We start from the raw sequence: 67,980 nt of genomic DNA, 5'->3' as shown, positions 1-67,980 counted from the left end.
TTGAGGCTCGTCCCAGGGATGCCTCTGGTTGGGGTCGTCGCCAGGAGGCGGTGGAGATGCAGGTGGTACAGCCATCTCGGGCCTAACGACGTGATGGAGGGTGCGGCTTGTCAGATGCCGTTTCCTCATTCGACGCTGTCAACCCCATCGTCGTCCATATCAGTGAAACAAGGGCCAGACCAAACGAGGTCGCCTATCCGTCCGGTCTTCAACTCTCGCGACATGACCTGCACGCCAGGTACGGGGAAAAATCATTTGACATATCAGACATTTTCTGCATCCTATTCGGGCCCATCTGCGGCCAGACCTCGAGGAATGCGGACAGCTGCTGCCCGGTCGAGTATGCTGTGTACAGAAATGTTGGAGAGAGAAAAGACAAGAGACAGGCCAGTGCACTGGCGGCCAACCACCGCCTCCAAAAGGTCTTGGACTTGGTTCCGATGCCAAGCACACACCAGGGAGCAGCGGCGCATGTGGCCATCCATGGCTTAATCCGTGTAACGGGGTGCTGGCCAATCAGATGCCGGCCATGCGAGGCTGGAGGTCTGGGGACCGGGGACCGCTGACTCGCCGGCCAAGAGAGATCGGCCAACTGTGCGATTCACGTTTGACCGTGAGTCGTCTCTTCATGCTCACCGTTAAGCGGTGACTGCCGAGCATCCGTCGATCTCGCCGGATCAGGACTGCAGGGTCCATACCTGACCGAATATCGCACCCAGGAATTCGACTTGTCGACCGCAAGAGACGGGAATTCCGTTCGTGGCGGCTAGCGAGGGCTCATCGTCAGCCATCAGAAAAGCCCACCGACGTACGCACGCCAAACGACACGCCATGGCCGGGACTGGGAACTCCACGGAAGCATGGCGGGCGTTCTACAACCATGACGCTGACGTAAAGTTCAAGCCATTCGCTGAGCTACTGCATCTTCGCCATGCCATCCCATGCTTTTTCAGCTGCTTGGTATAGCCGCAGCGGGAGCCATTGCATCCGTTGGAGCTGACGTTGGATATCAAACTCAAAGCCTAGGACCGACGTTGTCGTTCGTCGGTCAGTCGGATTCGGCGCAAAGAATATCCAGTATCCGGATAACCTCGACGCGTCCCACCGCTGGTCACGCCCCGTTCCGACAAGACGAGACGTATCCGAATCCTGCCCTGCTTCTCGCGGCGCTACTCGCGCCAGGTCCATATCTCACGAGACACAACCAAACAAGGCTGCTTGAACCCTGGAGATCCTCTGGAATGCCAAGCTGCAGTACCGAACAAGCCGAGAAACTGGGATTTGACCACATGATTTGAAGATGCAACCGCTTAATGAAAGGCAAGGAATGCGGAACATTCGCAGCGTTCGTCTCGCAGATTGTGTGGCTCGTTGGGGCAAGGCGATACGCCGATTGCTCGCTCACCGCTCCGTCGCAAAAATTCTTTTTCCTGCACATTCGCACACCTCTCATGCAAGCAAGACCGCGAGTGGATATCGCAGGCCACAATGGACATGGGTTTACGGGCCTCGTTCCACTCGTACTGGATGACGCTATTCCCAAGCCGTCCTAGTGAGGGAGACAGGGATTCGGCGATGGTGGTCTGTGCTGCTATCGGCTCATGACAAGGAGGGGCCATCTGGACCCTTGGGATGCCCCTCGATCTCGTGGGGAATTGGCGACGGCCGTTGGCTGCGGCCAACCAAACGCCATTCCCGCCTTCACCACGCCTTGTCGACTTGAGCCACGGCAATACGTACGCCGGAAATAGACGCCTTTCGACGTCGTTTTGGCTGGTTCTATCCACCTTTGCGAAGCGGCCGACGACGACGACCACAACCTTAACCTTTGCGGAGACCTCATGCAACTACTACTTTACTCCATCCTGGGTTTCTACTGCCGCCTACCGCCTGACGTGGGTTTCTCGGTGCAAGTACCGAAACACGCTCCGCCAGTCTCTCTTCTGTCTCCTCCTTCTCCTTCTTCTCCTCTCCAAAGCTATGGACAGCCTGCGTCCGTCTGTTCATTAGAGCGGCATCTAGACACTCAGATGCGCATTTCAAGTTTCTTATTCGGCTCGGCAGCGGTCTCGCGCCTCTACCCGGGTGGCCCCCCACACTACTCATCTCGGAACTCTGCACCACACAGCAAAACTGCCACACCCCGGACCTTGTCTTGCGCTACCACCTCTCCGCTTTCGCACGTCAACAGGCCGGTTCTGCTGTGTTTTGTTTCTTTTGCGGGTATCGTATGAATTGGTTCGACTATCAGGAGCTGATGATCTGACCTCAACACCACGGAGCATGACGGGCGTCATGCTGTGATGAGGGATCGCGGGGAACCCATCCATCGCCTCATGCTCGACACACGCTGACTCTATTGATCTAATGCACCGCACCCAACACGGTTATTACACACGCGCAAAGGCAAGGACCCCGTCGTCCTCGTCTCGCAATTTCCCACACCGCAAATGCAAACCGCATGTTTGTGAGAGGCGTTTTTCGGTCGTGCAACGCACATAATCCCCTCGCTGCGGTGTCCCGTGCCTCGTGCCCTCTTCCTTCGACCGGAAAAGGGATCATGCAGTCACTCAAATCAGGCACTTAACGGCTTTCCTCGTCCCATGCTGCTGCCCGGAGCCGCGATCTCGGAGGTGGAGAATGCGATCGAGTCCTGTCTGCACGTCCCCTACCCTCCCTGCCTTACGTACTCCGTATTCAATGGCTCCGTCCGCCAGCAGACGCCCGCCCTGCGATAGCAGTCGATAATGACATGGCGCCGGCCATGTTCCACCCAATTCGGTGGGTCCATCGGCGGCAGACATTATCGCTCACTCGTCGCTGATGGCCAACCCGGTCGAGGACCGCCTCGATGACGGCATTGTTGGAATACTCCATGGCGGGGTGGTAGGCGACCCCGAGATGGCGGCAGTCCAACCAACACTTTCTGTCACTTGATCTGACTGCGGAGGCTGAGTTTTGGCATCCAATCCTGCTTCACGAGAAGTCGCTCATCACACCGCTCAGCAAGCGCGCCGGTCAATTCGCCATATTCGTACACCGTAACGGATACCTGGGAATGGCTTCACCTGAAAGTTATAGCCCGCATCCGTCCCCCTCCAGGATGAGGCGATCGACATCCTCTGGGCAGAGATAAATGTTCTACATGTGTCGGTGGGTTCGTCCGAGTCCTGCATTTCTTCAGTTGCCCCTGGAGGGAATGTTTGTTGATCCGAGTTCGACGTGGCTTTGGCAGACAGGGATAGCCTCGTTTTGCGAGTTGCGCCATGAGGCTGACTGACCGCCATAGATCGCCAGCAACCGTTCTATCCCACCTACCAAGTGGGACTGACAGCTAGCAGCCAACTTTTTCCAACCACCACGGCAACCAACACGACCACTAACTAGCCACTTCATCCCGGATCACGATCGATCTCGTAGTGTTGCTGCCGATTTGCGCCAGTAACGAGTCCCCTCTTTGTGATCGCCCGCCGCTATTTCGTCCACGTACGGCATGCTTCCAGTTTTTTTTTTCTCTTGCATTTCCCATGTTCAGCCCCATGGATATTGCAAGAACCCTGTCGCCATTGGGTCGTCGGAATTGTCTCCGGGTGTCAACGGTACCTCTGGTGCTCGGTGCGCTCCGCAGATGAGGCGAGGCGTGATGCCAAAAATGGCACGTTGGTCGAACGGCGATGATCAGGGACGGGCGAGAGGCGATCAGGGGCATGTTGGCGATCTGCGTCTGGTGGCTTCTCTGCCCCTCCGGCTGTCGTCCAGACCCGTCGACCGTCCACGACCATCCCGTGAGTGAAGCGCGCGCTGGCGATGGAGGGGCACTCGTGAGCGGTCTGAAGTGGCCACTGCCTTGGTACGGTGCTTCGACGTTGCTCCGGCCAAGGCAGTTGTGAATTCTATGTTGTGAAGGCGCCATTTCCGTCGGTGAGATCGAGATCTATAACGGCGGTGTTTCTGCGCTATAGAGGGGTCGTTTTGTGTGAAGGCTGCATGGCACTTGCGGGCTTTTTTAAACGATAGGATGTCGTGCCTTTGAGGATCGACGATGCGTCGATGGCTTTGCTTATTGGAATGTCTGCTGCATGAGACTCTGACGGAAACCACATGCTGATACAGGTGAAGTTGAAGTGTTTTTGGGGGAAACAGTTTTCAGCCCAGAGAGGGTTGAGACATGTCGTGAGGCCCAGAGTGACTGTCGAGTTGGTTTCTCGTGATTCTTTTGTGGTGTCTCTGGCCACGGTCATGTAGTATAGGCAGTCTTCCGCCAACATTGCGTTGAAGACTACGCTGCCATCCAAGTCTATGCTTTCGTCTGATACAGTGTTGTACATATGCTCACAATCCTAATCTGCCACCATGTCAAGTCCTCGACTTCTTCTCAATGGTGAACAAGCTGTCTATCGCCCGTCCCTGGTCCAGCGCCCACCCCGAAGCGACATCCAGCTTCATCTTCATGCCCCCAGCCTCTAACCTCATGAACCCCGTCTTCGTCAACGCCCGCTGGATCCCGAACCACGCAGACTTCATGCCGCGTCCCGCGTGCCGGATCGGCACTGTCATGAGGTGCTCCCGGTCGTAATCGCGCGCCGCCTTCCTCTCCTTCCGCTCCTTCTCCTTCTCGGCCTTCATATTCTGCAACGGCTTGAACGGGCTCAGCGGCTGGAACACGTTGTACGGAATCACGACCCTGTGCGGCGGCACGACGACCCTCTTGGGCATGCCCGGCAGGATGCGCTTGACGTTGATCTCGATGAGGACGGGGGTCGTCTTGGGGTCGATGCCGCGCGGCAGCTCGCCCGGGGGGATCTTGGCCGTGGGCAGGGCGCGGATGTTCTTGACGATGTTGTGCGAGGCGCGGAAGAAGTAGGAGCCGAAACCCGTCGTGGCGATGCAGCCGCCGATGAAGGCCCAGGTGACCCAGGGCCCGAGCTGGTCGGCGCGCTCGGCGACGAAGTCGCGGAAGAAGCCGTAGTTGATGATGGCGTAGCCGTAGAACATGGTCGCGGCGCCCCAGGTGGACAGCTTCATCCAGAAGTGGGAGCCGGCTTCGTAGAGGAGGGTGGGCGTGCCCTTGGCCGCGATGGCCTGGAGGAGGCGGCTGGCGGCGGGGTTCGTGGCCTGGAGAAGCTGCTGCTGCAGCTGCTGCTGCTGCTGGGCGGTCGCGGGGGCGTGAGGTTTTGCTGCCGGGATGGCTGCGGTTGTGGTGGGGGAGGCGGAGGATGATGTCTTTGGTATCGGCGACTTTTTGGGCGCGGGTTTGGCGTAGCGGAGGGTCGTGCTCGTCGTGAAGCGGGAGACGGAGTGGAGGGGTCGTTTGGCGAGGGTTCGTGGGAGGAGGGGCAGACGGAGGGCGAAGCCCCTTGATAAGGCGGCCATTGTGTGTGTGTGTGTGTGTGTGTAGCCTGTAGGAAGTCAATTGGTGAAATAGCAGTAGATCGTGAGGTGCGCACCTGTGAGCTGGGGGCTCAATTGACTTCTCGACGTCGTCAGACCACACGGAGCCGCAGCGACTTTTGGATGAAGCTATCCCGAAAAATTCAGTGGAGACCAGGATCCGGGCCCGAGCTTTCTCGAAAAGGGCCCGCAACGGCCAATGCGACGGTCCAATCTGCAAACAGGGATTCGTTCTCTCGGAGCCCGGCGCAACGATACGGCGCCAAACTGTTTGTTGGCTCGCGCTATCGCCTTATTCCCGAAAGTCGGGACATCAAAACCGCGCACCCACGGGTAGTCGGGGGTACGTACCTCGTTCATCTGGTCTTGCCTGGTTCAACGGCGGCCAATGAGCCAACAAGAATCGCCCCGACAGGCGCCCGGTCCGTGCGCAACGTGGGCTTTTTTTTGAGGAAATCCCAACAGGTGGATGCCGTAGCTCACGCCAAAGCTCCAGTGTGTCTCGACAATTTTGCAGTCGAAAAAAAGATATCCGCAGACCGGGGGGGTAGTCTTTTCCAGCCAGCGCGACGAGAAGGAACAATCTCTCAACCCACTTTCACATCCCTTCTTTCTCCGACCACGCCCGACTTCAATTGCGTCCACGACGAAACCACCACGCAGCCGTGCCTCCCCCGCCCTCTTCTTCCAAACGTCCGGGTCAGTTTGAAGGAGGATAATAGCTCATAGAGAGAGAGATGGCTTCCCTTGCGACGGCGTGTCGTCTCTCGGCGAGGGTGGTTGGCCGGAGAGTCCCCGCCGAGACTAGAGGTCCGTAAAGCTGCCACACCTAAAGTCCGATGCGGCTCTTTTGCCTACATCTTGGACGAAAGGGACCTTTTCAGAATACCTCAGAACCATCCGAACCCGCGGAGCTGACACCCCCTTCCCTCGTCACATTACAGGCTTCCGATCCTCAGCGCGATGCCTCGCCGCGCAGAACTTCTCCATGCCCGCCCTGTCCCCGACCATGACGGAGGGTAACATCGCCAGCTGGAAGGTCAAGGAGGGCGAGTCCTTCTCCGCCGGCGACGTCCTCCTCGAGATCGAGACCGACAAGGCCACCATGGACGTCGAGGCCCAGGACGACGGCGTCATGTTCAAGATCACCACCGAAGACGGCGCCAAGGCCGTCCAGGTCGGCACCCGCATCGCCGTCATCGCCGAGCCCGGCGACGACCTCTCCTCCCTCGAGGTCCCCGCCGAAGAGAACAAGAAGTCCGCCTTCTCCAAGCCCGCCGAGTCCGAAGCCGCCCCCAAGAGCGCCACCTCCGAACGCCGCGAGGCCCCCCAAGCTCAGAAGAAGAACACCGGCGAGCCCCGCGAGCAGCGGTACCCCCTCTACCCCTCCGTCCAGCACCTCGTCAACGAGCACGGCCTCGACAAGGACACCGTCAGCCGCATCGAGCCCACGGGCCCCGCCGGGCGCCTGCTCAAGGGCGACGTCCTCGCCTACCTGGGCTCCATCAACGCCGAGACCCCGGGCAAGCTCATGAGCCACGCCACCAAGCTGTCGCACCTCGACCTCAGCAACATCAAGGTCGCGCCCAAGAAGGAGGAGCAGCCCAAGAAGGCGGCCGCCGCGCCTGCCCCCGCCGCCCCCGCGCCCCCGGCCGAGACGCAGATCGCCCTCCCCGTCTCCCTGTACAAGGTCCTCGAGGCGCAGAAGCGCATCCAGAAGTCGCTCGGCGTCTTCATGCCCGTGTCCACCTTCGTCGCGCGCGCCGCCGAGGTCGCCAACGACGACCTCCCGCCCTCCGCCCGCAAGCCCACCGCCGACGAGCTCTTCAACCAGGTCCTCGGCCTGCACAAGCTCGCGCCCCGCGGCACGAGGGGATACTACCTGCCCCAGATCTCCGCGCTGCCCGAGGCGTCCTTCACCGCGCCCCGCGCTGTGGCTACGCCTAGACGCAGCAGCAGTGACATTTACGACATCCTCGCCGCGCCCAAGAAGGCTGCTGCTGCTCCTAAGAAGGCGGTCGCGGCTGCGGCTGCTACCGCTGCGGCGGAGAGCATCTCGTCTGGAAGCAACCTGTTCAGCCTGACGGTTCCCAAGGGCGACGAGAAGCGCGCCAAGGTGTTTTTGGAGAGGGTCAAGATCATTCTCGAGGAGGAGCCTGCCAGGCTTGTCCTGTGAGGTGGGGATTCTTGGTGTCGCGAGGGAAGGGAGAAGGATATTGAAACGTGTTACAACGAAATTAGAAGAGGAAGCGAAGCAATGTACTTGTAGGATGTCGTGGACGGATCCGATAGATGACATATACACCCATATTTCAATGTTTTCTGTTCCATGGAGGAGATATCAGAGTACGGGGAGCGCAATGTGATACGGTCGGAGGGCTAGAAGGGGCTGTTGGACGTCTGTCAAGCCTGATGGTTGATCACTTTGATCGTGCAAAGTCGTCTGGCGGCAGACCTTCTCTAGACCAGCGGGCAACTTGCGTCAACTTCAGACATAGACCGACACCTTCGAAAAGCTTGTTTCCTACCGGAACAAGGAAATTTACTCTGAGTCTGGCTGGTCTTCCCAAATCTGCCTGTGGTGTGACCGGAAGATGCATAGGCATCGTGTTGGCGAGAAATTTTAGAGGATGACAGTCGCGACTATTTAAGGACATGTAGATCACAAGAGAAAAGTTGAAAGCACAATCGTTGTAGTTGAAGGTATATTAATCAACAATGGAACATGCCCCCTCGTGTTGCAACGCCGTTCTGCTTCGCTGCTTGGAGCCCGTCACTAGAGACGGGTGCTGAATAGATCATTTGTCCTTGGTCGTCGTCCGTCACTGGAGGTCTTTAATAGCTGCGTATTCGTTTTGGTTCCCTTACTCCGAAGCCGGAAAACGCTTGCTATGGGCGAGGTCCACCCTCGAGGCTGCAGTATGAATGCTTTATACAAACGCCCTCTCACAAGAACACTTGACTGTGCAATTTTACAATCTGCAGAAGAAAACCAGATTTCTTTGAATATTGGCTACTTGTACAGAGCCTTGTGAGATAACCAAATACTACAATCGAAGCATCTCGGGTCTGTGCAGTGAGGGGAAGACGACCTCGATCAGAGGCTGTTCCTCTTCCTTCGGATAGGTATTTAAGCCCGTGAGAACCTCCGTACTTTGATGTGATGGTCAATGGCTAGCTGGGGTTGTTGGCCGAGTTGCTCACTGCTTGCATCATAGCCAACGAATAATGTCATTTTACGCCTATCACCAAGCGAAGCATACCACGAGAGACTTCATCCACATTGACCTCACATCGCTAGGAGCTGAAGTGCGCTTCATCCCTATCCGTCTTTGTGTTCTATAGATGAATACTTGGTTGAAATGCGCATCAGGATGTGGACGAACAGCAGCATATTCTTCTTGGGAGTGTCAAGTGTGTTTGTATGTTTGTGGAGGCCTCGTGCCTGGGAACGTTTCCAGATACTGGTTGGAAATAGGATATCACCATTGAAGCAATTTTGGTTCTTCAAAGCTTTTCAATCCGTTTTTCTTCTGATTTTATAGCTCATATTTGGGTCATTGCGTTTGTAAGATAGCCTGGATTCCCGATTGGTCACCGCCTTGCCTGAGTATTTGCAATCTTGCCAAGCCCAAGCGAACAATTTGAGTGGCTTTCAAGCATAGCACTGCTTACTGTATGCCATATACAGAAGTCATTTAGTCGAAGTCGTTGTGTGGATAACGATCGAAGTCGTCCCATCCGCATTTTGAAAGACGGTAGGTAGTTCGAGATATCCGTGATTGAGCTGGCATTCGCGCTTGCCGACGCGTTTATAAGGGCTACCTAATGAGTCAGAGATTCATCGTCACTTGAGCAGCATTACGGAATACTTCACGGGTGATGGCAGCAGTGGCGATGAGCTTCAGTCTCAGCATCTTGAACCCGACCTCAGGCTTACCGTCGTGGCGTTATGAAACGCTGAATAATTTTGATACAATGCCACGCAACCACCTTTCGTATTTGTCCTGTTTTCCTAGAGGTGCTATGTTCCCCTTCCATTCCGCAGATTTATACCGAATCTTGTGTGACGCAGACGATTCAATCTGCTCCCTACGCGGAGTATTGAGGCTACGATGACTAGATAAGGTAAGCATTTTGTGGGCATGTGTTGGTCCAATCGAGGAACTCTCAAATCATTCTCGTTCATAGCTGTGAAAACTGAAGATCGTGAGTGGTGATTGGCTTCGGAGTCAGGGCATGAAAGTGTGTAGCCATGTTGTTCAACCAGGAGCGTCAAATCACGTTCTGGAACTCATCGTCTCCTACATATTTGGTCTAGAATAAGCTAAACCTCTTACACCGCTATTCTGAGACGTAACAAACCCTGCGGATAGGGCTCATTAGAATATGGGATGCTTCATCGACCTTCTCAACACCGCGGGATTTCCTCCATGATAACCCGTTGCTGATCCGAAACGATGTAGAAGACTGGAGCTTTGTAGTTACGTTGCCTCCATAAGTCCACTAGACTACTCTAAGAAATAAGTGACGTTAGCTACCGGATGCTTGGAATTTGTTATGAATTCAGTGGATGGTCCGTATTGTAAAGTGAAAATCGCCTCCGGCTTAGACTTAAGTTGAGCCAAGGCAGGAGATTTAGCTGGAGTTCATGACAAGGTGCCGAATGAACGACACTAGTGCTTTTATTACCTTATGAGAGGCCCCGACCTTTCCATCAATGGATTATTTATGATCAATTTCGCTTGAAAGTAACAGCAAACTCCGATGGCTTGCTTTAGATTGTCGCATCCGCTACTTTATAAGGAGTCAGATCGAAATTCGCCCATGTGCAAGGCCAATTTGCCAGCACATAGCTTCCGGCACTGGAGAGTTTCGTGCGATGACTGTGCGGTTCCGCAACTGGTTTCTGAAGTCGGGTTCGGGAGCGGAGAGGTCACGGCTCTACTCGTATCTCTTGAACAACGAAAACGTGTCTGCGTGACTTACGACTGGATACCCATCATCTTATTGCTGATAGAGACGGACGAAGATTGCGCTATCAATTCCCGTGCAACACAATCAGACTAGACAGTCGTGGCTTGTGAAAAGGGAGCCCTAGGGCAACATGATACGGCACATTTCAGCAAATACGTCCTACAAGGTAGCCGATTTGTAACGAATCCAAGCTCTTGAATGCTGTACTCATTTAAGCACCTTGAACAGACAGTCTTAGGTGCGTTTCTAGAAAATATAGATAGGGTAGCTGGGGAGAGTCTCGTTCTAAACTTAAGTCTCACTGTCAAACGATACATCCGGCAATTATTCGCTATCGCCTATGGGAGTTGAAGTTTTCAGGCTCTAGGTACATACAGTACTGACGCGAGGTTTGAAAATGGGGAAAGACTGGCTGTTTGTCAGGGCTCATGGACATTAGACAGAGGCTTGACCTCCCTGTTGTCATTATCCAACCTGTTGTGAGTATTTCATGGCTATTCATTCTAGATCTGATTTATTTTCATACTAATACTAGCATTTCTCACTCACAACGATGGATGATAATCACAGCGGAAATACAAAACAGACTATACCCATGGCGCATCTGTCGTTGTGTGTGGTGAAATCACCATCCCCAAAGCTATCTTGCGTGAGAATATATAGCAAGAGACATCACGCCGGAATCGCTAGATAGTGCGGTATGGAATAATATTGAACACGTATAACAAGCTACAATGCAGTCCGGGTTGGCGAGTGCTCAAGCTTCGCCGAATAATTTGACCGACCCTGCAGAGTACGTACAAGAGTTATCGATGACTTCAAATAAAATGAATGAGGAGAAGCCAGACCCCGACTGCGTCAGTCTATGGAACACGCAGCAATTTTGCGCTGCACGGGATAGCATGTGTCGATTCATCCTGGTCCGAGAACGGAAAAGTCAGATCTCCGGGTTATACCAGGAGACATCGTCGCGCTGAGTTCAGATTGTCCCATGCCACTAATGACAGCTAACCCAATCGATAGTGTCATTTACATTTCAGAAAGCTAGAAGAGACTTCGAAATATGATGCTATAAAATCGTCACATATTTCCGCTTGTAGAAAGGAGCAACTGAGGTCCATCTTGATAATTCAGCGAAGGAAGGACAGAGCCAATGAAACCGTTGCGATGATGCTGGCCCAGAACAAGCTCACCGAGTGCGATCAGCTCTATCAGTCGTCATACATCAATAGAATCACCTCCCGAATACACCACCGACCACAGATGAAATAGACCATAACATGATAGACAGTCTACATTCGATTAACAATCAGTCTAAACGTCGACAGCACCAAGGCCAGTTATCTCACGACGGGTTGTTCTTAGCAGGATAATCTGTACTTCTACTGGACAGATCGGCTGGACGATCATTTGCTGAATTGAAATCACAGCCGCCTGGCACGATCGAAATATATACTCTCAAGTACGATACCTTACGTGCAGAAAAATTGGTCTTAATCATGAGTCACAGCTGCGAGGCTTGCGTTTGCCCTACGATTTGGATAGGAGGATCGGACGATTGAACGTTTTCGCATGGGAATCTGGTTACTTGCCATGCAATCCGATAGACTTCAACTGCAGAAAAATCACCGCAGCTCATTGGATCAGAGGACATGAAGACCTACCCGACTTTCTCCTGCTGCAAGCGGACCCCGGATGACAGAGCCTGCCGAGCCTGAATAAGACAAGCATTTCCAGCAGTTAAGCCCGCCGTCCCGTAAGAAGAAACTTGCCATTGCGTTTCCATGGGTGCGGTCGTCTCGCCACTAAAAAGGAAACACCAGCCCATGTCCGAGACCAAATTAGCTGAGTGCGACTTAGCTTTTCGCTTGTGTATGATGTTAGCAAGCGAGAAATATGAACGTTAATGAACATGCGGACGTCTGGACTGTGCTGGGGATTTCGGGATCGGTATAACCCCGAAAGTCCACGGCCGCCAAGAGGGCGGCAATCGCCTGCCGCTCTGAGAATACGATCACTTCGGATTCGTGAAATGTTGCTAGAATACTGCAATCGCTCCCAAATATTTCGTTCGTGGCGCATGAGTTTCCCATTGAAGACGACTGCAGAATCGACAACGCATCCTGCCTTTAGCATTGTTTGACGTGGTTGCGAAAGACAGAACCCCCCCTTCGGCTTCCCGGCTGGAAAGACCGCATTCTTTCGATCAAGCTGCATCATGCGAATAGAACATTCTTCTGCCCAGGTTATGGGGCTAAAGTATTCCTTACTCTTTTGCCCAGGCATCGGACCAGCTCGTCTGAAACCACAGCCCGATCGCATGGCGTTTGACGTGACAAACTCATAGAATTCATGACGAATGGCACTTCTCCAGTGATGGCAGCGGGGAGATTCACTCCCGAGTCTGACCAGCGAATGGTTGGGAGAGCGAGGGTGAGATGAACCGACAGCAGCGATTCGATGATGTATTGGGGTTCCACAGGTGCAAAACTGACGGAGAATTCCCCACCACCGACCCGGCCAGACCGACTCGCCGACCTTGACGGTGGATTTTGAGTCGCTCTGAAGATCACTTGAAATAAAGAGTTTGGATATTATCGAAATAATTTGCATGAGAAATAGAACTGCGCTAGGTCAAGCTGCTGAAGCGGTGAAGGAGCGTAGGATCGTGGCGATGAATCGTTTGAACTGATTTAATCAGAATGAGTGTGAAATTAAGGCAAGAGATTATTGCATTCAGAACGATCAGCTGTTTCGCGGGTGAATGGGGTTGTGAAATTTCGAATGAAATGTGCCTCTCGGTTAGGGTGTTGAATTTGCTCGACCGTAGAATACCATGCTCAAGTTGGTGACAGTCGCATTCGCTCGTGATTAAACGACAAGAGTGAGACGAGCGAAGCGGGACATGCGAAGAATTGAGAAGGCATAGTTGGACACCCACTCGAACAAGCAACTTCGCTGGATTGGTCGGCGGTTGTCAGCGCTGGTGGTTTGCGGTGCTTTTCGGTGTTGGGTGGAATCGTCGGTCGGATTGGGGGCGACGATGAGGGCGGAACTCCAGCCCACAAACAGTCGCAAATAATGAATGGACGAAGACAGGAGGAGCATGTCGCTTGGTCAAACCCAAGTAGCGGTGTGCGGAAACACCGTGTTGACGGAATCCGGTCGAGGGCCGAGTTTAAGGTTGAAATCCGGCTGATCACGAATAAAATGTCCGAGGGGCGGCGGACTGGGGGAGTGAGTGTCGCCTGCGAGATCTGCCAAAGCCAATTCAATCAGAGCTTTGTGACAAGACAACACCGAGCTGACGTCGGACCCTGAATAACGGCGTGTGTCAAACAGGGAGGCCATGTGGTGGTGGGTTAGTGGTGGCCGATCGAGGAGGGGCGGCAAGGCACATTGGCCGCCGCTTGGCCGCCTCGGGAAGGGACCCGGAATTGTGGGGAGGGATCCCGGGGTAGCTAAAGATGCGGTGACATCAACGTCGGTCGCAACTTTGAAGAATGAGGGCGCTCGTGAGGGAGGAGTATGCGCTGGCATGCGCCGCACATTTGATTGGGTCGCAGAGCTGCAGAGTATTGAATTGGATCTCGACAGGTTATGCGACGGTCTAGTCTGGACTTGGATGTTGATGAACAAGACGGAGATGGGACTCTTTTTCATGTATACGTTCCACAATGACTGGTGTCTTGTTAACCGTGAGCGTGAGCGTGCAGAACAGAGTGCTGTTTTCGGAAATGTGTTGTGGTGAGATGCGCTCGAATACACTTGTATAGGTAGGCAAGTAACCACTACCAAGCAGCTGCGGCAATGGTTGCGACGGCCGATCGCAGCGATACATGGGTTAGGTGAATGACGAGCCGGTCGAGGCGAGATGAACGACGAATTGTCGCACTGACTCTGGCGGAGCCAGCGCCGAGGAATTGGAGGCGATGGGATGGTCCTTGGTGTAAAGCGTCGAAAAGACTGTGAAGGCAGAGTGGCTGCGCCGGGTTTGGAGCGACGGGACCAGGAACAGTGGCCCGCCCAGGATCAAGTCAATCTGATAAAGTGTCGGGCAGCAGGCCAATCACGATGGCCAGAAGCAAGTGCTAGTGCGGAGGTGGATGCGGGTGCGGCTGCCCCCCAAAGGGTGAAGCGAACCCCAACCACTAACAGCGGCCCTTGTCTGATACCCGCGGATGACTAATGGCGCGTGCCCCCTGCGGCTAACAATGGCTGTCGGGTCCGTGCGTTTCAACTTCACGCGTTCTCTGTTTTTCGCAGGAGTAACTCTGAGCCGCCAGTTCGACGTCACCTCCTCTCCTGATGATTTTTCAAACTCGATCTCACCTCAGCATCACCTTATTGACCGCACTGTAACCCTGTTGCGTGCCGGAGAATCGTGCGCGGAACCGTTTCGCCAATGCCCCGCCCCTTCCTTCAGCCGCAAAACCACTCCGCGCGCCACCTCCTGACGCGGTGATTCTCGACACACTTCCCCTCCGCGAGCCATCGAAATCGATCTAAAAGAAGGGATAAGAATCGCAAGAGATGGCGCCGAAACCTTCTACTCCGCGCCGTCCACCTACTGGTAGAAAAAGAGGAAGACCCCCCGGAACCACCAACGCTGCTCGCATTGCGCGCGAGCTCGGCGCTTCCCCCGCAGCTCCCTCCAGCCGACCTTCGCGCGAGCTCACCACTCCATCCGCAGTCCCCATGACCGAACCACCACCCAAAAGGAGGCGATACATTCCTGGCGGCGCCGGCGGCGGTGGTCGTTTCATCGATGATGATGGAACCGAAACACCCATCACAGTGCGAAGACAGCCAAGGGAGCCGCGCAGCGTATCCGCACTGGTCCCTAGAAGAGAGCGAAGTGCCAGAATACGAACCGCCGCCGATCGAGACGAGATGGAATTCAGCTCTGCGGCTGCCGTTGCCGCCGCCGTTGCCGAGAACGAGGGATACAAGCCCCGAGAGGAGCGCGGCTGGGAGGAGTTCCACCCCAAGCTCGATATTGATGCCACCTTTATGGTCTTTCGCTCCGAGGAGGTTGATGGCCTGCCTCTACCAGTTGTAAAGTCGCCTCCCGGCACCCCGAGTATTGCCCGGCCCTCTACCCCGATGAACGGATCCAGCACGCCCTTGAAGGAGATGAACCCAGCTTCGACAGGCAATACCCCAGCTCCGCAAACGAACTCATACTTTGCGCTCGCCAATGGGGCCGAAACTCCGCAGAAACGACGAACCAGACCGCCTCGCGAATCCGTGTCTTTTCTCAGCCGAGATTTAGCGCCAGTGTCGACCCCGAAGGTACCGCAAGTCCTCCCGATCCGGAACCAAACACCAAAGGAGCGCCTAGACTTGAAGGCGCCCTCATACCGAAGATCAGACCAGGTCGAACAATTTGAAAGCAAGAGCTTTGGCCAGGCGCGCTATGTCGACAAGTCGATGATGAATGTTGGCTACCAAGAAACCGATCGATACATTCGCCCCGATGGCAGGCTCATCAAGGCCGCAGAACCAAATCTGGAAGAAGACGAGCAGTCGGCAATCAAGCCCGATGGCGAAGTCATCCCGACTGGTGGCACCAATGTTGGCCGTGTTGAATACGACATGGACGAACAAGATGACCAGTGGCTCGAGGTGTACAACCGAGACCATCGCAAGGCTCAAGACCTCGAGATCATTACCCGCGAAGTATTTGAGATTGCCATCACCAAGATTGAGAAGGAGTGGCATGCCTTGGAAAAGCGAATACCGAAACCTAACCCAAAACCTCCGCAGACGCATCGTCCGCGCTCTAGTTCAGCTGCGGCCGTTAATGGCGAGCCTCAAGTCGGAGAAGAGCAGGATAGCAAGTGTGCGATATGCGACGATGGTGACTGTGAAAACACCAATGCCATTGTGTTCTGCGATGGATGCGACCTTGCGGTTCACCAAGAATGCTACGGCGTACCCTTCATTCCCGAGGGACAATGGTTATGTCGGAAGTGCCAGCTTATTGGGCGCGGTGTTCCGGTCAGTCATATTTTCCGCTCTCGAGACTTGCAAAGACGCTAATCCGTGTATAGACTTGCATATTTTGTCCCAACACCGACGGTGCTTTCAAGCAGACTAACTCTAGTAAATGGGCTCACCTGCTTTGCGCCATGTGGATTCCAGAGGTGTCCTTAGGCAACGCCACCTTCATGGAACCTGTCATGGATGTGGAAAAGGTGCCAAAGACGCGCTGGAAGTTGAATTGCTACATATGCAATCAGAAGATGGGTGCTTGCATACAATGCAGTAACAAATCTTGCTACCAAGCGTTCCACGTCACATGCGCCAGGCGGTCACGACTTTTCCTTAAGATGAAAAACAGTCACGGAGCTCTTGCGGTTCTTGATAACAGCATGGTCCTCAAGGCATTCTGCGACAAGCACTGCCCCCCTGATTACACCAAAGACAACGGAGTCGCACAGGCAGCGCGGGAAGCTAAGAAGTTCTACAAGCGAGCCATGAAGGGACGGATATGGGCGGACAGTCAGGCAGCAGCTCATACTCTGGCTGCCAACCATCGTCACGCATTGACGGAGCATCCCCCAGACGAGAGCCAAATGACTGGCGCCAAATTCGCGTCCTACGTTGCTGGAGGGGACAAGAAGAAGGGGCAACCTGCGAAGCAGATTTGGAAGCTGCCATCGGGTGCACCCATCATCCCTCAAGCGGTCTTTGATATTGTCGAGCAAGCGCTGTCGAGATTCCCCTTCCGCAAGCGCAAAGATTTCGTAAGCGAAGCTTGCCGCTACTGGACACTGAAGCGCGAAGCTCGTCGTGGCGCTGCCTTGCTCAAGCGTCTGCAATTGCAGATGGAGACATTCTCGTCAATGGAGCTGACGAGACGGAACTTTGCACAGATGGGACCTTCGGGCAAGACCAGGCTTGCCAGGCGAATCGAATTCGCCGAGACATTGCTAAAGGACCTTTGGGAACTCAAGACTCTTTCGGAGAACGTCGTTCAGAGGGAGCAAGAGAAGCTCGAGGCTGCAGAGCTCGAGCAAGAATTTGTGGATACTTGCTACTTTCCGATTGCGAAGCAGCTTGTTCCTGTGGTCGAGAGAGCCATGTTGTAAGTGCAATCCGAGGCCACCGTGGAATCTCTTACTAACCAAGAATGCAGTCTCGACAAGAATATTTTCAAGGAAGGTTTGTTGGAACTCCAGGACAAACTGGAGCAGCGCTTCTACACCAACACATTGGTGTTCACACACGACCTGTGTGAAGTGATCAACGTGGGCATCAATACCGAACCTCCTGCCCTCGAGGAGGAACCACTTTCGCCCGTGAAACAGAACTTCCATGATCCAAGGCAAAGGAAGGCGCTTGGAAAACGAATACTGAAGGATGTGCAGCCACGGCTGGAGGCGGCCCTCAGGACGGAAGCTGATATCACACACAAACCACTGGACACCTTGACGAAAGAACTTGAGGGCATGTTGGAAGCCAGTATCGAGTTCCGTCAGCCATCAATTACTGTCTCGCGCGCAGAAGAGAGCACAGAACCTAGCCCGGACACCATTATGGTGGACGCTACCGACGAATCGGTACCAGCAGCGGTACCTAAGCCTGAGCCTGGACCTGAACAAAAGCAGCAGGGGCCAGAAGATCTGCAGATCACAGTGGCTAGTGAAGAGAGCGTTGCGAAGGCCAAGGAGGAAGAAGACATCATGAGACCTCCAGACGATGATGAGATGGATGTAGATGCTGAAGGCGAAGACGACGATGAGGGCAATATCGAAGTCAACACGTCGACTCTGGAAAAGCCAAACGACGTGCACTCATCCAACTCATCAGTAGCAGGTCATGAGGGTAACGGAAAGGCGGCAGACAAACCGGAGACCATCGTGCCAACGATTGTTCCGCCACCATCCGACACACCCCCAGAAACCAACGGCTACGTCTCCATCGCTAGGCCATCACAACCCGCGCCCCCGACACCACCGCAGTCCAACGGCAGTCTCGGCAACGAGTCGACAGACCCGCTCTCCGAGGGCGGCGTGCCATGGTACTTCAAGGAGTTCAAGCCGAAGGGTACTACCATTGTTGAAGAGCAGTGGGCTGGCCGCGAAGCTCTCCGCAGTCTTAGTGAGGACTTGACGGACATGGACGAGCAAGAGCTTGAGGGTCTCGCGTTCGACGTCGAGGACAGCACTATTACTGCTTCGCCGACCGTCCCTGGCGAGATCACTGCCGATACGATCGTCAGTAAAGCCAAGTCCAACAGCAAGGTGCGCAAGCGCACGAGCGCCCGGTCGTCGAGAAGGCGTTGAACCACATTTTTACTTCTTACTCTCCGTTGCGGACGAGAGAGCGGGATTGTACGCGAGTGACGAAGCTGTGTTTTTACGAAATTGTATTTGTATACCTACCTTGTTTATTTTCCCCCCTTTTCTCCCCCGACCGTCACGATTACCCGCCCATTCTATCTGGCGCCCCGGCGTCTCTTCCAGCAGCTTTTCCTTTTACTATTCACCCTTATCCTTTAACTACCCACGCGTCTCTATAGCGTCCCCTAGTCTTCTTTTCTCAACATGACAACTTGTCATCTTTTTTTGCTGGGCTTGAGGCGTTTAGAAATGGTGGGGGGGGGGGGGGAGAGAACACACAAGATCTTTTGACGTTGGGACTGGGTCTTGTTTTTTGGCCAAAGAGATCAAAAGATTAGCCGTATTACATCCACTACGCAACGAGACACACAAACACACACACCACTACCCATGGGTTTCTTTTCCGACTGGCGTTCTGAGGGTTCGGCTGGATGTGGGCAACCAGTGTTTATATTTCTAATCACGAAACCCAACATCGGAAACGACGATGCGACTTTTTTCCTGCTTGCTTGCTTCTTTTGACTGATTTTGACGTGTCTTGAGTTGAGTTCCTGTGGTATGAGACAAATGCAAGTGGCCTCCGTTTTTCTTTTGCGCGCGATATATACTAAGGTAGTTGAACGTGGGAGAGAGAAAGAAAGTCAAGGAACATTTTTCTCGATTTGTTCGACAATGCCTATTGATTCTCTAGTGCCTGCGTGCCTTGCATTGCGACACGCACCTAATTCCGGTGCAAGCGATTCTGACCTCCGTATATGCACATGACCCGAGTCTTGGGATGCTGAGGCTTTTATTGGATTTTGCTCGCGGGCGGACGACTTCGTAGAAGCTATTCTAATTATTATTCCTTTGCCCCCCTTGCCATTACATAGTATATGCTCATCATCGTCGTGTTTGTTACTTTGCCATTGTCCTGTCATCATAGCCAGAGGTATCCGCCTGAACAGCAAAACCCTTTTCTTCATCTGGAGAGGTCTGTTCGCCCATGGTGCCTGGGTTACTGAGCCCCAAAGTTCCTGAACTTTGCAAATGGTACACTTTCCCGCGAATCACACAAGCACTACGACATGTCACGAGCGGCCTCCAACGTGCACTTCTGCAAGCTTAATCCGCCGAAGAAATGCAGAAAGTATCGTCCACTTGCAGAGCCGCTGACGAGCTGGTCACCCTGCCTACCACAGTAAGCACAGCGGTGAGTTTACTCTTTGCGACATTATGGGGGAGTCAACAGGCGACGAATCAGAAAAGGGGGGACCTCAAAAAGTCTACCGGCAACTCGATCAGCTGAGCACGCATCGCCCGCAATACCTCAACGGAAGGGCTTAATGGGAGGGTGGGCATCGCTGCCTGGGCACACGTCGATATGGAGGAGAACTGGGGAGGAGGGGGGGAGCACTAAGGGTTCGCTGCCACGTCGCTCAGGATGTGTCGTGGGGGGAGCGGGATGGGAGGGATGAAGGTGCACACAGCCGGCGAGTTGAGGTGGGCATGTGGTGGTGGTGGTGGTGGTGGTGGCTTTGGACTTTGGAGTCTTGAACCAATGTCCACCGCAGGACTGGATGTTGAATGTGGGATCGGACGTCGCGGGGCAGTCATGTGACGTCTTGCCTGGAAGATGGGGGATTGGAATTCGTTTTCTGCTGGAGAATGGGAGCATCGAAAAAGCGGCATTGCCTGGGTTGTGTCCGTCGAATGGTCGTCATTGAATGGGCCGGGATGAAGCGGAGCGGTGGGGTGAGATTGCTGGGGCAGAAAATCAGACTCCGCCCGATCTCCAAGGCCCGGCGCCAATTGGACAGCGGATTGCCTGAGGACTGCCTGGACCACCACCATCCACGTCCAGTGTCCCCTCAGCTCGCCCTCCTTTGTCGGCTGGTAGCGGCCGGCTCTCCACTGCCATGACAGCATTCAGATGGAGGGGAAGGCCCAGACCCGAGAGCCACTTCGGTGCCGGCCGCGGGGCAGAGTCAGGCACTCAGTCAGTCGGTACGGTGGTACGGTGAGAGGATAGCAAGGAAACCGCGCTGCACGACATGGACCTGACGCACTCTCCGTCCATGTTGTACGTCGGTCGTCCTTGGTGCAGGCCGACTGGCAGGCAGACATACACATGCTTTTGGTAGACTGACGTAGCCGGCCTCCATCTACTGTGGCATACACGCCTCCCCGCCGCCTTCACGACCGTTCCTATCCACACCTGGCGGAGTCTGTCATCTTCTCTGCCGTTCTGCGTCGATCGTGCGGGTGAGATCCATCTGGTCGCTTCGATTGTGTACGGCGTATTGCTTGAGAGGGGGGGCATGGGATGGGACGTCCCGAGCGACGTGAAGGATCAGGTGAAGTATTTGTAAGGCAGCGTGGTTCTGCGCCCCTTCTGACTGGGAAATTTCAAGTCTTGGAATTTCGGGTGATGACTCTCCAGAGCGCCCGTGCAAATCATCGCCCCGACCGCTTCACGTCTTGGTCGCCCAAACCTTAGGTGCCGTGGCTGTCGCCCGTAGCCTATGGTTAGAGACCGGGTGCTTACTGGACGAGAGAACAAGTAGGCGTCGAGCCGGTGAAGCGGAAGTGGTGGGTTGACCTATCTTAGCCGGGTGACGGGCCCGTCCGATCAAGAATCCTGCTTGGTGTGCTTGATAGTTGGTTGGAAAACCGACAGGCTTATCCAGCCTGGATACCGAAGGATTTGCCTCGAGTTGTCGTTTCATCAAAAGGCTCGCCTTGCCTGAACACGGTGGCTTGGTTTTTTTTTCTCCCATGTGTAGTTGTACGTCTGACGCGTCTTGTCCACCAGTGGCCCCAAGCTGCCAAAGTTTCTTCGCAGAGTCATGAGTTGGGCCATGGCAGTCTTGCTCGGCGACATCTTCTCTGCTCTTGGGAAGTGCTATACGGAGCAAAAAGGCGGAAGGCGGTGACGGGTGCGTGAGTGGGTGAAGCAAAAGGAAAAGAGTGTCTTGCATCGACACGGCTTGTTTTTGACTCAGCTGATCTGCCCCAGATACTGAGTCTCACTCCAAGATGGCCGTGCCACGCGGGGAGCCTAGGAGAATTTTCTTGGCGTCGTTTAGGCAGTGGGATGGAAGAGCAGACGGAGAGTTCGGGCGTTGTGTAGTTATCCACAGTGGGCATGCTGTCAGTTGCTTTCCTAAACACAGCGCGATGGACGGCAGCTGCGTACTGGAGTGTGACACGGGGGAAACTCTGCATGTCCTTGACACATCTACGGGACTGCGTCTTCTGCATGTTCCGTGCCGGAAGGCCGTGGGATTTGTAGAAGGCGATGCAAAAGCGTACACAGCTGCTGTAGCGTGCGACGACGGGCTGATTGACTTTCCAGTGAGGCCAGAAAACGTTGACTTTGGGTCAGCATGCTGGGGAAGGCTTCAGATGAATGCGGTGTGGTCTCAGGGAGGGCTGTCTCTGGTGCGGGTAACAAAGCAGACCATCCGAGAAAGGGTTCTTGAGAGGCCAATTCGGGGTGGGACCCTGATGATCATGGTGTTATAGTTGAGATGTGACACTCGGGATCTGGTTGCGAACAGAGACGGGGACGTGGAAGGGAGATGCCGAGGAGTGGCGGAACGCTGCAAGGATGGGATCGTTTGTGAGGGCCGTCGGACGGTGTCATGGAAACAAATTGCTGGAGCTGCAAAAGGTTGATCGCTGCTAGTTCTCGGTCTCGTCTGGCAGGCCGGCTCATTGTCGCAGAGGTTGCAGGTTCGCAACGCGTACATGCCGAAGCTATGATACCGAAGTCCACGGTGGAAAATACATGTTCGGGTTGGTTGCTATCCTTTCTTTGCCTTTTCGTCGAGCCAGGTAGCAGTCACATCTATGAAATAAAAGAAAGGTGCACTGCACCCGGGGAAAGAAGCACCAATGACCAAAGGCGGGAATCAGGTTTGGCAAGGAAAGATCCAACACAGTCAGTGCCAAGATGTGTGAAAGGCAAAGCTTAACAATCCCCCAACCGAGCGCCTGTGCCAGAGACAGAATTTGGCTGCGCAGGGAATGCGTGCGTGAGGGAAGGGGTGATGGACTTGAGAAGCAGTTGTTGAATCAGAATCCCATGATTCGACTTTACTTGTTGTTATTAACAGGATGTATAAATTCTCCTTAACAACCGGGCTACTTTTGTACCAGGCAGGTACGAATAAGGTGAGTAAGCAAGCAAGGCAAGGGCGGCCGCATTGCGCCGGGGCTTCACGGAATACGGATACACAAACGCGGACTCGACTCGGACGGACGGGAAGCTCATCTAAGATTCTCAGCCCGAGAGCCCAAGTCCATGTTGCAAGGACCATGAATTTGGGTGTTTCTGCCCGAATGGGCAGGGAGAGGGAGCGACGGGAAATGGGAGAAACATGGCAGCCCGGGGGCCATGGTCATCGTGGACATGAACAAGAGCCCGACGGGAGAGTGGGACTCGGACCCGTGCTGCTCATGCTGCCAAGGGGGGAGGGGACCTGGAAAGCAGCCAGAGATTCGGAGTGTCTGGGTAATGGGTAATGGAAGGGGGAGGCTGAGTTCATGGGGTCGAGGACTAAGGCGACTGCTTGGTGCACTAGGCCCGTATCTTGGGTAAGGCAAGGTATGGGTTGTGGAATGCGGTACGCGGGAGACTTTTTTAGCAACAGCTCCAATTCCAGCTCTACCTTAGCTCCAGCGGGCCCGGCCTTGACCTCCAGTGGGCTTTTTCATCTGGGCATCTGCCAGGGACACAGTACACTAGGTAGGTGCTCTCAGGGCTGCGAGGGACTGTCCACCCGGCTGCCCTCCAGCAAGCAATAAGTTCTGGAAGAAGACACCCTTGTTTGGGGTATCAACGCGTGCAAAGTACCGTCCATCCATCTCCAGTCGCCTCACCTTAAGCTTTCAGGCTCGCTGAAAGCCCCTGTGGCTCCCTATGGTTGACCCTTGCTGCCGGGACCGCGAAGCACTGCACACGACAACAAAATGCCATGCTGGATGTACTACATCATGTAAGTTATGGATGGAAGTCTTCGTCGTCGAGTGAATGGACGTCGGGTGCCTGCCCAGCATGACTCTTGCTACCTACTTAGCTTGCCGTGCGTACCTACCTACCTATTTGTAGATTGCTGCCGCTTGCCAGGTAGAATGGCGTCGGCGTGCTGAGAAACGGGCGCCTGCCTCTCTGGCAAGTAGGCAGGTAGCTGCACGCCATCAACATCACAGTTGCTGCCGCCTGCGTAGGAGGTAGGTACATCTGTGTCCACTACCGCGCCATGCCTGCCTCCACTGCCTTACACAACACCACAACACGCTGGAGACTACCAATTACACCCGCCAGCGAGAACACACACTCGACGCGCATTCACCTCAGGGCGAGGAAACTCGACACGCACCAGAACCGCCGAAGCGGCAGCGTCGTACCTTAGTAGCAGCCGTAGCTGGTCGCAACTATCCGTTGCAGGACCCGGGAAACCACGAGCACCTAAGAGAGGCAGGCAGACTCAACACAGAGAGAGAGAGACGGGGAAAAAAGAAAAAAAAGTCTCGACCGCTCACTGACCCCAATTTTTTTTCCCTTCAGATCTCCCTTCATTTTTTTCGGTCCTCTCTCTCTCTTCATCATCCCTGACATTTTCTCGGCCTCTTTTCCACCCCTGTCACCAGAGAAACCCTCGTCCGTCTGGCTTGCTCATCCTGCATCCGTTTCTGCCATACGCGCAGCATACTCGAGTGAATTGAGCACATCGTCTCTGCCTCACCCGAATCTCCATCTTTGGGTTGTTATGTTTTTTTTTTTCCTTCGGTTCTGCCCAGCACCAGAGTCCATAATATACGTGCACAATCAGCAGCCGGCGATCGCATAGTGCCCATAGCACTATCCCTCTTTAACAAACCACCCCCTGTAGTACGAAGCGGCGGCCCCCCCTCACGCAGCCAGCCAGAGCCAGCCCAGCGCAGAGAAAAGAGCGATCCCTCCATCTCCTCTCTTCCTGCCCGCCCGCCCACTCACTGCCACTGCCACCCGTGCTGCTGCCGCTGCCGCTGCTCTGCTGAGTCTGCTCTCCCGCTGCTTTTTTTTGCCTGCCTTTCCGACCGAGCAGCCCGCGCCCAACACAAAACACGAAAATCCTCCCCTCAAACCCACCCTCACCTCTCCTCCCCCCAAAAGCCTCTTTTTTCCCCCACGAGGCCACCTTTTGACCCAACGGCGACGATACGTCTAAACAAGACGACAACGCGATTCAGAGATTTCCATCTCTTGAACATCATCAAAAACATCGACGATTATTCTTTCACGCGACTCCTACCTACGCTGACGTCCGTTTTTTCTCGGCTCCTGCTGAAAGAAGCGAAGCTATCAACAGCGACGGCCCTCTCTGCGGCGACTCCCTCCCATACCCAGGCGAACTAGATCCCCCCCCAAAGGGACGACGAAAATTTTCTCATCGACGACGAGACACCCTACCACGCGATAGAGGCCTGCGCAGATTGACCACAATCCGCCCTCTCGCCGCCGCTTTCTTTCCGACAGGAAGAGAGGCTACCCAAGAGCTGAGATCACTTCGCCGTAAGTCTTTTCGCCCCATACCTTCCCTACTTCCCCTCTCGAGCCTGCTCACCACATCACCCGCTACTTCTGGGCGCTTCGCATCACATCCCCAACAAACGCCTGTCCCATCGCGTCAAATACTAATTTCGCGTCATCAAATCAGCCCCGAGAAGTGCATCATTCCCGTAACCAGGGCACCATTATCTACGGCCGCCGCAAAAAAAAAGAAGAAAAAAAAGGGTACACTCTTGGTACACTTGCCGCACAACGCGAAATCTTCTCTCGGTAACAGCGGGCCATCTTTCTGGCTGGTGAGGATAAAAGATGGCGGACCAACATGAGGTCGACCTTGACTCGATAATCGACCGTCTCCTCGAGGTTCGGGGAAGCCGCCCTGGCAAGCAGGTCCAGCTTCTTGAGGCTGAGATCCGCTACCTGTGCACCAAGGCTCGTGAGATTTTCATCTCTCAGCCCATCCTTCTCGAGCTTGAGGCTCCTATCAAGGTAAGCAACCAGCGCTTGACTCGTATTGGCTGCGTCACTCCCCTCGCTTTGTTTTCCCCGAGTAGCACAGACCTGCTGACGCCGACCCCTCATTCAGATCTGCGGCGATATCCACGGACAATATTACGACTTGCTGCGTCTCTTTGAATATGGCGGTTTCCCTCCTGAGGCCAACTACCTGTTCCTTGGCGACTACGTGGACCGAGGCAAGCAGTCTCTCGAGACCATCTGCTTGCTGCTTGCCTACAAGATCAAGTATCCCGAGAACTTCTTCATCCTCCGTGGCAACCACGAGTGTGCCTCCATCAACCGTATCTATGGCTTCTACGACGAGTGCAAGCGCAGATACAACATTAAGCTGTGGAAGACCTTCACCGACTGCTTCAACTGCCTTCCCATCGCCGCTATCATCGACGAGAAGATCTTCACTATGCACGGTGGTCTCAGCCCTGACCTGAACTCCATGGAGCAGATTCGCCGCGTCATGCGACCCACTGACGTATGTATTAACTTTCATTCCAGGCCAAGTCTTGGATTCTCGTTCGATTTTTACAGATTATTGACTTGTCATTTTCGCAGATCCCCGACTGCGGTCTTCTTTGCGATCTTCTGTGGTCTGACCCAGACAAAGATATCACTGGCTGGAGCGAAAACGACAGAGGTGTTTCCTTCACCTTTGGTCCGGACGTTGTTTCCCGCTTCTTGCAGAAGCACGACATGGACCTGATCTGCCGTGCCCATCAGGTCGTCGAGGACGGCTATGAATTCTTCTCCAAGCGCCAACTTGTCACCTTGTTCAGCGCACCCAACTACTGCGGAGAGTTCGACAATGCTGGAGCCATGATGAGCGTAGACGAGAGCCTGCTTTGCTCGTTCCAGGTGAGTGTGGCCATGTCTGTATTGCGTGGCCGAGGTTGCTGACATATCATGACACCAGATCCTGAAACCCGCTGAGAAGAAACAAAAGTACGTCCCCGGTGGTCTCGGAGGCAACAGCCGACCAGTCACATCTCCCTGGAAGTCCGCTTCCAAGTGATATCAAGAGTTTATTCCAACACAAATGCTTCTAGGTTCGGCCGTCGTTAATTGCCTCCACGCCCATCTCGACCGAACGATCTCTTCGCCCATCGATGCGGGTCTCGCCCCCGCACACCGTCCTCCCACTTTCTTGGACCCTCTCAGGGTCTACCTCCGTCAACTCTTCAACATGTCCGAGTCTTCCCGAGTCCACCCACCCGACTACAACCCGCGCAACTGTTCACGATTACGGCTGTCTGGTAGCTGAAGATAAAACACAAAAACAACTGGAATTTGCAATGGTTTCCATACCGGTTCGCGTGTCTCCGTGCGGCCCCCCTATGGACATGAACCATACAGGGTCTCGTGAACAAGTGATTTGCACGCGACGCTGCATGGGAGAGCTCGAAATCGACGCCTCGTCACCGCCTCGATTTATTTTGGCTTCGTCATCCACTTTCACCTAATGTTGGACGGCCAATTTGCCAAACAAATGCATGCCAGTTGGCAAGGGCTGCCATCACGGGACCGATGTGACATTGAAACTCCACCTGTGTTCTCGCGGCTCCAGACAGTCGTACCCGGTCTCAGACTGGAGATCGTTGCAGCGCACGCACTCTTGAAGCCATGTCTCAATCCAGAACGCTGTGGCACGTTGTAGGACTTTTCACCTCGTGAACCAGGGGCCAAGCTTGTGGAGTCGGCATTCTCGGTCGTGGACGTGGCAAGACGTGGAAGCGTCGCCCCGGTTGGGCAACAGAGTTGGGGGCTGGGTTTTCTCTCTTTTGCTTGTATTTTTCTTCTTCTCTTCCTTGTTTTCTTTTCGATTTTCACTGTTCTTCGGAGAGGTCTCTAGTCTGCTAGCGGGGTTGGTACCGAGACCTCATTCAGGGGATCGCCGCTTGGCACGATCTTGGGAATGAGGGGTCTGGCGTCCTGGCCCGGGTTAGCGGTCTGCTCTGTACACACACAAACACGCGAGGCATACGCTTGGACTGGTCGACCCGGCGCGGTCACGTCCTCGTGGACAATGGATAAGGATGCTGCGGCGGCTTTATGACTGCAATGAGAAGAAAAAAAAAAAGCCTTATTCTATTCGAACTTTCTGATTCTTGGTGAAGTTACTTGTTCCTCGTAATGATGTTTGGGTATAGAATATCAAGTTGCTCATCGGCAAGCTAGCTAGGTGTATCCGGCATGGATCCTCATGGTCCAATTAAACAACGAGAGCCGCCAAAGACGTTCCCGTCGACGATCATAGCCTGGTCCATCCCTCCTAGCGCGGGAGTCCACATTCCTGAGGCTCTCTCTCCATGCAACGACGGATCAACAACCACCAGCCAACAGGGGAAGAGGAATGCGCAAACGTCGTCCACTCGCTGGTGACCTCACAGGCGGACGGTCCCGTCAGGTACGCGGCGGGAAGCTGACGTGTCTAGCACTCCTCCCCGTGGACACCGCACGCTACCCAGGCCTTTCGGTCTAGGTTGGGCCTCAGGCACAGTCCTCGCAGGCTTCCTTCACTTCGTCCTGTTTCTTCTGAAGCTGTAGCTTGCCCGGGGGCGAGACCTCTGCCTTGGCCTGCTGCCCCTTGTTCGCGCCCGCGGCGGCGATGGCGGCCTTCGCCGCGTCGTCAAAGGGGCTCTTATCGCTCGTGTCTGCGGTCTTGTTCGCGTTGGCGGGGTGCTTCTTGAGGTGGGGAATCACGTCCGCGGCGGAGGGCAGGCTGCTGCTGCTGCTGCTCTCCTGGTCTTTGGCCATCGTTGTTGAAGAAGGCTCCGCGGCGGCGGCGGCAGGAGCTTTGCTATGCTTCCGGTCGACGTGTCCGAGGTCTCTGTCCGGCTCGATGACGTCGCGTAGGCGGCGCTTCAGCTCCTTGGTCTCGGGGAAGCCGCCTTCCGTCTTGCGGTCCCAGAGGATCGTGGAGGAGGTCGTCGCGGCGCCCGGGGGTTGGTGGGTTAGGGTTACGGTGAAGGTGCCGCCTGTTGAGGGTTGGAGGGCCACTTCGCCGAGCGAGGTTGAGAATGTTGAGAGGAGCTCTTGGGCGAACTGGCGGGGGAGGGGTGGTGAGGTTAGTATGATTGTTCCGACATACGGGATGACGTTTGACGTTGAGGATGTGAGACGGGGGGCGGCCAAGAGGGGATGAGGTCATTGGGTTAGGAAATGTCAGGTAGGTAAGGTAGGACGGGCGGTTGCTTGTATTGGAGGCCCAGGGTCAGGGCAAGCGAGGTAGGTGTAGCGTGAGAAAGGCAGGTTAGGAGGACGTACATATGCCGCGCGAAGCATCCACTTACACTGGGTGCAGAACTGGATGGCTACGCGGGGCAGGGGGTATGGTGTTGCCGTTGTTGATGAGTTGACTTCAGCCATGTTGGTAGAGGCTGATGCAGAGGGGATATGAGTAGAAGTGGCGCAGATTCGGAAGTCTTGCTTGTCGTTTGCTGGTCCTCAGTTTTGGATACCTCAGTGACGGCAGTTTGCGACTAAAGTGATGCGGGCGAATCAATTTGAAGCAGAAGGGCTCCAGAATGCAACTTGGTTCAATAGAGAAACACACGTCCTAGGCAGGGAGTGAACGTCCAGCAGGGGCTTGAGTTATCGGAAACCCATAGATCGTCACCGTTCGGATGCTCGGTTCGCGCCTAGGCCAAATCAAGATGTGCAAGCAAGATGAGAAGAAAAAAGACTAAGGAACAGTCGGTTCGTCCTGCGTCATCGGGCGGCGTAGTCAACACGACGCGGGAAGCGGGGTGGGGGGAAACCCAGTCGTGCCAGTGCTCCCAGCTCTAGACCAGGACGCCACAATTTGGATGGGAGCTGTGGCCAGCAGCTCATCTGGAGGGATTGGATTGTGGCTTGCGTCCGGGCCTCAGCTGGCTGACATAGAGGGAAAAGTGGCCGACGCCGGCGGATGCGGAGACCCGGCGGAGGGTAAAATTGGGAAACACCTCAGGGAGCCAACCCCGTCAAGTGCATAATGTGCTCGGCGCTGCGACTGGCAAACACCTGGCCACCATCTGCAGGCCTGGCAGGAAACGGGCCAAATAAAAACGGCGCTTTTGGGGGGCAGTGGAGGGGGGTAAAAGCGGTGGTGGGTAAAAGCGGTGGTGGTGGTGCTTGGCTTGGGTGTGTTTGCCCACAATGGAAACCTTGTCCACCTGACAAAGCGACCGGGGTGACGGGAGTGCCATTGCAGAAGGGGGAGAGGGGGCCCCCGGGAAAGAGGAGAACAAATGTGAAGCTTGTGGCAGGAGGTGGCTACGTCGCTCCGACGCCTTGCAGGAAAGCCCGGCAGCAATTCAGGTACCGGTGGAGTCTTGCTGCAACGCAAGGTCGCGCTGCCATTGGGAACGACCTGGGACTGGATGGACAGCGCTCGCTGAGTCGTCGTCGTCGGGGGGTGCGGTTGCGGGTGCGGGTGCGGGTGCGATGAATGGTGGTCCTCCAGCGCCGCCCGCCGCAAGCACCACTAGGTACTACTGGGCAAGCAGCAAGCACACCAGCCGCGATGGAGAGAGCACGCAGCTCGGCGGGCCAAGAAGAGGAAAAGCAAATGCGCCGTACGCAGTAAAGTGCCGTTCTCTCTTCCCTAGCGTGGGTGGAGGAGACGGTCTGCGACTGGGTTCGAATAAACGGGTCTTGGTCTCTTCTTGGTCTGGCTGAGCGACGACGACAAAGCGCCTCCCGTCGTCAACCCTTTCCCGCTGAGGCCCAGAAGGCATGATGTCGCAAAAAGGGAAAGGAAGTATGAAAGATGAAATAATGGGAAGGCTGTAAAGTAATTGAATTTGATATTGATGATTGACAGGAGGGAATTAATAGTGGCAAAGGCCGTAGATTCCCCCGGCCGAGCAGGGCAAGATGAGTTGAACCAGGCCTGCTCCGATGTGACCCCTAGGGAAATGAAATGGACCTCTTACCGTCTCCATACCAGCAGGTCAGCACCAACCAGCCCTTTCCCGGCGCGTTGCTTCACTCCTCCGGCTCCTCCCCCCGTCCGGCGTCCCCCCTTCTGCCCTGCTGAGGCTCCTATCGCTGCTCCTCCTCCTGCTGCTGGCCTGGCCTCCCTCCTGCCGTTGCCCGTCCACAAGTCGCAGGTCCTGGCGAAATAAACAGCAAAAAGGGACGCTGCATATGTCTCAGATGACCCTCTGACCTGGGTTTGGTGGTTTGAAGAAAGATCTTGCACAAGAATAGAGAACACACACACACTTCCAGCCACAGCATGGTGGAAAGTCTGTGTGTACGCTTCTTCAGCGCCGCGCCGGATGGATGGCCTGATGTCTCTCGCCGTCCTTCCCATTCCCAGGCCATCGGGACCACCATCACCAACACCACCACCCCTGGACGAAGACGACACAGAGCCAACAGGACCTGTGTTGGCGCTGTGCCGTCCTCGATCAAATCTTGGTTTTGAGACTCCTCGGTCCCCCGAGAGGCCTGCGCTGATGATGGAAATCGGAAGGGACTCTGGTCACGAAAGTGGTTCAATCCAGGGCCGACCGCCCTCACCCTCACCGACCCCGGTCCGCCAATGTAGCCATTGGTTGGCCGAAATGACCTGATATGGAACCACAGCAGATGCGGGTGATTTCGTGGCTCCACGGCGCGCAACGCACATTGCGCTGTCTGTTTTGGTGGTTTGCCCTTTTGCGAGGCTGTGAAACCCTATTCCGCCCAAGAGGCTGAAGCTTGCCGTGTCAGCTTAGATGCATCGTAGACGCGAAACATTGCGACACAATTGGTATCAAGTGATACAGCAAGTTTCATGGAGACAGGGCATTGATTGATTGAAGCTATTCACACACTCGGTGCGGGAAATAGTGGGAAAAGGGGGAGCAGACAGATCCGAAGAAGGAAAAAAGAATACAGGACATCAAGAGAATTATTACATGCTGAAGAGCTGTCCGCCAATAAAAGCCTTGCCTCCCAGACAACCACCGCCTTCCTCCCCGATGATAATAGAAAAAAGAACAGCATAGAAGCATTATCGTAGCGGAGGCCATTGCCTCTCTTCTCTCATCTCGAGTCGCCTCCCCGTCTCCCTCGCACCCTCACTCGCCGTTCCCAGATATTACTGACCCGTAATTGTTGTCGTCGTCGTCCGTTGCCTTTTGACTTTTTTCTGGAATCCGTCCAAGAACAAGATATCCATCTTTTCCCTCTTGGCTGGCAAACGTCCGGGAGCCCTTTGTCGTCTTTTCCGAAATCCTGGGGAACCTTTTGTGTTTTTCGTTTCCTCATCGACTCCGCGCTAGTCTAGGACTTTTGATGGTTTCCGATGATTCCATGACCGCGATTAAAAACAAACAACATCGTCTTTTCGGTGCTTCGGGATGGGCTGCTCGCTGTTTCCGGGAGGTTTGTGCTGCATTGCCCGATGGCCTTCGGGGGTCTGGTATTCCACGCGTAAAATAAAAATGACAATACAATCGGAGCATCTCGATTGATCCGATTAAAAACGACGTCGCTACCCATGACTTCCGTTGCTTTTGTGGGTTTTTTACATCACGATACAGCATCCGCCGCTTTGTTGTGGTGCGTAGGGATCCTCGCCACGGGGGACAGCGCCCCAGACCGAAGGAACCATGTAGTCTCTCGTGCTGTTGCAGTAGGCAATGATGCTATTTGATAATTAGTGATGAATTCGCGATGGTCGCGATGGCGTGGTCATCCGGAGCCATCGACGATCAATTGGTTGAATAAAAAGACCTACCTCTTAGAAGCATTGCTAACCGGAATACGTTCCCTCTCGAGATCCTCGCGCAAGCGGTTGTTGAGTTCCGTCAATCGGCGCAGCTTGAGATCGGCCATCGACTGCTTGTTCTTCTTGATCTGCGACGGGTCGCCAACATCGCGGGAGGTGTAGGCAGGCATCGTGGTGGCGGATCGGGGGGCTGGAGACTTGGACGACGAAGGAACGGAAGACGACTCGGCGACAGCGACGGGAGCGGCGCTTGTACTGGCACTGGGAGTCGCTTTGGAAGATGAAGCGACAGCGGCAGCGGGTTGTCGTCGCGATTTGGTGTCGTCGGTACGGGGTTTGTCGTCCTGGTCCTGCCGCTGGCGAGATGTCGATGACTCGGCTGTGGCGGCGACGGCAGCAGTTGGTGAGGTAGAGGTGCTGGCGGCGGCGGTGGTGGTGGTGTTGTGAGAAGAACGTTCCTGGTGAGCGAGCATATCGTGTCAGTTTGATTAGAGTTTCCCTCCTTAGACTCCGCTTTGGCGGTGTTTGCCGCGTTTTCCCACCACCCCGTGGAACGAGCGTCTTCGTTCGGGGCGGGAGAAGGGGGGAATAAATGGACAAAGACGGGGGCGAAAACTCACAGGTGTGATGCCGCGGGGGCAGATGGGAGAGGAGGAGGACGGGAAGGAGGGATTGAGAGAGAATGATCAAGGCCGGTTTCGATCGAAGCGAATCGACAAAGGAAAGAGCGTCGGGGGGTGGATTGGATTTGGGGGGGGATTACGGGTGTCGAGGTTTTGGGTACGAAGGTAGGATGGTTGCTCGGATAGAGAGGATTTGGATTTGGGAAAGCAAAAAAAAAAAAAAAAAGGCAGTAAAAGGCAAAGGAGAGGACGGACGGACGTACGTGTGGACGGGACGGGGGAGGGAAAGGGAAAGGGAAGGTGTCTGTCTTCTGGTAGTCGCCCTCTGTCTGGTGCTTTGCTTGCTTGGTAAAAGGGTCAAGGCAAGGTGCCAGGTACTACTTTACTAGGGTGAGGTGGGAAGCGACACTGGGTAGGTACCGACAGAAAAAGATAATGGGCAGGGGGAGAGAGCGGAATTGGGATTGCACCTGCGTCTCTCAGTCGTGCTTGGTACTAGGGGCGCTGGGTTTGGATTGGATTGCGGAGCCGTGGGAAGGTTCCCCTAACGTGAAAGGAAAGGTCCTGGACTCCAAGGTTACCTTACGCTCGGGCCACCAGGTGCACCATTGAAGCAAGCAGCGCGCTTCGTACCGTAGCGCGCGCGCGAGAGGAGAGGAGCGAGGCGGATGCGAGACGAATTGCAGCTGGTGCCGACTGGCAAAGTGGTGCCCACCCTAAGGTACGAAGTAACTGAGGTGAGGTGCGGCAGTGTGCGCTGCAATTGTGCAGATGCCCCGAGATGAGGTGCAGGTGCAGTGGCTCGCACCTCAGACGACCCAGACCAGGGTGGACGGGGCACATTGGTCATGTCCCTTTCTCGAGCCGGCGGGGGTGTTCGCTTGACTGGACCGGGGTCTGGTCTCTCTTCTCTCAAATTGTCCCTCGCCCAGCACGAGACGGGTGCCGCACGGACTCGTCCGGTGTTGGCCCAACTCTGGCGGGATTGGCTGGAAGTTGGCCGGAGCGGGCAATCTCCAAAATTGGGTTTCCGCCTAGCAGGCCAGCACCCCGTTTAACAGCCCGGGTATCGCGTACAAGCATCGCAAGACGCGACACCTCTTCCAACTTGAAGCACTTCTTGTTGGTTCTTCAATGACGGCGCGGGCGACCGCGGACGAACTACAACGCCAGAACGGCATTCATCACATCATCATCTGTGGCGAACTCTCCCTTCTCACTTTGCAATACCTAGATACAGACTCTGCGCTACTGCTACCAAGACCCGGCAGCCAGATCTGACTTTGACCCTGCACTGCCGACTTTACTGAATTGATATCCATCTTGCGGATTTCTGCCTCCGGCTCGCCTCGCTGCCGAATCCAACACATGCCGTTGCTATCTGCGGGGGGGTTCGCCCCGTACACGTACAGGCCTCGGGGTATCAATCGATGTCAGCCGTGATTCTCATCAACACGTCCGATCGAACTCACCCACGCTGCTTTCGGCCTCGCTGCTAACCTTTCACCGCGCCAAAGACAAAGAACGGGGGAGTGCCGACGGCCCAGCTGAGTGGTGAATGGCGCAATGCCCAGATGCTCTATACCGGGAATAAGCATATCAGATATGCCGTTCCCTTCTATCGGCCCTTTGGTCCGTCTTGTACTCGTTCGGATACAACCACCATCAAATACCCCATCCAGCCAGCCTTGGCTTGGCCGTCCGGGGAAACAAAATTGCACCCTCCCCTTGATCGTTCCAGCACTGCGATACCTAATGCTGCTGCACAAGCCCCCCTGCCAGGAGGTATGATCGAATACGAACCCACCAACGACCGGCGCTCTACCGAGATCATCGATGTGTGAAGTCAATGATTAAACTCGGAGGTCACGTCAGGCAACGGTGTGGGGGGGCGGGAATAAGCCGCGCCTTGTGATGGTGTTGGGTGATTAACTTCATCGAACTGTTGGATCACACACTGGCAAGGCTGGCAAATCGGGCTGCGATCGCAGTGACACAGACACCTACCTCGTTGCTTGTCAGATGGGAAGTGGGCGGGAGAGTTTTGCCCAGAAGTGCTACCTTTGCGCATGATTCACTAGGAATGGACTTTTCTCAAACTTCACTTCGGCGACCTCGAAGACCCCGTCACTGGACCCACGATCTAACCTCCATCGATGTTGCATCATCCATTTGCTCAGTGATTATGGGATGGCGGAAGGTTTTTCTCAGGTAGGGTGCCAGTCTATTGATGAGGAGACCGCCTAATTTTCCCTTGTTTTTGCGGCTACATTTTCCGTGCAGTTAATTACTTTGATCAAGAACGACAGTAGTAGAGACAACAACGGTAATAATAGCAGTCACTCTAGCAAGGCAAAATTAGGCGGTCTCTTGATGAGGTTCCCCGCCTTCTTTCTTCAAGGACCGCAGACAGCCTTGACGCCAGGATAAGACACCTAAAGTGAAGGTAGGTCGGGCAGGCTGGACCGGCAGCTGACACAATCTTCAATATCACGTGACCGTCTGTTTCGCAGCTGTGCACGGACGCAGAGCCCCTCAGAAACTCGCATAGCGGCCGCACAGGAAATTTGAAAATTCTCGTGTCAATCGACTCTTCCGCAACGCCATCGCAGCGACAGCCAAGTCGATATCTCGCTCGCACCCACACGGCTTGCGTTGCAACTCTCTAAATAGACATCTCCTCGAGAATATCTGTTACCCACAGAGGAGGTTGCCCATCATGGTGAGTCCCGCCTATCCATGTGTTCCAGCCCACCCGCAGCCTAAAATTTCCCGCCCATTTTGACGCTACCCCTCTCTTAATTCCATCACGAGCCGGCGTCTTGCTGTGCGATCGACTATTTGGGGCAACAATACTGATGGTTCTCTATAGCCTCCTCCGCCTCACCAAAAGCCCGAGAATGTCCTGAAGCGGGCTCACGAGCTCATCGGCGTCAAGCAGGCACCGGCCGCCCTGACCCTCCTCCACGAGCACATCACCTCCAAGAGAAGCCGAAATGTTCCTATCGCGTCGCTGGAGCCCGTGATGCTCCTATTGGTCGAGCTCTCCGTCGAGCAGAAGAAGGGAAAGCTGGCCAAGGATGCCCTGTACCAGTACAAGAACATCAGCCAGAACACCAACGTCGCAACGATCGAGGTACGTCGCCACGTCGTCGGAGATAACTTGTGTGCCGGAGGAAACGATTGCTAACAAAGGGCATATACAGCTGGTTCTCAAGAAGTTCATCGAGCTCGCCGCCGAGAAGGTCACCGCCGCCCAACAAAAGGCCGACGAGGTCCAGTCCACCATCGACGCTACTACTTCCACCGCCAACGTCGACGATTTGGAGGCCAGCGAAACCCCGGAATCCATCCTCCTCGCCACCGTCTCCGGCGAGCAGTCCCGCGACCGCACCGACCGTGCCATCGTCACCCCGTGGCTCAAGTTCCTCTGGGAGGCTTACCGTACTGTCCTCGACATCCTCCGCAACAATGCCCGCCTCGAGGTCCTCTACCAGAGCACGGCCATGCAGGCCTTCGACTTCTGCTTGAAGTACACTCGTAAGACCGAGTTCCGCAGACTTTGCGAGCTGCTCCGCAACCACGTCCAGACCGCCGCCAAGTACTCCACGCAGATGCACGCCATCAACTTGAGCGACCCCGACACCCTGCAGCGTCACCTGGAGACTCGTTTCCAGCAGCTGAACGTTGCCGTTGAGCTCGAGCTCTGGCAGGAGGCTTTCCGCTCCGTTGAGGATATCCACACCCTCCTCAACCTCAGCAAGCGCCCTCCCAAGCACATCATGATGGCCAACTACTATGAGAAACTTACCCGTATCTTCCTCGTCGGCGAGAACTACCTCTTCCACGCTGCCGCCTGGTCCCGTTACTACACCCTCCTGCGTCAGTCCGCTGCCCTGGTCTCTACTGGTCAGAGCAAGAAGGCCGACAGCCCGTCTGCCACCGATGCCGACCTCGAGAAGGCCGCCTCCTTCGTGTTGTTGTCCGCCTTGGCCATCCCCGTCATCAGCACCACCCGCTCTCGCGGTGCCATGGTTGACTTTGACGAGTCGAGGAAGAACAAGAACGCCCGCCTTACCCACCTTCTGGGTATGTCTCAGGCCCCTACCCGTGCCGGCCTCTTCCGCGATGCCCACGCCAAGGGCCTGCTGAAGCGCGCTCGTCCCGAGATCCGCGACCTCTACAACATCCTCGAGGTCGACTTCCACCCTCTGTCCATTTGCCAGAAGATCTCTCCCATTCTCACCAAGATCGGCGCCGACGCTGAGATGGAGAAGTACATCCTGCCTCTCCAGCAGGTCATCCTTACCAGACTCTTCCAGCAGCTCTCGCAAGTGTACGAGACCGTCGACCTCAGCTTCGTCGAGCGCCTGGCCGAGTTCCCCGAGCCCTTCCAGGTTACCCGCGGCACCATTGAGAAGTTCATCATGAACGGCAACAAGAAGGGTGACCTGGCCATCCGTATGGACCACGCCACCGGCGTTCTCAGCTTCGACAACGACGTCTTCTCTTCTGCCAAGGCTGCTCACGCCGGCTCTTCCGCCGGTTCCGCCGAGGCCGATGGTAGCTCCGTCCAGCGCCTGCAGAGCACTCCTTCGGAGATTGTTCGTTCTCAACTCACTCGTCTCGTCAAGTCCCTCCACACTACCTGCTTCTACGTCGACCCCACCTACAACCAGTCTCTCGTCGCCGCCAGGGAAGCTGCTCTTGTCCGGGCTAAGGCCGGAGCTGAGCAGGAGCACCACGCCATTCTTGCGAGAAAGGAGGTCATCCAGAAGCGCAAGGAGGAGGCCTCCGAGGTTCAGGCTCGTAAGGAGAGAGAGAATGCCCGCCAGAAGCGCCTTCGTGACCAACTGCTCCAGGAGGCAGAGGACAAGCGCCTCGCCGCCGAGCAGAAGGAGCGTGAGGAGAAGCGCATGAAGGCCGAGCGTGATCGTGTTCGCAAGGAGGAGCTCAAGAAGCAGATTGCCGACCTCAAGATCGGTCCCAAGGTTATTGACCTGGACCTTGAGAACCTGGACAACCTCGACTCCAGCGCCATCCACGCCATCAAGCTGGAGCAGCTCAAGCGCGAGAAGAACGATGTCAACGAGAAGCTCCGCATCGTCTGGAAGCGTATCGACCACTTGGAGCGTGCATTCCGTAAGGAGGAGTCTAAGAAGTTGGGCGAGGACTACCAGAAGCAGATCGAGAAGGACCGCGCGACCTACGAGGCCGTCAAGAAGCAAACCCTCAAGGAGTCCGAGGAGAAGCACAAGGAGAGCGTCGAGCTGAAGCACCGCCTCAGCCGCCTGGTGCCCGAGTACACTTCATTCCGCAACAACCTTCACGACCGCCGCAAGGACGAGTTCGAGAAGCGTCGCAGGGATGCCGAGAGGGAGCTCGAGAAGCAGATCGCCGCCCGCAAGAAGGAGTACCGCGAGCGCAAGCTCCGCGAGAAGCGCGAGCGCGAGGAGAAGGAGAGGGCCCTCCGCGAGGCCGAGGAGCGTGCCGCCCGCGAGAAGGAGGAGCAGGAGAGACGCGCCGAGGCCAAGCGCGCCGAGATGCAGCGCCTCAAGGAGCAGCGCGAGCAGGAGCGCCAGGAGGGTCTCGAGAAGGCCGCGCTCCAGGCGAGACGCGAGGAGGAGGCCCTGGCCCGTCGCAAGGCCGAGAGAGAATCCCAGCGCGCTGCACCCCCGTCCCGTGTTCCCGAGCGCGGCCCCGCCGAACCTTCCTTCGAGGGTCGTCGCCCGCTCAACCTCCCCGGAGCCGGCAAGTGGCGCGAGCGCGAGGCGAACAAGTCTTCTGCTCCGGCGGATTCCGCACCCCCGGCTCGTGGACCTCCCGTGGAGCGCTCCGAGCGCCCCGAACGCTCCGACCGTTATGAGCGCCCTGAACGCTCTGAGCGCCCCGAGCGTGCTGAGCGTGCCGACTCCGGCGACCGCCCCAGCGCTGGCCCGCCACGCCTCAACCTCGCCGGCAACAAGCCCAGCTGGCGCGAGCGTGAGGCCGCCAAGGCCGCTGGCGGCGGTGGCGACAGCAGCAGCACCGCGCCGCCTCCGTCCCGCACCGCCTCTGGTGGTGCGCCCCTCAACCGCGCCGGCTCTGGGCGCGGTGAGAACGGTCGCCCTGAGCGCACCGGCTCCCCCGCGCAGCCGGTCGAGCCGCTCAAGCCATCGGGCGGCGCTGGCAAGTGGGTGCCCCGTCACCTTCGCGACAAGCAGTAAGCTTGGTGCTCATCATGAAAGGGGGCGACGAGGAGGAAGAGAGCAAGTGGTGGGATCTGCAGTCTGCATCGGCGTTCTAGGTTAGGCAGGAAGTTGTTTTAAAAAAGGATGTACTCTAGAGCCCCCGAGGATGATCCCCCCTCCTCACCGATCGAGGGGAGCTAGAATGGAAGTAACAGATAGCCTTTAATCGTTGGTCAGGATGGAGTGAAACGTGACGATGATGAAATGATTTTTGGCATGGTTCAAATTTTCAAAATGGCTGGATTAGACTTTTGGGCATCTTGCGTATAATCCATGATTCATTCTTTCAACAAAATCTTTTGCCCAGAAGTTTGATAATTCATTAGTGACGGACTACGTTCGACATGTTTGGCTCTGGGACAAATAGCCGAAGAAGTTTTCCCAGTCATGTTTCTACACTAGTTGGATTTCATAGTCTGGGCAGCCTTGGCGACTTTTGTTCGGGAAGATGAATCGGTGTTGCAAGCTGCAAAAGGCTCTTGGCAACTTCAGGACGGAGACGGTGGAGGCCCAGATCAGGCTCATTGAAGACAAAAAGACCGACCGTATTCTTCATGGTCTCCGGTAAGCCTTGTCAGGGGTAAGTAAGGAAATGCGAGATACGCGGGCCTCTCCCGCCGCATCAGCGGGAATCGGGGATTTTCGATCCAACAGGCTTTGGACTTGTGCCGTCCACCTGGATACGAGGCTTGGAAGGATCGCCGTCCGCAGATGTGGCGAAGATCGTGGAGTTTGAGGTTTACATGGCCCCCTTTCGTTGTGATCCGTAGCCTCAGAGTAAGGGAGAGTAAGCCGCCGTTGAGCCTAAGCAAAGCCACGATGCGGGTTGCGTTGCCGTGCGCCAAGAGCGCGCTGCAGAACTGCTCTTTCCTCCCATCACGTGTGAGGCGTCGGCGAGGCTCGAAGCTGTTGCTCGTCTTGTTGGGTCTCACTTTGGCTTGGGCCTTTCGGTGCGCCGTGGGCCTCAATGACGGACGATCGGACTTGATGAACTCCCCTAGCTTTCCTCCCCCTCTCTTGGTGAGAGGAAAGGGGTCGCTAGTGGTATTTCAGGTGTGCATTGTCCAGTTGCATTGGCATCGGGCTGGCACCGTCGACGGGTGATGGAGGCGCAGCAACTCCCCTCCCGAACTTTGTAGTGAGAGGTGAGGTCGGGCCCAACGAGCTGAGAATGGCTCACGGGAATGATTCGGATGGAATGCTTGTCTCCGAGATGGGATCTTCGCTGATGGGATGGCAGCATGCAAGCCAAACACCATCTACATGATGCAGCTGCGGCTGCCGAAGATGCACTGACAATTCTCTCGGCCAGAAGGATTGTGTCTACAGACACCGCTTTGAAGCAGTGACGCGTCTTTAGATGGGTGGTTATTAATCTCTCCCTTTGGAATTCGAGTTTCTAGACTCAATAGACCATTGTTGCGGGTTATTGCAGTCATTTGTAGAAGGGATCTGCGACGATATAGTGTAGTCAACTTAGTGTGCGAACAATCAGGCGGCGACAATATGACCTAGATTGGTCAAGTTAAAAAACAACGTTTAGCGAGTTGTTGATTCATGCCATCGACCCCAGAGAGGGGACGTCAGGGCTGGATGGCTCGAGGCGAATGTTGAACCAAGTCAAGCTTAAGGGTAAGCTTGATAACGAAAGATGTCTCGGGCTCAGGTGCCGGTCTCGTATCCCCCAGCTTGTGGAATAATGCAGCACCCATTCTCTTGCAGGCGATACGGCCGTGCGAGGAGGGTCCAACAATGCTCACCTGCAGTTGGGAGGTCTGTGTCTGGGAATATGGCGGGTGTCGCGAGGCGTGACAGCCCTATCAAAGGGAGTGTAAACAAATTGACGAGGTGCTCGATCCTTGAACGCGGGAGCGCCCTTGCTTTGGACCAGGGATCATCGAAGATCTACAGCTTCGGCCAGGTTCCGCCCCGCACAGGAAGACGGAGAGTTGTTTGTCGACATCATCCGCACCGACAAAACACAGAACCAAATCGTTGGGAGAAGAGAACGAAGCGGCAGAACAGAGCGTGAAATCTGAGCGGGCAGGTGCCAGAGTCAGAGCACGATTTGGGGACCTTGTCTGAAGCGTTGTGGTTTGCCTTATCAGCTCAAGCACCGCAGACGTTGCAGCCCCGTCGATAGTCGCCCAAGCGTGCTGCATCGCGGAGGATTATACGAGAGACAGAGTATGCAGATACCCTGCTTCTCGAAGCGTTGGGCTGGCCTCGGTGGCTGACAGGGCTCAAGGCCTGGGGTAGAAGTCAATAATGCAACCCAAGCTGCATTGTGCATAGCTGCTATGTTCAGACCCAAACCATTTTCTGACAGGTTTACCATGCAAGGGCGCACGAGCAATGCAGAGGAGCTTCGAAGTAGGTATCGCGGCCCGAGTCATAGCAGCTTCGGCCAAGGTCTTTTGTGGCGTGGACAAGAAAACCGGTCGAGCGGTAAGCCTATGGGCATCGAGACGATTATTCGCCAAGCCCACGCTGACAAAAAGGATATTCTTGGCCTGGCGTTTCCCCTGAATCAAAACGAAACGAAAGTCCAAAGATGATATCCTGCGTGGGTGGCTAAAGTGAAGTAGGACGAGTTGGCTTGGGGGAGATTGGACCTGACGGCATCGAGGACGGCAAAGGTCCCCACAAGAGCCTAGCAGCTTTGGAAACCTTGGTGATGGGTGAGTGGAAGGTACGGAAGCAACTGAGCTGAGATTAGCAGTTGCTGTGATTCCAGATTGGAAAGAAAAAAAGAGCCTAATGCAGGTACGGGGGGGGCTCTGTCCCCGGACCCCCTGCTGTTGGAGAGGCGAGTGGAGGGAGAGGGATGGCACCGACGGGATAAGCTGAGCTTAACGCCGGGAGGGCCAATGAGACGGGCCAATCTATCCCAAGCGGGGCATTTCTTCTTTCCTAAAGGGGCAACACCCTGGTCGTTTGTTTTGTTTCCTCGTCTTCCTCGCATCTTGGCACCCAAACCCTTCCCTGTGTGTGTCCTTTGCACCCCGTCATCCGCCGACTACCGCCGACCAGAAGTGGCCTGGATTCAGCTTTCACTTGTACCTCCAAGCCTGTTCTGGCCTAGGTGCCTTGCTCGGACTCAAGGACCATGCCCTTTTGCGCCGGTCCGCCCCAAGTTGGCGGATACTCCAGCTTGACTGCATCTCGGCCCTGCCTCTTGGCCAGAAAGAGTATGGAACCCTCAATTCGACTCTGCAAAGCCCAACGCCAGTGCAGGTGAAGACGCGCCGTTCAGAGGTCTCTAATTGCTGTTGTCCTGGCTTGTTGTTTGAACATCAATATGGCCCTGGCTAGGTGGCGTCCAGCTCCCGCTTAACCTGACTGACTCTAGCCCGCCTATTCTTGACATCAGACCCATGATATGGCTGCTTCCTGCCGACTCTTCCGTGAAGACAGCAGGACAGCGTCTAAGCCAACAGTCAGTCAACGTACCGTCTCCATAATAAGCGTATCTTTTACTCTATCCTTGGAAATCACGCTAATGCTCTAGCTGCAGCCTCGTCCCCGTCTGACCTGACACCACTCTATCGGCCGCTACCTGCGTCTCCCGTTCCCCTGACTGCTTCCCACCCTGGAGGCCACCATCATGAGCATCCTTATATGATCGGATTTCACTATATATGGAGGGCGTTGATGCCTCTCATCCCGGGCTGTTTTCCTCCTCATCACACACAGCCCTCTCGGCATACAACCACATTCGTTTCTTCTGCTTTTCGCAAAAGACCTGTTCATTCTTTAGTTAATTCACCGCCTTACACTCGCTCGAAATGGCTCCTCTCCTCAGAGCCGTGGCTGCCTTCGCCGCTGCCACCACTCTCGTTTCCCAGGTCACCGCGACTACTGTTGAGTTGCCTCCATGCCTCAGCGCCTTCCAGCCCTTCGTCTACTCTGGCTGCTACGCCGAGAAGGGAACTCAGGGCGAGAACGCTCTTGACTTCCGCTCCTCCATCGACCAGTCGACTACCACCACTGAGTCCTGCGCTGCCGAGTGCAAGGGCAACGGCTACCGCTACTCCGGTCTGACCTACTATGGTGTCTGCTACTGCAGTGCCACTGTCAACAGCGCAAAGCTCGACGACAAGGTCTGCAACTACCCTTGCAATGGAGCCAAGAACGAGACTTGCGGCGGCCCGTCTGCCTTCTCTGTCTGGGCTGACCCCACGTTCCCCAATGTCGACGACACGGTCATCAACTCTTTCCAGTCTATCGGCTGCTACACCGACGACACCAGCCACGGACGCACTGTTGCTGAGCGTCAGGACCAGCTTTCTACTGGCAGCATGACCCCGTCCGCCTGTATCGCCGCTTGCGCTGCCGATGGCTACCCCTTCGCTGGTGTTGAGTTCGGTCAAGAGTGCTACTGCGGTGTCGTCATTGGCAACTACTCTGTCCCTACCACCAGCGACAAGTGCGCCACACCTTGCACGGGTGACAGCACCAAGAACTGCGGTGGCTCTGCCAATGTTGAGATCTATGCCTCTCAAAAGCTCCTTTCTCTGGAGCCTTGCGGCTACGTCCCTCCCGCCAACTCGCCGTCCTCTTCGCTCCCGGTCACGCTCCCTGTCTCTTCCGCCCCGGCCTCTTCGGTCCCTGACACCTCGGTCCCTGCCACTTCGGCCCCTGCCAGCTCCGTTCCTGATACTTCAGTCCCGGCTACTTCGGTCCCTGCTACGTCAGTTCCCGATACCTCAGTTCCTGCTACTTCGGTCCCGGCTACCTCGGTGCCTGCCACTTCCGTTCCTGCTACTTCGGTCCCTGTTGTGTCGACCACTTCCCAGGCTCCCCCTCCTCCTCCTCCCGCCACGACCTCGACTTGCACGACCTCGACCACCAAGCCCGTCGTCCCGCCCGTCTCTACTTCCAAGGTCGTGTCTTCTCAGGCTCCTCCTCCTCCCTCTACCACTCCCAAGCCTACTCCTAGCACCACTCCTCCGGCTATGTGCACCACCACTGTGACCACCCCCGCCACCTGCGAGTACGGCTGCGGTAGCTGGTGCAACAAGAACCTCCCCGACTTTGACGACCAGGACAGCTGCAACAAGGCCTCCAACCGCTGTCTCCTCCAGGTCAACGCCTGCTACAAGGGTGCCGGCTTCCCCAACTCTGCCGCCTGTGTTGACTTCAAGGCTTGGTGCAAGGACGTCTCCAACTACTGCTCCAGCAGCTGCTCCGGCAAGAAGGGATCTTGCGGCAAGAAGGACTGCTTCCAGAAGAAGCAGCCCAAGGGATGGAAGCCTGGTTCTACCTCTGTTTCCACCTTCCCCTGCCCCTCCAAGCCTACCTCCATCTCTACCCCGATCACTGTTGTTCCCCCTCCTCCCACTGGCATCTGCAAGCAGCCCTCCAGCTGGCTCTTCAAGTACGGCCCCGGCAACCCTGTCGGTGGCATTGAGATCCCCATCGTCACTTGCAACGACGTCGAGGTCGAGTTCAAGGCTGGCAACCAGTTCAAGCTCTACATTGAGGCCGACACCAAGCTCTGCAAGGGCTACGGCAAGGGCAGCGTCCCCAACGCTTGCGCCGAGGCTTGCCAGGAGCAGTACACCGAGTGCCAGAGCGTCTACGCCCAGGGTTGCAAGGCCTACAACAACCGCCGCAGCGGTGGTGGCTACTCCTCTGCTCCCGATATCGCCAAGCGCTTCTTCTTCGCCGACACCTTCACTGTTGCTCTCAGCAAGTGCAAGATCCAGTACCAGGACTGCTTGGCCGAGAACAAGAACGTCCTTGTCTCCAACAAGTGCGGCGTCTTCGCCGGCGGCTACTAAGCTGCACCTCAACTCTCATTTGAGCAGCATCGTGGCGATGCATAAAAGGATGAACGGAGTTTGGATTTAATGAATTGCATGGCCTCATTCTTACACTCCTTAGACGACTTTAGGGTAAATAATTATATCTAATGACTAGTATCTTAATGAAAAAATAATTTTGGATTTATTACATCTTTCTTCTTACTTTCCTCGTGATTTGATGGTGATGTGCGGTTTACATGAAGCAAGGGACTTGGTTGCCACTTTTTCGAGTACAGGAAGGTTATGAATATCGAAAGTCCAGGGCAGAGACAGAGTCTCAAAGTGGTGTGAGACCGGCAGATGTACCAAACAACTTTGCAGAATCGAGCTGCAAGGGAGCCACGAGGCTCGGGGTATTTACCATGTTTGCGCAACAAAAAGCCTGGATCCAAGATCTCAAGATGCCGCTCACTTTTCCACCTGCAGGAGCATGCAGATCGTCAATAAGTTTTGTCTCTTTCAGTTTTCGTGTTCTGCCGCAGAGGAGGCTGGGTTTTCTGTGAGCTCCTCCCTGCGTGAGTATTATGGAGGACAAGCAGCGTATGCAAAAGGAAGTCAATGAGGAAGTCGGTTGATCGGTGTGTTAGATTGCGAGCTACCTTGTTGGATCCTGCACTCGCAATTGTGGTATTGACATAAGCTCTGAAAGAGATTCGTTGTTGATACTTGGTGAAATTCAGGACTCAGCTGGCGATGTACGTTTGGGTGTTCCAACTCGGTGAGGACATCCCAAACTCATCAGTTGTGATTTTTCAACGCATAACACGAAATATCGCAGAACGCATTCTAGATAATGCACCGACAATACGGTCGTTCGTAAAGGTGGCTATCGACGTGATGGTGCAGCTGCATATCTCATTGTATCTAAGGTCCCAGCTCGGCGATGGACACATGTACACCGGATGAACTATCCTTTCCCCAAAAACGCATCCAACCGAGAATTATATCGACTGAAAAAAAAGTTCAATCGCTATCTGCACGACCGCATCATGTGTACGAAAATGCAAAAAAAAAAGAACTGCTCGTGCCAACACTGTGGATCGAACACAGGATCCCCGCATTACAAGTGCGATGCCTTACCACTTGGCCATGCTGGCGAATCAGTCGGAGCTGGTAATGCGACGCTGCGGAGTGAGTAAGCAGCCCTTGTAGGGAGCCTGGTCTCAGGAGCTCGGGCTGGCTCCAGTGTATGGGGTTCGCGTGGTGACCGGGGGTGGCCCAGGTTCAGGCGCTAGGGTGTTCCCGGATGACTAAGGTGCTCTTTCCATTTTGGGAGGTTTGTGGAAGGTGGGGTTCGTGACTTACAAGCGGTATGTCGTTTGGATGTTGGTTTCTGACAAGGTATAATGGCTACATCGTCGAGATTTATGTACTGTTTAGATAGAATGAAAGTGATATTCTGCTTTCTGTCTATCAATGAGAAGTTGCATGACGAGCCTTAGATCGGTGGTTTACGAACGGCAATCACCCATTGTGGACAGGACACGCAACTTCCTTGCAAAGTAACACACGTTGGCTTTAGAAACCAAGTGGAAGATCGCGGCTTCCCGTTGTTTCTTTCAATATATTACAAGGTCGCCTCAGGGAAGTCACTATGGTGCTCTCGGCTGCAACTTCAAAATCGGTTTTCTGAAAGAGCCAATCGCGATTTCTACTTCTTCCTAGGTGGAATCGAAAGTTCCTAAATATTTCTGCTCTCCTCATACTGCTTCTGTTATCTCCAGCAAAGCCATATCGTTAATCGGTGAGTATGTTTATCAAAGACATTTCAAATTTGACTGACCCATAACACATTAGAGTCATTCATCTCAAGACATAGATGACATTAGAAAAGGCGCCAATACAGAGAGACACGGCGGCTGGAGGAAGATACGACAGCCATAATAGTGTTCAAGCAACCTCAGTCGCCTGCCATGCGATCACCTGCCACCAGCACTCCTGATAATTCTTATGCAGAATTTGAGTTGTGTCGCGAGTTTTGGGAGCGGCTTCTGATACTGAATTATGAGCTCGAGCCTGAAGTATGGCGACCAAAGAGGAGCGGGGACGACCTCGACAGCGAAGAGCGGGACATTGAGCGCTATCTTGCCAAAGTTCTGGGAGAGAACAACGGTGACTACTGCCGATCTGAGATGCTTGTTGATGCTGCAAGAATCTCCTGGCTGGGATCTTTGCGCGACGAAGGCGAATCTCCACGATTTGAAGAAGTCATATCGCCTGACATTGTGGCCAAGGCGAGCGCCATCCTCAATAACCACGAGTCTTGGGAAGAGGTTCAGGTTCTTCTGGAACACGCGGAGGATGAAGACACCCGGGGTTCGTCACCTTTCTCAGAGGAGGAGCCAACCGAGGTCCTCCGGCTTCTTCAAAGGTTCACAGCCTGGGCCTCGCCCAATCTTCGCTTCGATCGATACGTATTGAAGCGAGAGCGTAATGATGAGCCCTTTTACACTATTCGAGGCTACCTCCGAGACGTCCTAGTACTTCTCTCTATGAAACGTCTGTGGGAGGATAATCTGCGTCTGGAATGGCAGCCTGACATTCACCCTGCGGCCATCCACCGGGCCGTGGCATTCGCCGGCAAGATTGGGCAGCGGGCGACAACAGAGCTTTTTGACGCCTTCTTGGAGAGAATGGAATGTACTTCCCTGGATCCCGACAATCACTTCTTCCCCCAAAGTCCCGCCGAAAGGCAGAAAACGACACGACGCTTCCTTTACATTCTTCACCCGGTAGCAACCCATTCGACCAGTCACCACACGAAGGGAGTCAGGCTCATACTTCCCGATGAGGATTCCAGAAAAGAGGCCAAGTTTTCGCCCTTGCGCGAGTTGGCCAAGCAATACCAGTTGTCGGTGCACACTTTCATCCGGCTGTCGATGTTCGTCTACTCGGATACGAACTAGCGGGCACCAAAACTGCAGTTTTCCGCAAGATGGAAAAGGATGGGAATGACTCCTAACCAGAGATCTGAAGCTTAAGAAAGGACTTACGACAACATTAGATTTCTTGGACGGGAAGGCAGGAAAAGAGGGCTCACACGAGCCAAAGAGGTTAAAGACATGGGCTCATCATGGTAATCATTGGATGGTTCCGCGGTCATTTAGTAACTTGGTTTGGGAGTCCGGCAAGCAGATAACGGATCTTAGCAAGTAGAGTTGTGATTGCAGCCATCAAGAACAATATTAAGCCATGTGTAATGGGATCGCGTCTGCTTCCTCAGCTTGCATTGCTTCGGACGTGTCCATAAGTCATGCTGGTATTAGTAGCAAATGTAGGTATCTAGCGCCATTGGGAAGTACTGAGTTGGTGGCACTTGATTCACGCGACAACTTCTTTCTGCAAATCACGCGAGCAAGCAGCCTGCTGTACAACTCAATCGCATCATCTCACAAAGGATTTCCATCGCCAGGGTTCAGCAGCAAACCAACGAGTAGGATATCACCCCGGGAGGACCCAACGGGTGTCATCTGCGAGATGCGTGTAAGTACCTTGTCGAACGCAGCGCCAGTTGCGGATTGAGTTTTCCCCAGCTTTGTAGCCCTGTGGAGCCTCGCGCTCAGATGACACTGGCCGCCGTCGGGTAGCCACCGAGGCTTAGCCTGCATCTTGCATCCGAAAAGCGGCATGCTCAATCAGCGTGTGTGGTTTCAAGAGCTCCGCAGACAGAAGCACCGAGCTTCCTTGCCCGCCAGGACCGATGCAAACGGGGCGTTGGCGATTGCGAGTGGCAGCGCTGAGCAGTAGGCAGCAGGCAGCAGGTAGCAAGCATTGCGGGCGATGACCAGGGCCCGGGACGACCGACATTCGCGGATGAGAGTTTGGCGTTGTGTGTGCTCGGTTTGGTTTCCGGATGGAGCTCCTCCTTCAGCGGCGGCGGGGAGGGGCCATTGGAAACAAGCCGAGCATGCCGCCCCTCCTTTTCGCAACCTGGATTCGAATGCGAGGGGTAGGAGCGAAGTCGGTTCTGTTGGTTGTGAAAACGACCCCTCGGTTGAAGCGAGTGGCACGGGACCTTTGATGAGATTCCGGGATCGGGAGAGCAGATTGACCGAGGAAGGCAGCTGGGCTCCGACTCCGACCAAATTGAAGGTAGAGTTCACCGGCATTCGGAAAAATAGGCCAAGGTGAGGGGAACCGGTACCTAGGTAGCTAGGCTTGGTACGAAGGGAAGGGACGGGAAGGGAGGCAGGAGGGAGGGCGCGTCTAGAACCCTAAAAAATGGCCGGAAAATAGCACACAAAAATGGAGGTAAATCCTAAGCGAGAGCAGCCAGGCGATGATCTCACACACCAAAAAGACTGGCAGCGGGCGGTGGTTGTAGCGGCTGGCACACGGACGGGTACAGGGCAACAGGGCAGTCGGCACAGTGCGAGGTCTGGGGGCCAGGTGCCCCTCATCTGCGTGTCAAAGTGGTGCGTGTTGTGTGCCCTGTCCTGCGTCCAGCGGGCGGTGCCGGGCTGCCATTGGTCCCCGGGCCGCCTTCTTGCCCTGCGTGCCCTGGCTACATGACCTAATTTGCTCCGTGCTTGGTCGGTTCGCAGCGCTGTGATTTGTCCCAACTTCCTCCCGGAAACCCCAGCCAGTGCCCACGGTGCCCCGTTGCGCGCAGTTTCTTCACCTCTCTCCCCATCGTCACATCACCGGCACCAATTGGTCCCATATTCCCTATCGAGCATCATCACCAGTCGCTAGGTCATGGTGTTCTAACCTGCCTCTTTACCCCAAATCACATCCTAGACTAGGTCGCTATTGTTCACCACAATCCAGGCGACAAGATGTCGGTCGCAAGCAAGGTAAGCTCGCCCTCTGGTTCTGTCCCTCCCGACCTTTTTCAAATCCTCTGTTCGTCGTCATTTTGACCTCGCCATTGTGTGCGTCGTCGTTGTTACCGTCAATTTCCGGAATCCTGTTGTTGTCGTCGTCTGCCACAATTTTTCACCACCTCGTCGTCCATCGTGGAATCCCATACTGACAATGCTTCCCAGAACCTGTTCGAGCTCCTCGGTATGAATACCCTCGATTGCGATCCCTCCGACGAATGATCCCTCGCTGTCTGGACATGCCCTAACCCCCCACGACAGGCAACGATGCCGAGGATGACACCCCTCAGGCGCCCGTGAAGACGGTCGATAAGTCCACCATGCGCTCTACCAAGCGCAACGCCGAGCCTGAGGCCCCCTCGCGCGCCGCCGCTAACACCGGTGCTCGCCGCAACAACGCCTCTGGCAACGAGGCCGGTACGTTTGACCTCCATTGCCGTCTTTCCTCCCGAGGAGACGCAACCTCGACCCCGCTTTGTGGCTCGGTTCGCTGACCCAACTCTGCCGACAGCTTTCCGTGACCGTGGTGCCGGCAGCGACCGCAACCGTGGTAAGACCACCGAGGAGTCTGCTAGAGGCGGCTCCCGTGGCGGCTACGGTGCCCGCGTCCGTGGAGGTTCGTACTCGCCCCGTCGTCGCCTGCCGCGAGCAATTCGCGCACGGCGGCCGAGACTCGGTCCATTCACTAACATCAAACAGGTCGCGGCGGCCGTTTCCCCCGTGAGCGCGACGACCGACACACCAAGGGCCAGGCCACGTAATTCCTCCCCGTCCCGTCATGCCAGCTTCAAAGCTAACCCACCACAGCGGCGGTTCCGACAAGCAGGCTGCCCAGTCCTGGGGTGCCACCGAGGGTGATGCCGAGCGCAAGGATGAGCAGGCCGGCGAGGCCATCGCTCAGGCCGAGGCGAAGGATGCCGAGGCCGAGGCTGCCGCCCCAGTTGAGCCCGAGGAGCCCGAGGACAAGAACATCTCCTACGCCGACTACCTCGCCCAGCAGGCCGAGAAGAAGCTCGCTCTTGACTCTGGCCTCGAGGTCCGCAAGGCCAACGAGGGCTCCAAGCTCAAGAAGGAGTGGGCCAACGTCAAGGAGGTCTCCCGCGACGAGGAGGACAACTTCATGATCGGCACCGGAGGCAAGACCAAGCGTGAGCGTGAGCGCAAGACCAAGCAGCTCCTGGATATTGACCAGCGCTACGTCGAGCCTGAGCGCCCCCGTGGCGGCCGTGGCGGTCCTCGCGGTGGTGCCCGCGGTGGTGCCCGTGGCGGTGACCGTGGCGAGCGCGGCGGCCAGCGTGGTGGTGCCCCCCGTGGTGCTCCCCGCGGCGGTGCTCCCCGTGGCGGTGCCCCCCGCGGCGGCTCTGCTGCCATCAACACCAAGGACGAGTCTGCTTTCCCCAGCCTCGGCGGCAAATAAGTTATGCCACCTAAGATCTGCCAACATACAGGCAAGAAATGTGCCTCGACACATGTTTCCGCTCTAGCCAACAACGATGGGTACGGAAGGGAAGGGCCAGTTTTCGGGGAAAATTGAAGAAGGATGGTTTTGCGTCACATGGCTTCCGAGGACTGGGCCGGCTGAATTTCTGGTCGTTGCACAATGAATGAAAGGCTTTTTTCTCATCTAGGTACTCAAGGAACGGTATCGTTCAAAAAGTCAAAAATGGTCTCTTTGCATGATTTTCACTGCTTTTCCGGCCCGGTCTGCTGCAATGGTTAAGGTGTACGCGTCATGTGGTATCAGCCACGACGTAACGGGGTCTGTATTGTTAACGGATGCTTTACCAAAGCTGCTTCATGAGGACTTGCATCGTCTAAGTGCTCATCAAGTTGTTGATATAACAAGGTAACCCGCGGATGCTCTTATGCAAGACCACAGAGCACGATCAAGCTTGGTCGTGAGCATTCGATTGTCTAGTTTCCAAGCCCTCCAAGGCTGTTGGGGTGCGTTGTAGGTGTTATGATCTTTCACAGCATTTCCATGACATGACTTCTAAGCAACTACCCAAGGTATACTCGGAAGACGCCAAGGCAGGATACCAATGGTTGGATAAGCACTCGTCAAAGTAGAATGCCTAGGGTCTAAAACATACCGGCCGTGGGAGTCTGATCATCGGATTACGCTTACAACTTGCTCCTGGAGGTCGATATGAGCAGGCGACTGTGTATAGTTGAGCTGAAGGATGCCATATCATTCTAGGGGATAAAGTAAGCCGCTTGCGATAGGTACTGACACTTAAGTAGCTTCAGTAAGAGCACAATCAGTGGATAAAGAGCTCCTCTGAAGAGATGAATTCCCGTACTCTGCCAAATCCGCTAGGCTTACTTGGGCTCTCGTGGAAGTTTGAACCCTCGAAAGCGAGAAGCGCTTGGTTCAGGCTGAGATTTCCTGTCAGCGCGAGCTTCTACAGCATGTGAATCTCCGACGAAGACCTCACCTCACGCGTTCATTCCCTTGGCATCCTTAACTGATGCCCGTTTGTATACTTGGACGGCACCGATGAAAGTTAAGTGAAGGCGTGAGGTAGACATCGCGCTTCACGATACGAGCGCGGGTCCTGAAGGCGGTATCCAAGATTGTTCTCGCGCTTGGTAGTGTCAGATGGTCCCAGAGGTCGGAATTGCCTAGGTTGAGGTCAAAAGGATAGCGGAGGACGATTTATACGAGGCATCAGCTCGACTTTGGGTCACGGGTCTTGTGCGGCTCGTCATCAGCGACACCTCGTCCATGATGGCTTCAAGTCCAATCTTCGGGTGTGGGCATGCTGTGAGAGTGTGCATGCAATCAAGACGCTGAACCTGAGTCAAAATGATGCCAGGTGCCTATAAGAACCCCAGTGTTTACGGTTCAAGTCGTCCTTCTGAACGCAAGACCAATACGTGCTCACTAGGATCTTGTTTCCTTGTACATGGTGGCTCAGGAGTCGAGTTCGCCGTCATGATGTGACTTCGGCTAGATTCTTGGATCTCTCCAATTCCCTTTACATGCGTTGATTTGCATCGTTGCCGTCTCTCTTCTCTGGTCCCGGTGTATTCTAGGGGCATATTCGGAGAGTGGAATAAGTAATGCTCATCATTGCCCGCATCACTCAGCAAACACATAGATAGAGATTTGTGTGTGCTTATCATGAATTACGGCAGAGAGGTCTGACATGTTAGCTCTGCCTCGTTGGGTCATTGATTGGCGGTGGGAGAACTAAGCTAGAGCGGCAGCTGTAAAGAACTTATACACAGCTCAGCTCACTAGACGGAGCACCGGACGAACTACAGTTTGCCCCTACCGTGAAATCCCTGACTGAGTGGGCTATGAAATGTTTTTGAAATTCGATTGGTATGTCGCGGGACCATCAACGAGGAGAAGCCCCGACAGTGTCGAAGGTTGTTGGAACTTTCCCGGCTCTCACGATTTTGAGCTTCCAACCGCGAACGTAACTTCGCTCACGCCAAAACGAGCAAAAAGTAAACGTCGAGGAACATTAATGATACGATTGCCTGCGCCTCCCATCCAGGCTTCCGCTACTGCGACGCATCGTCCGCATCGAACTCTTCCGGCCCCACCACCGCCGCGGCGGCCGGTAGCAATGATCCCACATCTGCGGCATCCGCCCCGGAGGTAACCGCAATGGCGGGACCAAATCTACGAATACGGGGCGTATCAGGACAATAGATCCTAGAGTAGGTTAAACAGACGCACGTATCAGGCTGTGCTCAGGAGTTGATACAGATTCAAGCCGCCGGCAACGTGCATACACAGTCATGGCTGCTGTGCGTCGTAAGCGGGCCTGGAGCCAGGTAAGACAGTAGAATAAAAATATACATTTTATTAGACACAAGACTTCCAAATGAGTAAACTCGCTTTGGACCATTGTAAACCGTTATCTGTTCGTATCGCGCTTACCAATGGGCGTTGGTCCTGTGCATCAGGCTGCTGCAACATCAAGCAGGCTGGACTTGGCGACAGCTCATATCCGTGAGACCCTGCATTGGTCGCCTGGCAATATCCAGAATAGCTTGAATAAATATATTTGGGCATTGATGTCGCAAGAATTTCGTACAGTCTCCTTGCATGAGTCAAATCATTCCAGCAGCTTCAGCAGCATTCATCTCCCCTGACACAACGCTAGTTGGCTGCAAGTCACAACATGAACGTAGAGTCTCGTGTGCATGTATCATCAAGGCAAGTCCGACGATAATCGACTGTCACAGAGGAGAAGAAAAACGTCATGACTGACAGACTCAACTGTCTCAGCTACCAAGTCAGTAGCGACAACATAAAAAACCACAGGAACGACATCGGAAGTCACTTAAAGTCCAAGACCTACGTACGCATCACCGATGATGAAGAAGAACCCGCCCACCAAGTGCGGCGATCGAGCCATGTCAAGTTTTCCAGTGTTCTAAAAGACGGCGCTTCGATCGCTCTCCCGCTTGCATTCACAGTGTTTGTAGTTGTGCTGTGGCGTCTAAACGGATCTCCAAGCGGGGACAGCCTCGAGAAGTTACGGGAAGACGCTATTCGATACGTAAGTCGAACCTTCACATGGGGCCTCTTCCTGCACACAGGATGAGCATCGTGATAAAGATTTGCAACTGTAGCTTGCGAGTACCTTCCCAATCCTGTTTGCGGGCATTACAGGCAAACTGATGTCCGAGATCGTGCGTTGGAAGCTAGAGCGAGGAGCAACCGTGGGGCTTCTCGAACAGTTGAATGGTAGTCAAACAGTTGGCTCAACTGTCATGACCCTATTCAGCTTCGGCTCATTCAATCTACTAAGCATCTTATTGCTCATCACGTGGGCGTTCTCTCCTCTTGGAACCCAGGGCCTGCTGAGGATGGAATCCCGACGAAACGAGCCGCGGGTCAAGGATATAACTATCACCTACTTCGACGATGATGCCAGGAGTAGGCTCGTCAAGTGGCAGGAGCTCTTTTCAACTGGATCATTCGGCCCTACTCCAGGTATGCGCTCTTTGACGTCTCTGTATGCGACTCTTGTCACTACGCCGGAAGCTACGAAATTCGACACCATGGACCTGTGGGGTAACGTTAGGATACCGTTCTTGAATCACACTGAGAACGAATGGAGAGACCTGCCCAGTAATTCTAGTGAGATTGAGTATTCTTCTTTGGCTGGTATTCCAATCAGCAATCTTGATATTGGCAACACGACCTTTACCGTAAGGTCCAGCTATCTTGACCTCCGCTGCCACAATGCAACTGTTCTCACTGGTGATCAGGCACCTGAGGGCTTCTTTGCACATTTGGACCATTCAATGATGGATACAGCGGCCTCGTCTGCGGAGGATCTTAAGGACAAGATCTTCCGGATGCCAAACGGCACCTGGCATGGATACAACTTCACCAACGGGGATGCGACGACCTGGAGCTTGGCTCTCGACCGATTTGTAGATCCCATTTGGCTGCTCAAGAATAGAACGACAACCCGGGAACTTGAGTCGGACGACCGTTCCGCCAAGCGCGAGCGACCCATTCTGTTCAGGAACGAGACGGGCATCGACGTCGGCCCTACGACTCTCCTGTTCGAGGCATACGCCGTGAGTGCCTTCACCGACAAACAACTGCGTGAACACAATCACGTCAAGGCCACCTTTGGCGTCACCCAGAAATACGTCGAATCCCGGGTTGCCTGCAGACTGGCTGCCGCCGACAACACGAAGCCAAGCTGCAGGGTGATCAGCCAAAGACCGTCGCAGCGACGGCATGCGCCAGAAGGCATTACGCACCTGTCATTCCCCAAGGTGTTCAACCTCCTGTCGCAGAGACTACCGCTCGTAGTCGGGGGCTCGGTCAACTACCAGGCGGACTTTTCGCTATACTACCTGAAGGACCCAACTCTCAGGGACATGCAATCCGACGAGAGGGCGTTTATGAAGTCCTACACCGCCGAGACACTGGAGATCCGTCTAGCTCAGCTTCTCAATACGTTCTTGGCCGTGAGCCAACTGTCTTTCGAAATCGCAGGAAGAGGGTCTGCTCAAAGGAAAGATTCGGCTAACGTGGTCTCCCGGTCGAACGAGACTGTCCCAGCTGAGTTGAGGGAGCTTGTGGTTGTGGTCCAAATATCAGATGTGTGGGCAGCCGTTTGCTTGTCGTCGGGTGTTGTTCTCCTCGCGGCGGGGGTAATGGGAGTGGTCTTCAAACATCGGGCAAGGGGGCCTGAGATCTTTGGTTACATATCAACCATATTCCGCGATTCAAAGTACTTTGATCTCTCGCCCAAGGCTGATCTGTTGGATGGAGGGGACTTGTCAAAAACGTTGAGAGAGCTCCAAATCCGACATGGCAATGTTGGGTCCAAGGACGGAGAGCCGGTTACCGGTGTTGTACCTCTGGGAGACACGGAAATGGACCATCTCAACTAGTCGAATAACACCGGCGATAACGAGTTAGCTGTCGTTTGTCGTCGCCTCGCCCCGTCGATGCTATGCCGTCATGTCGCTACCAGGTGAATTCGATTTGGTAGGTCTTCCCAGCGCGTCTCCATGGTGTTGACCTGGATAAAACCATCAACCTGAGCATCAGCTCAAAAGTCGCCAAAGTATTTGCGACGAATCTGATCCATTCTGAGCTCATGTGGCATAGGCTCTACAAACTTGTCGACATCCTGCTGCCAAAACTGATTTTGAGGGTTCACATGCCACGCAGAAGAATATTCCCAATATGAGGGCAGCCATCCCGCGGTCTCCCAGTCGACGACGCCCACCACATCATCATCCCGGACCAACACATTTAGGCTGCTGAGGTCTCCGTGAGTAAACACCAAGCTGTCATCCCAATGACGGTAGAAGTCCAACAACTCATTTACATCTGCAAAGTGGCCTCCACCGTCAGCTTCCAGGGATAGAGGTTGAACGAGTTCTCTGTGGAAGTCCTTTGCTGCAGCAAACGGCCCCCAAAATTCCTTTGACGGCAACCGGCAGTCCCATATAGGCCCTCCATCGACATTAGAGACTCCCGCTCCTCCAGATGGCGATGGGATACCGCGCAACTGGCAGACGATATCCTTCAACTGGTCGAGAATCTGCTTTTTGGACGCCTCCGATCGCTGTACCCAGCCCATGCAAGCCATGTTTCCGTCGATCCTTGTCATCACGATGTAGGTTTTCCCCCGGTGAATAAACGTGCAAGAGACTCGGGGAACCGGGATCGAGGTTTGTCGGTGTATGAACTTCAGAGCGTGCGCCTCGCCCAGACTCGCGTAGGGCTTCACCTTGATGTAGAGACCAAACTTTGAAACCAGGCTTTGTGGCGATTTACAGATGTATCGGCGGAAATATCTGTTTGTTGTGATCCAGACTGTCGTGAGGATAAGTGCCCTTTTGAAGGCCCCGGCGTTTACAGACGCGCTCTGCTTCGTATCCCCAGCATCAGACATCGTCACTGAGGATGTCTGGAATTGATCCGGATTCTCGGGAGGGGAATCTTTGGAGTCGATCAGAATTCTCTTGAGAGCTATGTCTGGAATTGATCGGCATTCTCGCGCGGAAGATGTCTGTTTTATCTGGTTGTGCATTCGTTGGTGGAAACGTGCTGTTCAGCCGGTGCATTCAAATGTATTTGGTTGCTGAACAAACTGAGATTACATTAACAAAGAAACCCGACTCCTTCTGCGTATGATCCGTGCCTTCTGAAGTCTGCCGCCTATCTTTCCTGCGCTCCAGCGACTGCTTTTCCTGTGGTTATCTTATATACTGTTTACTTTACCTTACACACTGCTTACTGTACCGCCGTCGTCGCCGCTATTATTATTACTTCTACCATCGTCATCTATCATCGCTACCTTATCTCTCTACTGCGTCTTCAATGGGAGTAGTCACGTACACAGGTAATGTAGCCGGTCTCAAATTTTGGGCACCTTGCGTGTACGCCAATGGGAAAGCTCTCGAGAGGAAGCGCAACATCGTCATAATTTCCTAGCTTCTGTCAGAACCAGGTTGTGATCTCATCTTGTCATCGACAATGGAGAGCACGAAACCAGCAAACAAAACTTCTGTTCATGGCCGCCGTCAAGAAAACTTTCATCTGGCCTAGACCAACAACACATGCCGAAGCTTTAGGCCTTGGCAACAAGACCGCCTGAACAATACTCAGCAACCAAGCGACCCACGGCCCCGAGGTCCCAAAACCCGACCTCTTTTTCAACTGGCCATCAAGGCACAAAGCGAGCATTTGTTTAGCGGAAGAAAGGGCTAGGACAATGTGTGATCCATCTCAAAGATTGCGAAACACACTCGGAGTCTCTGCAATGGAATTGTCCTCATCCTTTAATTAGGCCCACGAGAGGTCAGCCAGCCCCTTTCCCATAGAAAACCGAATCAAGTAAAATTGTATAAGATCATCTCCAGATTCCTGCTTCACATTTCAAATTACCAAGCGACTCCAGTCGAGAAAATCAGTCAAGTCACCTGTCGAGATCACCAGCAGAATGCCTCTCCGAAAACAACCTCCTGCCGGACACCCGTCGGTTCTGCAAACAGTCCCTACCAAGTGCCCCTACTGCATCGACAGCAGAGCTGCCCGGAAGCAAGACGGCTTCCGCACTCGCTTCAAGCGCCTGTTCAAGCGCAGCAGCCAGTCGGTCTGTCACGCATGTGGCCAGTCAGGACGTCAGATGCTCGAATTCCACGAGGTAAACTACACCAGCGAGAGCACCGCTGCTAACTCTACTGAAACGCAGCCTGTTGGCCCCTGGAACGAGACATTGGAAGAAGCCTGGGAGGATGATGCCCCGAGTGATTTGAACGTTGATCTCCAGGGCGTCGAGGCGATTCCCTCTCAGCGACCCACGAGCTTGGATCCGAAGCTGGTGAATGACTGGTTTCTTGACCAGTGGAGCGTGGTGCGTAAAGACAGATTCTTCAAGCGATGGGAGCGATGGTCTTACCGGAAGCTGCGGCGATCGGCTCGTAGACCCCGTCGAGCTCGATACAACCTGACTTCTACACCCCTAGAGGACATCCCCGAAGATGCTGAGCCGTTATTGTTACCGCGTCCACGCATGCCCCTCGACTAAGTATCTGAGTTGGGGATTCCTAGGATGCTTTGAAGACAAGTTTTGTTTCATGGTTGTGGGCGGGTTGAACGTTACAAGACTGTAAGCTGAAAAAGGTGAGTAGGCAGACTGTCACATGTAAGAGAAGATTCAAGAGTAGGACCGCAATAGGTAGTTCTGCGCTAAAGATAATCAAGATCGGTGTAAGTTAAGTATGTTCCCGTGTTTATTGATATGTATCATTACTGTCTGTCTCTGTAAAGACGAGCAGCATCAATGCCCAAGCTAGCAAGGAGAAGGATGGCGTTGAAGGACGCCATCATGTAGAACGGCGCACCGTTGGATACGGCATCGAACATGAAGCCGCCCAGCTTGGTGAGAAGCAAGATTGCAGCCCCGCCGAACCAGGAGTACATACCGGCGATGGAGCCCTTGAGTCGCACTCGCGACACGGCGTCCACGCTGGCATTGTGTTGCAGTAGTGGCGCAGCTTCTGTGGGCGTTTCCATAGCTTCCGCGGAGTCCTCAACTGTGTCAATCTGCTGAGACTTGGGAATATCAGCGGTCAGCACGCCGCGGCCGAGGGAGCCCAGACTGCAGACGATCGCTCCAATCTGGCTAACGCCGATGAGTATTACAATAAGGAAGACAACAGGGCTGCCACCTCGACCGTCGACGTCCTTGTATTCCGGGCTGGGTAGCTGAGGGAAGGCGATGTAACCGACGATTCCGAAAGTGGTAGCGATGATGATGGGGACATTGAAGCGGCCACGCCTTCTGTTAAGGTAGCCGAAAACAGGGGCCGCGAAAAGACCAAGTAGCTGCGCCACGCCTGATAGGATAGATGCCAGGAGATAGGCCGCTCTGCACTCCTTCTTCAGTTCGGGGTTTGGATCATTCGGAGATCCATGGCAAAAGCCGTTGCCGATGAAGAAGGTGTTAATGTACAGAGGAAGGAAAAGGGAAATTGCAACTGTCGAGGCGCGGGCTACGAAGCCACCCAAATACCCGAGGGCAATTTGGGAATCGGTGAAGCCCAGGGTAATAGAGTCTCGGAGGAGACGGAAGTAAGGCAGAACCTTCTGTTGGTTGTTAGGTGTGGTCCCAAATTTGGAGCAAGTTGACATACCGGCCGGTGCGGGTGGTCTGATCCATCTTCGTTGGAATCGTCCTCTGAGCTCGTGTTCGCTTTGAGTCCCAACAAGACGTTCCAACCCTTGCCTTCCTCGCCCTTTAGGTTTCTCAGCCCAAAGAAGACAAAGATTGCCACCACGAATGCGACAATTCCCACGACATAAAAGCTCTCTTCGACAGCCTTGCCCGGGGTCACGCCGTCAACTTCGCCGAAACGAGCGGGAAGCGGCAGGAACAGGGAGAGCGCAACCAGCGCGCCGCATCCCGTGAACAGTCCGACGTAGCCTGCGAGAGCCGACGGTTTGCCAGCCTTCGCCTCATCCAAATCGTTCCCTGTTGCGGCTTGTCCGTTTCCTCCGATGCGGTACCGCGCTGGGGTGATGGTCATGTCGGACTCGAGGGACATGGCGATGCTGTGTCGGGGGTTATTGACCGGCTTCGCGACATTCGCGGAGCCGTCAGACTTGTCGTTATCATCTGTCAGAGACGGCAAAATCGCTGTAACCATAGTCGCCCTGAAAAGCTCCGTCAGTCCACCTTTCCAACCTTTGACCTCGGTTGAAGCTACTTACGCGGCAGTCGCGCCGAGAGCGAAGAAGATGCGCGCCAGAAGCAGCTGCGGATAGATGTTGCGCGCCTGAACGAACAGCATCAAGGCCGCGCCGATGATGGCATACCCGATTACAGCCACCCATCTTACACCGAGCCGATCCGAGACGAGGCCCCAAACCGGACATGCGAAGAGTGCGACGAGCTCATCGACGAAGCCGAGGGTACCGACGATGTCGCCCACGCCGTCCTTGACGCCAATTAAGTCGGTAATGACAAACGATATGCTGCTGTTGAGGAAAACGAGAAAGGAAATGGAGAAGAGAGAGATTCCGAGTAGGTACGTCACTGCTTGCAGTGTAGTAGTCGCCTCGGAGAAGGGCAGGTAACGGGACAAGACGGCCATGGTGAAAGTCGCTGAAAGTGGTGTTGTGCTGAGCAATTGAGGGTGTTCTCCTTTTTGCCGCAGACCACCGTCCGGTCCGAAGCTTACATCTCGCGGTGGGCGGTGCGAGATGGCGAGGAAAGAGTTGGGGAGAAGGTTGTTTTTGTTTGTTGTTGATCACAAGGGAGAGAGAGTTAAGGTGGGTGGGTAGCTGCGCTTGCGGGTACGGGACAGGTGAGCATCATACACCTAAGGTCCCTGCTTCCCGGGCGAGCCGCCTTACATAAGCCCGCACATGGAACTCTCACCGTACCCATCTTATTACGCACTCGACCGGACACCCGCTGGAGCTCGGAGTCCTGAATCGCCGACAGCGGCTACGGCACTTAGACATCGCTAGCATGCTGACTGATGATATAGTGCGACAACGGACTTTTGTGTTTTGATGTCTGACCCGTTGCTTGCGATAGCCGGGCATTGTATCTGATTTGCCACAGAACTTACCCCAAGCTGTGGCTCCCTTATAGTTCATTACTACGCCCAACGCCTACGGTGCAGGCAATCTTCGACACCTTGCCTCCGAAAATGCCAGTAATTGACTAAACCTGCTGGATCCCTGACTCCGTTGCTGTTCCAAACCGTTCCTTTTATCAGGGCGCATCCGTCCTTAACCCATCTACCAAGCCCAGAGCACCTTGTGATGTAGCACACGAGCTCCAAGTCGCTCAAACTCGAACGGAGTGACCCAAGAATCGTTGGCGGGGAGCTTGGCAAAGACACTGGCCCCCTTCCAAGTGACAACCTGCTCATCCATGTCTCTGGCACTCCTGCTGACGAGGATGCGGTCGAAAAGGTCAGGCCTTCGTGCCTTGAGCTTTTCCTCCAGGACTACGGTGAACTGTGGCGTTTTGGAACCTCCGCCGATGACCATGATACTGCCAAGGTAGTCTCGCAGCTTCTTGTCGTCACCCTTTGCGGCATTGTTAATGCTCGTAAGAATGGCAATGTCAAGCGGCGCATGTGGCAGAACAGCATCGCGTTCAACGGCCTGCGCCTTCGCGCTGCGCGCCGCTGAATCAACAAACATGCCGGCCGGTGGTTGCGGCGCCGCAGTACCATTCGGTCCTGGGGTACCGCCGTTTCGTACAGGCGGAGCAGGACTGCCTCCGTTGGCACCCTCTTTGTTGGCTCCGAAAATGAACGGTGCTGATACAGGGGTGCTGATTCCTTCCGGGGCGGGCGACGGGGCATTAGAGCCTGACGGCGTGCCGTTGATGCCATTGTCGCGCTTGAGGAAGTCGAACGGCTGCAGCTTCTCCTTGACAGGCGTGGAGACATCGGGTTGGGACTGACTGAAGCCGTTCGTTGGCGCTGCGTTCAACGATGGCTTGACATGAGCGAGGATCGCAAATTGTGCCGCAGATATTGGGTCATCCGGAATATCAACGTCATAAGCGTTGTAGGACCTGTCAATGAGCTTGCGCCTGCTCCTCAGCTTCGTGCTGTTGTCGAAGATGGATGGGTCGTAGAAGCCCATGGGGGCGAGAATGACTTCGTCGTATGTCTTGAATTGGTATTTGTGCGTGGGCTGATTCGGGGCTCGCAAATGGAACTGGTATAGTTGAACCGAGATGTCTGCTTGCGACATGGTGCAGTGCTTAATCTTGAGCTCTTCGGCCAACTGGAAGTCATATCTTCTTCGCAAGTTGATATCCTGGTAAGGGAAGTTGTCGTACAGAAGCATCTTGACGAATGTCTCCGTTACGTCCCAACCGCCGTATTTCATGTTGATGCGCGAGTCTTCCACGCAAAGACCGTCTTCGACACACGTAATTGAGGTCTTTTGGGCTCCAACGTCGACGACACAGGCCTGTGTATATCCGGCGCCAAAGGTAGCGGCCATACTCTCCTGGATGAAGCAGATGCGGTTGAACTCGAACCAGGTCATGCAAGACCTGAGCACCTGCTCGACATACTTCTTGTCGTAGAGGTCAGGTATAACAAAGACGCAGCTGTACTGTCTCCACGTGCTGTTCTTGGTGAGTCCAAGTTCCTGTCTGATAGCCTTGTCCAGCAGAGTCTCGAAATCGTCGAACAGATGTTCCGCGTTAGTGTAGTCGTCTTCGTTGAGAACTCCGTGTTGTAATGGCCACCACAGCTTGAACTTCGGCTGAGAGTCGTCTGGCACTCTCTGCGCCTGATTTCCGATGAAGCAGGAGGCAGAAGACTTGGGGTCTTCCAGGTCGTTGACATCGGTCCAGTCGATTTGCAAGGGGTCGTTATGTGTTTGGATAATTTCAGGCTCGGTACGGCGATTGTAATTCAACACCAATTCCTTTGAGTTTGGCAAGACCTTGCGCTTGTTTGCGCGCATGTCGAGTTTGAGATCGTTGCTCATCTTCGCGTACTTCTTGGACCACTCTTCCCCGTATTGTTGGTCTTGTGTCTTCGCTTCGAACTGTCGTCGGGGAAGCGCCTCGTGCATCTCAGCCTCGGTTTGAGGAAACTTGGTCGCAAGTGTCATCGGGATCGATTTGGGAAGAGCATCGCTGGCGAAACCAATGCGGAGGTTCTGGCTGCCGGGATGGATGACGATGACCTTAGAGGGATCCAAGCCTACAGCAGCATCGCCGGGCGCCTCCTCAGGTTGAAGCTCGGGAATGACGAGGGGTACCTCAGCGCGACCGCTTTGAGCAAGAGCGCGGTCTCTATCCTTCGCTGCCTGCACGATTCTATCGCGAGTGGCATCGCCCTGGAGTCGCAGAGCAAGAATCTGATCATCGCGCTTCATATAATCCCTGCCGTTCACGTATGTATCAGCATCGATGCGCCTGGCGCTGGAATCGTGGTTCAGGAATGGACGTACGTGTAATAGTTCTTCTGGTTGATGGGCGTGACATCTGGCCAGCTTGTCTGCTTCATGCCATTGTCGGTTCTCTCCAGGCCTGCGCGTTGCGGTCAGCTTCAATGCTTCGAACAGACGGATCGAGGCTACTCACCCTCCCGAAGGAGAACCCTCTCACTGACTTTCCCTACCATCTTTTAATGTTTCCCCTACGTCTGGAGCCAGATAGGGAGTTGACGCTGCTGACATGAACTCCAATTGGGGGAACAGATCCAAATCGCCAGCCTCAAGGATTCGCGACTCTCAGCCTGTCGCAGCTACCAACCATCGTGCTCTGGAGAGCCAGCCCGCTGGCCTGTGCTTAGGGAGCTAGACCAAACTGGGTATAGCGTATTTCCGTCTCGGACGAATGTTTCCCCTGGTCCGCCAGCCCTGGATGACTTACATAATAATCAGACGAACCAGTCGGGACCGAGGAAGGCTTTTGAGTCTCCGAATCTACCATGAGTATACGCAGTACGGCTGCTCTTTCTCAGACAATACCCGCCAGTCTTCCGCACAGATCTTTGTCAAACCCACAGGAATGAGGCATCAACACATTGCATTGCGTGCCTCCACATTCAGTCAACTCTACGGCAGAAGCGGAGCTCTTGGCACGGCTCGCGAAATTCAGTGGCGGCGACTCGAATGGCTACGGCTTTACGACAACCAGCGAGTGATCCTTGTGGTGTCGCTGCATGGCGTGCACAGCTGGACACAGTTGAGATCAAGACGAGAATGACACGATTCCGCTCCTTCCCTACCTCAGTTGGGTAGGGAAAGAAGCTTAGTTTTTGGCGACTCAACGCGGTCCAAGCACCTCCCGGGAGAAGGCCGTCTTGCGGCTTCAGTTGGGCAGCAAACCATTGGTCATGAGCTTCACTTCTGGCCACCTGGTTCGGCCTTGGATGCGTATCTGGCCTGCCCGCTGCATGCTTTACAGCTTAAGTTGACTGTTGCTTGTTTGCATTGAGCAGCGACCGAGTGGATGAACTTGACACAACAGCTCCCGCCGAATCAAAGTGCAAACGAGAAACCTCCTGGCCAGCATGTCCCGGGAACTCTCGGTGGGAGCTCCGTCCACCTCCAAGTTTGCCAGCGTGCAAGTGCACCAGGCCGGTCTGTTGAGGTGAGTGATTTTGAGGAAGATAGAGACACCTCACATCCAACATTTCCATATCCCATCTTGGGCATGATGGCCTTGTCAAGGTGACAATCAGCAGCTGCCTTTCGGGTACTCTAGCGCCTGAAGTCTGCGGGCCTCTGTTTATGCCGCTGTCTCTTTTGTTGCTGGTTGTTGTCTGTCATCGTCGTTGCCGTCGTTCAGCGCCCCATGCTCCCCGAAGCAACTTCCTTCTCCGGACATGACAACAAGCCAACGTTCCCGAGGCAGGAACAGGTCACGGCCCCGACCCCGAGGCAGGTACCGCCCAGGACTCCAGGAGCTTGCGTGCCACCGAGGCAAGGTACGAAGCAAGCCGCAGGTGCTGCCCGGGTGCCTTGCAGCTCAGGTCTGCTGCTGCCTTCACCGGCGGCAGTTGGGGGAAGAGGGTGGCCGCTCGGGTCAGGTGACAACGCCCCAACCGCCAGAGCAATGACGTCGTCACGTAAGGTTTCGCCTGCCACAGAGGAAACCACACAGCGTGCCACGTCTGCTTCATGACTCCGAGCCGATTTCAGAGACACATTGTGCAAGGACGGTCGTGATCTCGCTGAAGCCAGCAACTTAAACCCTCCTTGACACTCTCACGCGCCATTCTGTGTCTTCACGCTGCAGTACCTCCCACACCCGCACTCACGCCCGAGACCAACCCCACAGCTTCGTTCCTCTCACACCTTGGCCAAGAGGTCAACCATCACCAGCTATGCCTCCCATCCAAATCCACAGCGAAAGCCCAATCAACGCCTCCAAGGCTTCGGGACCGACTCTGCAGACCGAGGCGGCACAGGCCAACAACGCCAGCGCCGACAACGCCAACGGCATCTCCAATAACGCTGCTGGACTATCCCAAGGTCAAGTCGGCGCAACCCCATCATCCACCCGCCAGCAGCCATACCCGCCGGCACAGCCTGGTGCCGCCCCATCTCTCCCTGTTCAGACAGCGTCGGCGCAAGCATATCCCATCCCGCGGCCAACTCCAACTACCACCACGGATGATGTCAACCATCCGCCGCCGCCCCAGCCAGGTGCAGTTCCTGTCCCCGTGGCAGCCAACAAATCGACCCTGCCTCCGCCTCCGAAGGCGGTCGAGGCCTACCAACCTCCAGCCCCGACGCCCGCAACTCAGGCCACCGTTCCTTACCCTCCTCAGATGGCCATTCCTCCTCCGACCATGTCTGCCCAGCGAGGGTCTTCCACGTCTACCACCGCTGCTAATGGACCTCAGATGACTGGTCCGCGACCCATCCCGCTAGGAGTCGATCCTGCTTCTAGCCTTGAACACCCGCCAGGATACCAGCAAAACGTTGGTGCGTCTGAATTCTCCAGCCACCAGCGAGCTGCTCACAATGCCGCGGTAGCATCGGCGGCGGAGAGAGGTTCCCTTGCCCAGTCGGACGAAGGTGTCTGGGACACGGCAAAGAAGTGGGCTGCTGCTGCTGGCGGTTCACTTGCCGCAGCGGAGCAAGAGGTTTGGCGAAGAATCAATAAAGACTAGAACAGCACTTACGGGCTGAATGTTAATCAATGCCTCTTTGTCAAATAGGAGGATGTCGCTTTCTCGGTCTGACAGTCGCCATGTTGTGAAACTGACCAAGAATCGCTTTGAAGGCTAGCAATCGGCCACTGCCACCGCACTTCAATCTGCTCGCCCAGGTACGGCGGTATAGCTGGCGGTATCTTGTCAGTCGCCAACACCCAGCATCAGATGCCTAGCCATGTGGCCCTCATCCCTAGTCACGAACGCTCCAGGTTGATCCATCATAGGCTCTCGCATCAACTTTAGCGCCTCGTCGCTCGCTCACCTTCGCTACGAAGTCTTTCTAAACCCACTTTGAGGTGGTTCTACCGAAGTTCCTTTTTACCCTCAAACCCCGATACCAGCCTAGGTCACGATCTGGCGAGAGCGCGTCCAAGAGTGAAAAGCCGCGTAAACTATAGCATCCGCGGCAGGCTATTTGCGGCTCCTATTCCTTGCGTCAAGTTACACTAATACGATGCGCAGCCAGGGGAGACTTCTAATCCTGTCGAGCCAGTCATTTCCCACCGTCCCGTGAGGGCGTCGGCCTGGCTCGGACTATGGTAAACATCAAACACATCAGTTGATAAAACGTCTACTAACATAGCGCACCACAGAGTTCATCGCTACCCTGTTTGGCCCCTTTCTCCTGGCGGCTGTCGATGGGATCTTGTCAGCCTCCCCCATTGATCCGCCTGATGTAGGCTGCCCACTATCGAGCCGACTCGACAAGCAATCGACGGCGGGGAAGGGTCGCGTCATCATTGGTCTGTGATCTCCATAAGAGCCGATTTATAGACAGCGGCCACGGCTGGAGAGTTGGCGTAATTTCCCAAAACGTCCGAGGTTGTCATGCAAGCAACACGGCCAGTCCCTGTCAGCGGCCAGCCCGCCAGACCCACAGAACAACTCATCGAAGGCTCGGTAGAAGCTAACCAGCGGAGACCGCAAGCTGAGGGAGGCCACCGGCGCGAGACGTGGTATTCTCGCACAGACGAAGAGGTCAAGGCAAGACCTGCCGAGCAGCTTTCCCACCTACGAATCTGATCTATCGAGAGGATTGTGTCGTCAAACTTATCTCGTGGCGTGTGACGGCGTCTAGACGGAAGTCCGCGACCGATATCCTGAGTAGGAAAGCTACGCTAAGTTTCACTAACGCTGGACAACACACAGAGCCCTATGAGAGAGTTTTTGACGGATTGAAGATGTGCGTGGTTAGCGCCACCTCAGTTCTCGCAGTGGCTTGTTTGTCGCCAACGGATAGGCTCAACAAGCTTTAACAACATACGGATTGTTCCTGTTGGTGACGATGGAGGACGGGAACCACTTTACGCGTGTACATTCCGTGGGATAGCGGCCCCCGAGGCGTGAAGCCGC

General features: G+C 55.0%; 15 protein-coding genes and 1 non-coding gene across 16 annotated transcripts; 10 read left to right on the top strand and 6 right to left on the bottom strand.

Annotated features, from left to right (window-relative positions):
• Positions 1 to 4,356: 4,356 nt before the first annotated feature.
• On the bottom strand, positions 4,357 to 5,373 carry COL26b_006400 (uncharacterized protein; the record flags this gene model as incomplete). Its single annotated transcript, XM_053179219.1, has 1 exon — positions 4,357 to 5,373. The coding sequence occupies one exon, from the start codon at positions 5,371 to 5,373 to the stop codon at positions 4,357 to 4,359; it is 1,017 nt and encodes a 338-aa protein (XP_053036806.1).
• A 1,006-nt stretch (positions 5,374 to 6,379) lies between these two features.
• COL26b_006399 (uncharacterized protein) lies at positions 6,380 to 7,567 on the top strand (the record flags this gene model as incomplete). Its single annotated transcript, XM_053179218.1, has 1 exon — positions 6,380 to 7,567. The coding sequence occupies one exon, from the start codon at positions 6,380 to 6,382 to the stop codon at positions 7,565 to 7,567; it is 1,188 nt and encodes a 395-aa protein (XP_053036805.1).
• Positions 7,568 to 15,066: 7,499 nt separating this feature from the next.
• COL26b_006398 (uncharacterized protein) lies at positions 15,067 to 18,662 on the top strand (the record flags this gene model as incomplete). Its single annotated transcript, XM_053179217.1, has 3 exons — positions 15,067 to 16,371; positions 16,425 to 17,461; positions 17,513 to 18,662. 3 exons carry the CDS (start codon positions 15,067 to 15,069, stop codon positions 18,660 to 18,662), a joined length of 3,492 nt encoding a protein of 1,163 aa, XP_053036804.1.
• A 6,904-nt stretch (positions 18,663 to 25,566) lies between these two features.
• COL26b_006397 (uncharacterized protein) lies at positions 25,567 to 26,782 on the top strand (the record flags this gene model as incomplete). Its single annotated transcript, XM_053179216.1, has 4 exons — positions 25,567 to 25,746; positions 25,844 to 26,245; positions 26,326 to 26,625; positions 26,684 to 26,782. 4 exons carry the CDS (start codon positions 25,567 to 25,569, stop codon positions 26,780 to 26,782), a joined length of 981 nt encoding a protein of 326 aa, XP_053036803.1.
• Positions 26,783 to 28,257: 1,475 nt separating this feature from the next.
• COL26b_006396 (uncharacterized protein) lies at positions 28,258 to 29,136 on the bottom strand (the record flags this gene model as incomplete). Its single annotated transcript, XM_053179215.1, has 2 exons — positions 28,258 to 28,812; positions 29,035 to 29,136. 2 exons carry the CDS (start codon positions 29,134 to 29,136, stop codon positions 28,258 to 28,260), a joined length of 657 nt encoding a protein of 218 aa, XP_053036802.1.
• Positions 29,137 to 32,269: 3,133 nt separating this feature from the next.
• GNG1 (Guanine nucleotide-binding protein subunit gamma) lies at positions 32,270 to 32,643 on the bottom strand (the record flags this gene model as incomplete). Its single annotated transcript, XM_053179214.1, has 2 exons — positions 32,270 to 32,390; positions 32,483 to 32,643. The coding sequence occupies 2 exons, from the start codon at positions 32,641 to 32,643 to the stop codon at positions 32,270 to 32,272; spliced, it is 282 nt and encodes a 93-aa protein (XP_053036801.1).
• A 3,172-nt stretch (positions 32,644 to 35,815) lies between these two features.
• Positions 35,816 to 39,302, top strand: TIF32 (eukaryotic translation initiation factor 3 subunit A; the record flags this gene model as incomplete). The annotated part of the gene is made up of 3 exons (XM_053179213.1): positions 35,816 to 35,818; positions 35,969 to 36,232; positions 36,303 to 39,302. The coding sequence occupies 3 exons, from the start codon at positions 35,816 to 35,818 to the stop codon at positions 39,300 to 39,302; spliced, it is 3,267 nt and encodes a 1,088-aa protein (XP_053036800.1).
• Positions 39,303 to 43,114: 3,812 nt separating this feature from the next.
• Positions 43,115 to 45,112, top strand: COL26b_006393 (uncharacterized protein; the record flags this gene model as incomplete). Its single annotated transcript, XM_053179212.1, has 1 exon — positions 43,115 to 45,112. One exon carries the CDS (start codon positions 43,115 to 43,117, stop codon positions 45,110 to 45,112), a length of 1,998 nt encoding a protein of 665 aa, XP_053036799.1.
• Positions 45,113 to 46,161: 1,049 nt separating this feature from the next.
• COL26b_006392 lies at positions 46,162 to 46,233 on the bottom strand. The gene has a single exon. It is a non-coding gene; the product is annotated as a tRNA-Thr (tRNA).
• Positions 46,234 to 47,049: 816 nt separating this feature from the next.
• COL26b_006391 (uncharacterized protein) lies at positions 47,050 to 48,042 on the top strand (the record flags this gene model as incomplete). The annotated part of the gene is made up of 1 exon (XM_053179211.1): positions 47,050 to 48,042. The coding sequence occupies one exon, from the start codon at positions 47,050 to 47,052 to the stop codon at positions 48,040 to 48,042; it is 993 nt and encodes a 330-aa protein (XP_053036798.1).
• Positions 48,043 to 49,914: 1,872 nt separating this feature from the next.
• On the top strand, positions 49,915 to 51,376 carry COL26b_006390 (uncharacterized protein; the record flags this gene model as incomplete). Its single annotated transcript, XM_053179210.1, has 6 exons — positions 49,915 to 49,932; positions 50,125 to 50,143; positions 50,221 to 50,376; positions 50,471 to 50,575; positions 50,659 to 50,716; positions 50,767 to 51,376. 6 exons carry the CDS (start codon positions 49,915 to 49,917, stop codon positions 51,374 to 51,376), a joined length of 966 nt encoding a protein of 321 aa, XP_053036797.1.
• A 3,227-nt stretch (positions 51,377 to 54,603) lies between these two features.
• Positions 54,604 to 56,343, top strand: COL26b_006389 (uncharacterized protein; the record flags this gene model as incomplete). Its single annotated transcript, XM_053179209.1, has 1 exon — positions 54,604 to 56,343. The coding sequence occupies one exon, from the start codon at positions 54,604 to 54,606 to the stop codon at positions 56,341 to 56,343; it is 1,740 nt and encodes a 579-aa protein (XP_053036796.1).
• A 2,063-nt stretch (positions 56,344 to 58,406) lies between these two features.
• COL26b_006388 (uncharacterized protein) lies at positions 58,407 to 58,994 on the top strand (the record flags this gene model as incomplete). Its single annotated transcript, XM_053179208.1, has 1 exon — positions 58,407 to 58,994. One exon carries the CDS (start codon positions 58,407 to 58,409, stop codon positions 58,992 to 58,994), a length of 588 nt encoding a protein of 195 aa, XP_053036795.1.
• Positions 58,995 to 59,215: 221 nt separating this feature from the next.
• COL26b_006387 (uncharacterized protein) lies at positions 59,216 to 61,062 on the bottom strand (the record flags this gene model as incomplete). Its single annotated transcript, XM_053179207.1, has 3 exons — positions 59,216 to 60,055; positions 60,103 to 60,622; positions 60,680 to 61,062. The coding sequence occupies 3 exons, from the start codon at positions 61,060 to 61,062 to the stop codon at positions 59,216 to 59,218; spliced, it is 1,743 nt and encodes a 580-aa protein (XP_053036794.1).
• A 655-nt stretch (positions 61,063 to 61,717) lies between these two features.
• COL26b_006386 (uncharacterized protein) lies at positions 61,718 to 64,080 on the bottom strand (the record flags this gene model as incomplete). The annotated part of the gene is made up of 3 exons (XM_053179206.1): positions 61,718 to 63,839; positions 63,908 to 63,986; positions 64,041 to 64,080. 3 exons carry the CDS (start codon positions 64,078 to 64,080, stop codon positions 61,718 to 61,720), a joined length of 2,241 nt encoding a protein of 746 aa, XP_053036793.1.
• A 1,710-nt stretch (positions 64,081 to 65,790) lies between these two features.
• COL26b_006385 (uncharacterized protein) lies at positions 65,791 to 66,582 on the top strand (the record flags this gene model as incomplete). The annotated part of the gene is made up of 1 exon (XM_053179205.1): positions 65,791 to 66,582. One exon carries the CDS (start codon positions 65,791 to 65,793, stop codon positions 66,580 to 66,582), a length of 792 nt encoding a protein of 263 aa, XP_053036792.1.
• Between the last annotated feature and the right edge of the window lie 1,398 nt (positions 66,583 to 67,980).

Source organism: Colletotrichum chrysophilum (genome assembly GCF_026319265.1).
Source record: "Colletotrichum chrysophilum strain AFK26 chromosome Unknown scaffold_47, whole genome shotgun sequence".
NCBI lineage: Eukaryota > Fungi > Ascomycota > Sordariomycetes > Glomerellales > Glomerellaceae > Colletotrichum > Colletotrichum chrysophilum.
The sequence above is the reverse complement of the archived record's forward strand: the minus strand, read 5'-3'. Positions and strand labels throughout refer to the sequence as shown.